Source organism: Cornus florida, unplaced genomic scaffold (genome assembly GCF_030987335.1).
Source record: "Cornus florida cultivar Cherokee Brave unplaced genomic scaffold, ASM3098733v1 CherokeeBrave_3.0.0_Hap2_Chr04, whole genome shotgun sequence".
In the NCBI taxonomy this organism is placed as follows: domain Eukaryota; kingdom Viridiplantae; phylum Streptophyta; class Magnoliopsida; order Cornales; family Cornaceae; genus Cornus; species Cornus florida.
Window position 1 is genome coordinate 104,323,197 of NW_026775574.1, and position 71,167 is coordinate 104,394,363.

Here is a 71,167-nt window from a genome sequence, read left to right on the forward strand (position 1 = left end):
TTTTGGATTTATAGAATTCTCAATTTCTGTACCCCATTCTCATTCCTCCATGCCTCTATTGATAGGTTTCTTGGATTAATAGGATGATGACATGTGTCTTTTTTTATAATTACATAATCATAACTGGGCCGGGTCGGTTATATTGTGATAATTATTCATAAAAAATAACTATTATTTTTATATTAAACTAAAAATTAAAGTTTTATATAGAATGTGATTGATTTTATTAGGTAATTTTTTAGAGTTTTACTTAAACTATTTTTATAATAACTATTTTTATATCAATTAATAAATATTTTTTATATAAATAAATAAATCGTGAAATACTGAAACACTTTGCATGATTTTATTAGGTAATTTTCAATTAATAAATATTTTTGAATTTAATAATTATCGTCTAATTAGATTTACTTTTATTAAAAAAACTCATAATAAATAAATAAATAGATAATTTGTGTTAGAGTTTTATATAAACTGTTTTAAAATCTCTTTTTATATCAATTAATAAATAATTTTTTATATTAACAATACTTGTCTAATTAGATTTTTTTTTATTAAAAAACTCATAATAAATAGATAAATAGGTAATTTGTGTTAGAGTTTTATAGAAACTCTTTAAATATATATTTGTTTAGCGTGATATAGTTTTATTGAAAATAAAATAGGTAATTTGTGATAGAGTTTTATAGAAATTATTTTAATTTTTTTTAAATATATCATTGTCTAATTAGATTTAATTTTACTAAGAAACTCACAATAAACGCTAATTTATGGTAGAGATTTAGAAAATTCATTTTGTTGTATATATCAATTAATAAATATTTTTATATTAATAATTCTTGTCTAATTAGATTTTATTTTATTAAAAAATTCATAATAATAAATAGATAAATAGGTTAATTTATGGATTATTTGGTCGAGCACAATTGATTATAGATTGATTTTTAATTTTATTAGGTAATTTTGAGTTTTATAGAATTTATATCGTGGGATATAATAATTAATGAGAGTTCTTTATTATGAATTAAACTTTTTTTATATTTTGTTAATTTGAATTTTATTAGGTAATTTTGAGTTTTATAGAATTTATATTAATTAATAAATAAATACTGAAACTCTTTGCACAAATGCTAGTATACTTGATCTTAGCCAAAAGACCAAGAAAGGTTAGCCAAAAGCCGACCTAGAAAAATTTAGTACTACACTTGATCTTAGCCAAAAGGTCGAGAAGGTGCGATTATTATTTCTTTAGCTCCATAACTTTGTAATCTGAATGAAACTCTTTTTATATTTTGTTAATTTGAATTAATTTTAATTTTATTAGGTAATTTTGAGTATTATAGAATTTATATCAATTAATAAATAAATACTGAAATACTTAAACACTTTGCATATTTAATAATAGTATAGAATTCTTGTCAAATTAGATTTTCTTTTATTAAAAAATTTATAATAATAAATAGATAAATAGGTTAATTTATGGACTATTTGATCGAGCACAATTAATTATAGATTGAATTTTAATTTTATTAGGTAATTTTGAGTTTTATAGAATTAATTATAGATTGAATTTTAATTTTATTAGGTAATTTTGAGTTTTATAGAATTTATATAGTGGGATATAATAATTAATGAGAGCTCTTTATTGTGAATTAAACTCTTTTTATATCTTGTTAATTTGAATTAATTTGAATTTTATTAGGTAATTTTGAGTTTTATAGAATTTATATCAATTAATAAATAAATACTGAAACTCTTTGCACAAAGGTTACTATACTTGATCTTAGCCAAAAGACCAAGAAATGTTAGCCAAAAGCCGACCCAGAAAAATTTAATACTACACTTGGTCTTAGCCAAAAGGTCGAGAAGGTGTAATTATTATTTCTTTAATTTTATAGTTTTATAAGAGGCCTTCATGTAATCATTTTTATTTAAAACCAATGTGGGACTTTGTAATTTGAATTAAATTCTTTTTATATTTTGTTAATTTGAATTAATTTTAATTTTATTAGATAATTTTGAGTGTTATAGAATTTATATCAATTAATAAATAAATACTGAAATACTTTGCACATTTTACTGAAAGTATAGATATAGATATATAAAAGGAGTGTGCAGTGGAAAATCATATTTATTACTCATTGCAACTGAAATACAATTGGAATTGAAACTTTGTTGTTTCTTTCTTTGTTCCTTATTTCTTCAAATCACTTAAATTTATATTTTTCCCTCTTCAATCCCTTTCGTTTCCACTTTCTCCCATTGGTCTTCATCTAACCAAACACTCTAAAACTTTTTACACGCTAACGCTATGTACTCATTTCCTAATTTATAACACGTGTAAACTTATTTTATTTTATTTTTATGACAAGGTAAATTATTTTTTTATTACATGTTTATTTAAGAAATATGAATTTTAAAATTATTAACGTGTTAACTTACTTGTAGGTGTATATTTATGCATATTGAATATGATTTTTTTTTTTTTTGTCTCTCTCTAATAAAAAAGGGGAAAGAAAAAAGGATGTTATCTTTTCCAAAATTTGATTACAGTGCAAAAGTTCCTCCGGCGTGGCGGCGCAAAAACCTGCCTTCTCTATAAAACCCACTTGACTGACTCTATCTCTCCTTCTACATTATATATATGTATATATATACTTATATATTTGCGTTGGGTGCTATTGATTTTAGAGAGAGAGAGTGAGGGAGAGAGAGATTAATAAAAATGGGTGTGGGTCGTGAAGTATCAATCTCATTGGACGGAGTGAGAGACAAGAACGTGATGCAACTGAAGAAGCTCAACACTGCCATCTTCCCTGTTCGCTACAACGATAAATACTACGCGGATGCTCTCGGCTCCGGCGAATTCACGAAACTAGGTCCGATTCTGCTTCTGGGTTTTGATTATTTCTGTACAAGTTATCAATCTGTGTTCTTGGTTTGGAATCATAACAATCGCTGTCCGTCTGTCTGTTGATTCTGTTGTGAATTCTAGGGTTTTGGGTTTTGTGCATTGGCGATTATTGTTTTGATTGCTTGTTTAAATGATTTAAAGCTGACCCATTAATGGAAATGCATATTTTGTTCTTTTACCTTTGCTATTTAATCGTTTTTATTCCAAAACAGGAAAAAGTTGGTTTTTTTTGGTTGTGTATTTCTATATATATTTATAAATTGACGATTATTCATTAATGAATAATTAAACACTTGTAGTGTTATGGTTTTGAAGTTTTGTTTGGCTAAACAAGTGCTAGTACTACTATGCCAATGTCGTTGCCTTTATTGAATGCACTTATATATGTTTACATCATCTCATATCTTTTGCTTATTACTGCTTGCTGCTTGATGGATCTGAGACGGTTCCATTATTATTTTTTTTAACAATATTATTATTATTTTTTAATTCTGGATAACTAAGACCTTACCATATCCCCAAGACCACAATGGCTCTTGAACCTTTATCTCCCGATTTGGGGTTGGCAGGAGATACCTCTAAAGCCAACATCGGTTGGTTTTTAAGTTATTTGAAACTGACCTGTTGACACCTATGGGATGTGAAGTTTTACATTTTTCGGTGGCATTGGTTAACACTACAATGATAAATGTTATGACAACCCCCCACCTCCACCGAACTAACAGAACTTTGTGAACTTTATCTTCAAAATTTTACTTATTTTTGCACCGTTCATCTTCAATCATGTGTGATGAAATTCTTAGTAGCCAAGGAGGTGATCCTTTTCCTGACCTCCAAGCCTCCAACCTGCAATTCTCACTCTTTTTTTTTTTTTTTTTTTTTGATCCTATCATTTCTTGTTTTGCCCCAGTTGATGTTCATTTCACCGAATTCATTAATGGGCATGTTAATTGATTGTTTTGCATATGGTCGTTGTTCATATGCACTTTTTATTATATTCTTTTAATTTGATATGCATTCATTGATTATGAAACAGTTTTATATCTCTACTTCATTTGCCTTCCTCTAATTTTTCAATCCCTGCCTTATTTAGTCTCCTGAGAGGATAATTGTCTCAAATGACATAATTAATCATTTAAGACATCCTCTTTACAATTCCCTCATTTTTATTCCCGTTTAACGTGATCCCTTTAACAATTACTAGTCAAAAGAGATGTAAGGTTTATTAATCAATAGATTTATTAAAGTAGTAATTTATTCAGTTAGTCTTATTTTTATTGATACTAAACTTCCACGCGCACACATATATATATGCTTTTTACGCCGAAAGAAAATTACATCTATATCTTTTTGTAAGGATAAGTATTCAATCAAATTTTTTTTTTGAAAAAATAGATGTAATTATTAAAATTTAGATACTTTTGATGCCTTAGATAGAGAATACTCATCTAATTTGGCGAAACACAACATGTTTGATAGAATGATGTAAATACATACATGCATGCACATATATATAACGTTTATTTTTCAATTCTAAAAAGGAACAATATAATAAGGTTTTTATATTTCTTATAAGTTGTAATTATTATTAATTCACCACCAAATCCAAGTTTGTCCTGAAAGATATATTAATGATTACTGGCTAATTAATTATTTATTATCAGAGGTTGCACTATATATAAATGTTAATGTTCTTGTCTATCCTAGCTTTTAGACTTCAAACCATCTTATTTTTATTTTTTTATGAGATTTGTATTTTTTTTGCCACTACAAGCAACACAAACAATAGGGATTTGACACATGCTCTTGATGTTAGTTTTTCTGCTAGCTAGAAAGAAAGGCGTTACCCGGTGTAAGTCTTGCATACGTAAGGTGTTTTTTTGTGCACCTTTCATAAACAAGTTGCTACTGCTGTCTCATCTTATGATGTTTTTCGTGCACCTTTCATAAAACGTTAATAACTTTTTAACTGTAATTTGAAAATTTAAAAGGCCAACGCGGTTAGAATCGTATCATTTGTGCCTATCCAACATTGACTATTTTCGAAGCAAGTTCTTATAATATAAATTATCAATGAACGAGTTGTTATTGCTGCCTCATCTTATGATGGTTTTTCATTGATAACTTACTAACCGTAACTCAGAATTTTTAAAAATCAGCACGGTTGGAATCGTATCGTCTGTGCGCATCCAACTGTGACTATTTTTGAAGTAGGTTCTTATGATATATAAATTGATAAATCGTCACTCTACAAGTTGCTAATGCTTCCTTATCTTCTGATTTTTTTTCGTGCACATTTTATATAAACGTCAATCACTTTCTAACTGAACTCAGAATTTTTAAGGGTCGGCGCAGTTAGAATCAAATCGTTCGTGCCTATCCAACCGTGACTATTTTCGAAGCAGGTTCTTCTGATATAAATCGTCACTGAACAAGTTGCTAATGTTGCCTCATTATTTGATGTTTTTTCGCGCACCTTCCATATGATGTTAATAACTTTCTAACCGTAACTCAGAATTCTTAAAGCCAGCTTGATTATTACCCATGTCTATCCAATTGTGACTATCTTTGAATTAGGTTCCTCTAATGTAAATCTTCACTTACAAGTTGCTACTGTGCCTCATCTCCTGATGTTTTTTCATGCACTTTTCATAAAATGTCAATAACTCGTAACTCGGAATTTTTAAAGGCTGGCGTGGTTGGAATCGTATCGTCCGTGCCTATCCAATTGTGACTTTTTTTAAAGCTAGTTTTTCTGATTGTGATCTAGACCTTGAGGGGGGATGAATAGTTCTGGCCTTTACCTTTCGTCAAATTATACTCTTAACTACCTTTCGCTGAATTTTTATGATGTGATCATGCATGGGATAAGAATAATATCATAAAATCAGTTTATTTTTTTTATTTTTTTAATTTTTTGTGGAAAACCCAAATGGGAAAAACCACGAGACACAAGCAGACAGATAAAAATCCACTAAAAATTCCACCAAGTAGGAAGATGTTAAAGATTAAGTTGCCAGACTTTAATACTAAGAATCCCTTAGTCCATCTCGACTCAGACTTACGCAAGACTAATTCCAGATCTTTCAGCCATTGATTCATTGACAGACTTCGTTTCGCACGAATTCTGCTTCTCCTTGCTAGTAGTGTCCAACTGTGTGTGTAGACTTTGTTGTTGAAATTCCTTAGTGCACAGTAATTTATACTTCAAACAATTCACTGATCCACTCACCATGCTAGAATTATGATCATGGATGCAAAAACACAAGCGATATGGATGAAAAGCTCATATGCAGAATTCTGACCTACAACTTGTGCTAGCTATCCTTTCTTATTTTTCTGGATGAAACAAGCCTTTTATAGAGATTAAAGGCAGCGAAAATTAGGGGTTTTATTTTATTTTTTGCAAAAATTAGGGTTTTTGAGTTATTTAATGCAAACAGGAAATTCAGATTTCAAACTGCTCGATTGATCGACACAAGGCCAGTAGGATTTGATGGATACCTCGATTGAAGTCTGTTGTCCTAATTGAATCTAGATTGTGATTTCAGTTTGTTTCCAACAACACTTGTAATTCATATAGAAAGAGTTCTATATGAGTTAAACACATAAATCTTGAAACCCTAATTACTATATGCAAAACCCTAAATGGTGAGTATCACAATTCAAGTTACGAGTTACTTTTTTGTTCTTGAAACTTTTGAAATTCCTGATCTACCCTTAGACAAGGTACCAAAACTAACTAGACTCTCAAATAACAATTAAGAAAAAAAAATATACGTATAGGCTGACCACAAATTTTGATCACAAATTTGCCAACCTAAGTCCTATATCCTAACAGCGTCATGTTAAGTTAGATGGTTCCTAATGAGACACACAAACATTAATATTGTTAAGGACTGTTATGTTTCAATATCATAATGGTAGACTTCTGGATGCTTATGTTCTCAAGATGTTTGTCTTAATTTTTCTACTTCTTGCTCATGAGACTTAGGCCTGTGTAATTTCCGATCCTATTCCGAGTCTAAAGAACCGTCCTCCTCACCCCTACGCTTTCACCTGCAAACTCACTATCTAACTTAGAATCTACATTTCAACAACCTTGTTTTGTGGTTCTTTCATGCCATTTTCTCAGGATTTCTGGGGGTTTACCATGTCCAATGCCAAGTGTTTGATTTGGAGTGCCACACACTTGTCCATGTCCAATGATCGTGAATTGTTCTTAATTTTACTTCCTTTTTTCCCCCTTTGCCAGCATACTACAGTGACATTTGTGTCGGTGCAATTGCATGCCGCCTCGAGAAGAAAGAAGGTGGGACTGTCTGTATATACATTATGACATTGGGTGTTTTGGCGCCATATCGTGGGCTAGGAATTGGTAAGCAATGTACTTATTTTCTTACTGTATTTCTTGTTTGGAAGTTGTTTCGTAAACTAAAAAGAAATGCATTTTGAACTCATTGGTCCCGTGTTATTTAAACACATAAATGATAAAAACATTGCAAGGTTTTAGAAAGGTATCTAACATACCTCCTGTTTGCAAATATTGAAAGTTGAAAAAACTGACACTCTTGCTGCAAGATTCTCTGAATTTAATTGTTTTAGCATCCTGGCCCCAATTTTGTGGTTTTCCGTGCAGTTCACTAGATTTTGCAGCTAATTTATTTTTCAGAATAAAACATTACTTGCACAAAGTATTACCATATTTAAAACTACACAACAGCTGCTGAAAATCAAATTTCTTCTATTTGTATCTTTGTCTATGCTTGACTTGTGGGCTAGATTTGGGCAAGAGAGGAACAAAAATATTGAATTTGAAGAAGAAAAATTGTTTCATGTTTGCTTTATATGGATTTTGGAATTGTGCAGGTTCGAAGCTGTTAAATTATCTTATTGATCTTTGTTCCAAGCAGAACATTTCTGAGGTTTACTTGCACGTTCAGACAAACAATGAAGATGCAATCAATTTCTATAAGAAGTTTGGATTTGAAGTCACGGACACCATCCACAACTATTACACAAATATTACCCCGCCAGACTGCCATGTTCTTACCAAGTTCATCACGAAGAAATGACACATCAGAGCAGTGTCCCTGCTAGGTACTGCTGGATTATTGTTCGCTTTACTATTGGGCTTCACATGTCAATTAAAGCTGTAATCCAGGATCTAAATTTTGAGGTACTAAGGTGATACTAGAGGAAGTGAGCTGATAAATTAACCATTTATTTGTTATGCTTCTGATAAATTGAACGTCTTTATCATTGATCCTTTTGGTCCGAGGACAATTTGAACTATTGTATTTAATGGGGACTAGCAGAAGAGTGTACTCAATATATGCACGGTTCAATTTAAGGCCTTGAACTGGATCAATTTCTTTGTGTTACTTGGCTGCTGTTTTTAAATGGCTTTATCCATCTGTTTTATACATTTTTTCTTTGGGTGTGCTTGGCTCTTCGAAGAGGTGGTCAGAAGCCAGTAGGATACTTTTGGGGTTGTAGGAGGTTGAAGGGCTGAATATTTCTTTGGCTCTTACAAATGAAGCCACGAAACTAATTTACTTGTGTAGGTTGTTGGGTGGGAATACAAAGCTCTTCTGGTTTTTATCAAGCTCTTCGGCAGCCTTGATTATGAGAACTTCAAATACCTAAATTTACCTTGCTCATAAAAGTCTGCTTGTTTGAAAATTTAATGCCACAGGAATGCTTATGTGGAATGACTGGATGGATGAAACATAGTTCTCATTGATATCAGCTGGTTCCCTCTTTTAATCAGTTTGATGATTATGAACACGCCCTTGCATGGCACGAGGGTTTGTAGTTACTATCATTTGGCAGTGGCAGGTTATGAAAGAGAAGGGGAAGGGCACATCTTGATTCTAGGTTTGTGAACATGTTCTTTTCTCCGAACTCATTACCCAGAAAAAGAGAGAGAGAGATAGAGGAGGTAAAATATTGGGTACTCGAGGCATACAATCAGAGTTATTGGATAATTATCATTTCCTATTATCAAAGAAAATGGGGAGTTTTCATGGGCACCATCGGCACCCAATTTTGCACTAAGGTCTTTGGGAAGCAGGAATGAAAACAGGTCTGAAATTAGCTCCCTTTAGAATTTTAAGCAATGAACCGGGGAAATTGGGCTCTTTTTACAATATTCTCACAAGGGGTCAAATATATTTGTAATGGCGGATCAATAAGCTCATCCCCTGATCGATAGACGGATAATTACCCAAAATAACATACCAAAAGAAGATAAAACCTGAACTTGTTTATTATGGGGAAAAAATCGTGAAGAAGCTAAGAAAGCCACTCTGCATAATAAAAATACAGAATTATGAAGTATAGATTTCACTTGACTAATGTCACAAATGCAGTCTAATATCTCGCATCTTCTCAACACACAAGGGCAAGAGGATTTTAGGAACATGTAAAAGAATTTGACACACAAGGGCAAGAGGAGTTTAGGAACATGTAAAAGAAGTAAGGATCAGAAATATATGCAGATCCCAGGTTGAAATTTTGGATGTACATGTTTTATATTTACAAGGATTGACCACCCTCATATTTATCAACATGACTATACATTTTTATTACATATGACTATAGCCCTTTTCTTATTTTAATCAAAATCTGAATGCCTGAAGCAAGCACTGTCATGCTTCAAAAACAAGCCATTAGAAATTCAAAGAAGCCCAACATGTCATAACTGTTCCGACTCTTCAGTAAGCCACACCACCAGCAAAACCATCTCCATCATGAAGTAGAGACTCTGTCAGCCAATAACCATCCCATGAACCACCAACCCTCTGCCAGTTAGAAACCAAAAGTCAATTTATGGCACTGAGTAGTGCATCATCATCGTATAATAATAATAAAATGTGCATGAAAAATTTGCAAGGCTTGCCTTCTATTCTTTACTAACAACTTTTGCCACCTCCCCGAAGGAGAGGTGCACGGTTCAAGTCCCACTTAGGGTTTGAGTGTGTATATCATACCTCTAAAAGAATTGATGTGCCTTTTTTCCCTTTTTGTCCTTTTAATAATATATTGTTAGTCTTAATAGTGTGTCCATGTGCAGTTAAACACAAAAAGACAGAATAGACGACATCTTGACATACCATCAGGGCATCAGAGAATAGACATCCACATCCATACCATGGACATCAATATCAATTGATGACTAGACCAGATATCTATATTATTAACCAATTTTCTCATCTGTTTAAATGGCTAGCATGATCATATATATTAAAGATAAACATGCAACAAATCAGGGTTTTATTTGGTTCAACAAGTCCTGTCCCTTAGGTATGTTTATATGTCTCAGCAACTCACCAACATACATGGTTCACAATTACTCACCACCTTCCTGATGCACCCTGGCCCACAGGAAGATAATCTTCAATTGGTATATCTTAACATTTGTCTTATAGGAGTTACACCCAACAGTGTTGTTGCATTTTAATGTTTTCAGGAGTTTTATTTGTTTTAAGTAACAAGATTCGAGGCTTTATTTGTCAGCATATGAGGTTGGATATTGTAGGATCTTTTTAAGTTCTTTATTCTTCTTCTTTTGTCTTGTCACTCTTGAAAGTGAGTGCATGTTCAGGCTCGTACCTAGAAACTGAATGAATTTTCTTTTTAGGAGTTGATGATCGGATCAGATAATTGATTCTTTGTATCTGGTTCAGTAGCTAGTATGATGACACATTCAAGATAAACATGTAATGGACCTAAGTTTCACCGGGTTTAGGAACTCATAAATATTCAACCATTTAAAATTCAAAAATACTGATAAACCACCTTCTTGTGTGTCACACCCAAGGAAGATGATTCTCAATTATCTAAATTGTCAGTCCTACAAGAGCAAATCTGAATAATATTGTTGCATTTTTATTTTAATTTTTTTATGTTTTAAAGATTTTTTAGCGGTTTTAGTGACAAAATTCAAAGCATTATTTTCTTAACTTACCCCATGCTTGCTGCATCCATATAGAAAGTTTTGCAACATGTGAGGAAGCATGTTCATGATATAAACACTAAAGTTAAACCTTCTCCAATGGTTTCATCTTTAAAGGGAATTTTACCATCTAATATGGTACTAGAGTCTTGGTTTAGGAAGTCTAAGGTTCAATTATTCAAGTTTTTGTCTGAAATTATCCTGTTCCATACGTATATGTATGTTATTGTCTGCCTATCTACCTCTACACGTGTGAGACAAGATCGTTAGCCAGGGTGTGAGAACTTAATCTCCAATCTGAGGCCCATTCTTCAACAGTATCTAACAAATTTCTTATTATATCTGTTCTCTAACACAGCATTTGATTTCGGAAAGATAAGAGAGAAAAGCAACTTCTAAAAGTTCTCTTCTTCCAAGATTTTGTACACATAATGAGGAGAAAAAAATAAATGAAATAGATTGATTGGGAGAGAACATATCTGTTCCACTTCTCAAAAGTTATCATTCCAAAAGTGAAATGATTTGGAGTTATTTGGAGATAAGTACCATACTGAAGGACAAAGTACAAGTATATACTAGAGGCATGGGCGAATTCAGTACAAAGTACAAGTTTATACTAGAGGCACGGGTGAGCCCCTTTTATTCATTCCCTCCCTTTCTCCCTACTACCCTATAACCAGTCTTCTGTGCTAAAGATATCCTAACTGAAATCCTAAAGAGATAACTTAATTGTCATTCACATAAACAAGAGCAAACCTGAAACATGGTAAATTGAAATATTTCTTCTTCCTCAGGGCGAGCTCCTCGTATCCAAACCCGCTGCTTGTATCGATTCTGTTTCATAGTGTAACATATATGAATGAAAAATATTTCTGTTAATAGCAGAATTTAAACCTCAGGCAGTCAAGCATATCTCCAAACTAAATGATAAGTGTTCAACCTCTTTCACCACCAAGCTGCTCAAGATCTTCCTTTCCTTGTGACCAAGTAAAACACGATACGTCGAATGGTGGAAAATCCGCCTGAACCGTTCAAACTGCATGTTTAGTAGAGAAGCCGACCAAGAGAAGTAATCAGCATATACCACATTTTACATAGAAAGAAGGGGTAGAGTATATCTGTTTAGCTGCTTCTATACTTCAATTTTTATTATTTATTTTTTTCAAGTGACAATGTTCTATCAAGTACTTTGAGTGAATGTAGGAATAGAAAAGGTCGGACAACAACAGGGCTATGATAAAATGTCCAAAAGTTTTAATATTTACTGACCTGTCCCAAGTCAAAAAAGGGCCCAAAATATGTAGACCTCTCAAAAGGATCAAATCCAGCAAACTGTCATGGGAAGATACAAAATTATTATAAAAGACCACCCTGTGCTGCACAAGCATAAAATGGGAAAAGAAGAAGAAAGAAAGAGCAATAGTTTCGGATAGGAAATTACCCTGTACATGACTTCGATCCCGTAATCTTGACGGGGTTGGTCATTGAACATCAATGCATCAAGTTGGTATCGAACAGCTTCTTCTGCACTAAACTATAACAATAGACTAACAGATTGATATACTTGATAGACTATAAAAACAATAATGGTATCTGGTAATCAATATTTTAGTTAGAGAGTTACATTTAATCTTGGGCCAAAAGGTCTCTTCCTGCGAGATTCAAGCCTACAATATAAAATCATCACAAATTAGTGCAAAAAAGAGGAGTTTGCCTGTGTGTAGTAAACATAAATGGCATAGGCAACTGGGTTAGTGCTATCATATACGCTGAGTCACACAGAGCTGGAGTGATAGCTTCTTGAGAGCACCAGTATATTAGGTTATTTTGTTTATATTTAACTATTTTATATTAAATGGGATTATATCAATTTAGACATAATTTTTGTGATTTTTTTGTTATTTATTTAAGTCTATATCCAAATATATTCATTTATTATTGGTTCCGTTAATGGTATGTGTAATACCAATAAGCTAGCTTCTTCACAATGAAACATGTAGCTTGGTGGTGGGTATTTGTTATATTCTTTAGAAGGTCATCATTTCAAGCATCCAAACCTTTCAGGTTCTTAGGGCTACTTTTTCAAGCATATATATTGTTATATGGTCGTATAAGATATTCCAGCAGCAAAGCTGGACCCCACAAGACTCTGCCATATAGCTGGAATGTATGGAATGTAGGTATATGTTCATGCAGAATAGAGAACTCAAGAAACAAATCCACGAATTGCATAAATTGAATTCACGGATTTTGGACGAATCCACTCTCAAACTAAAAATCTGCATGCAGAGCTTGAGAACGGACCCTCCTCGCTTGAATTATGTGACTTGGGTATGACTTTTTTGGTATTGTAACCTCCATATAACACTGGAGATTTGGGTTTGGTTCCATCAAACATCCAAATCCGCTGCTTGTATACACTGGAATCGTTTTTTGCACCGACAAATTAGGCCATAAAGATAGGTCCATCTTGTTAGAGAAAAATATCCAAGAGTTTGGCATATTCAATGAACAAGAGTCTTGGTTTAGTCCATATTTTTGTGCCACTTCTTCGAAAGGTTAAACATCAACATTAAAGTTGCAGATTGAAGACAACATTTTAGGGGGTTCAGTTATAAGTCTATAAGATTTTGAGTGATTAATTAATAATTAGTTGGTCTAGAAAGTTCCAAATTTATCTTGAAATTTTAGGTTTAGAATCAATTAGAAAACTAGGACTGATCCGGAGTTAATTTGGAAAAAATTTAAGCTTCACTAAGAAGTTTGGAATTGAACAATACCGAATTTGGAGTGAATCCAAAAACATTAATTTTAGCTAGTAAGCTTAGATTTTGAGCTTGAACTAAAAACCAACTAAGCAACTGGTTTTGATAATGAGTTCATGTTGTCAAAACTAACTTTTAATATTTCATAACAAAAGCATAAAATTAATATGGACAAGGTTGGGAATGGAGTTATAATCACTATATGTGCTGCATATTTTACCTAATTGTGGCTTCCAACACATTGAAAAGCATGTATAAAAGAATTTGCAAGAGATAAACATGATCCTTATGGGTCTATCTATATATATATATATATGCACATATATAAATATATGTATATATCGAGTAGAGAGAGACAGAGAGGCATACCAATCTGCGGAGAGAAAATCTGGAACGTCTGCAGAAGCTCTGAAGCGAGAGGTTAAAGGTTTGTCGCTGTTGAGTGGCTTGGAGAAGAGAGGGAGCGACTGTGGAGATGACAAACAAGACGAAAACGACATCGTATTCACCTCAACTCCCTCTCTCTCTCTCTCTAGAGCTGTGACGATGGAGGAGAGAGAGAAGGTGAGTGGATGACTTGCTTACCTTATTCTTGGATTTACACCGCCCGATGGCCTTGAAAGAACGCATCGTACGGTGGGAATGCAACGACTAACGTACTATTGAGGACCGTTTGGGCATCGTATTTTAAAACTCCTTTTTTCGTTTTTAGAATTTTCCAGAACGGAAATGATATAGTATATTATTAGCACTTTCTAATACTTTCATTTTAAATATATATATTAAATTTTTGCGCAACTTCAATAGATAAAGCCTAGAAAAAATTTGTGTCCCTAATCTCTTTCCTAGATGATGGATTATCAAAAAAACGATATAACGAACTGGAATTAGAGTTTTAAATGAACCAAACAAAAAAAAAAAAATTGAAATTTTTTTTGTAATTGAACTAAAATATTCTCAAATTTGTCAAGTAACAAGTTTATTAGAATGTTTATTAACAAAATTGTTTAGAGTTTATAATATTTATTTGTTAAGACTTGTATGAATTTTTAATTAATTTTTTCTTCTCATTAAACTTGATCTCTAACTTTAACTTTAGATATGAGTCAATTCAAACTACCTGAATTTCAAGTTAGCAAATTGAGTTTTTTTTAAAAAAAAAGCAATTTTGAGTTCAATAACTATATTTAGGAGTTTAAGTCAAAATTAAATAGTTATTTGATTTGATTGAATAGAGTTCAAATAAAATACTATAATGAAGTTGAGTTGTCTTGTAACTTTTTTAGAGTCAAATAATAGAGTTAAATATGTTTTTTTTATAATTTTTTATTTTTTTAAAAAATGAAAGTTAATTAAAATTAATCCACTGCATTGTATGAAAATTCCAAAATTTTCATAATTATTTTTTCAAAATTTTTGAATCCAGAAAGAGATCAATGGGTTAGTTACCTAACGGTATCAGTCTTTACTTTCCAAAATGAAGTTAAGGATTCAAGCCTTCATAGGCATGTGTGTGTGAGTAATTAATTATGAAAAAAAATTCGATACATTAATACGTCACTGGTACGGCGTAAACACGGCTACTAAAATTTTTTCTTCTTAGTTTAGAAGAAAATGAAAATTATGAGTTAAATTTATTCAAATTGAGTTAAAAAAATAAATAATAAAAAATAACAAACAAACAAAATGTTCATATTCTTTAAATCATTCAATTATATATATATATATATATATGAATTTTTCATTACAAACCGGAATGCCTTCCACTTACTCTAGATTCTAGTATTATTACTTTGGCCTTTCAACATTATTTTATCTCACACCAAACAGGGTATAGACAGTGAAACGCGTATATATTAGAGCGTATAAGCGACCTGCAGTGTCACTGAGAAGTCGCTCAATGAGGCGCTCTCCTCCTTCCCTCCAATTCCTCGCCGCTGCAGCATCCACCGACGCCACCATGTATTCTCGCGTTCCTGTAAGCTCACATCAAAACTATATATATATATGTATATTCACTATATGTGTGTACAGAAACACTAGCAATTCCATTGATTGTGCCAATGTTGCAGTACAGAGGTGGTCGAAATCAAAGGCGGAGAGGATTCTCCGACCGACCTTTCGGAGATGGCAGAGACCAGTTCGTTACCGGAGATTCTCACTTCCAGTCGGTAAGAGACGCCAACCAAGGTTTCCGGCCAGTAGAGAGAGAAAACTTCGCAAATCACAGGTCGCATCAGCCTTCATTCAATCCTCCGCCTCGTTTCAATCCTCCTCCGCAATTTAATTATCGGCCTCCTTTGCATCATCCACCGCCTTTCAATCCGAATCAACATTTTCGTCCGCCGTTGGGTCCACCACTGCCTTTCAATCAGAATCAACATTTCCGTCCGCCGTTGGCTCCACCATCACCTTTCGGTCAGAATCAACCGTTCCGTCCTCCGCAACAGTTTCGTCCAAGGCCTTCGAAGCCGTTGGATTACCGGAATTGGGAGTTTGCAAGAGCAGGGCCGCCCCCTCAGTGTGGTATTAATATTTATGCTTACGCTGATTTCGATTTTGAGTATTCAGTTTTACTAGTTCTTCCTTATTGACGCAATGCCTCAAACAATGTTCTCATTTGAGCTCGATACGAGTCAAAAGATGTGTAAAGGATAGTTTTGGTCTGGCATTGTTTGAATATCTTTACCTTTAGAACAGAGCTACGAAGATTGAAAGCAAGATGGGTACTTTCAAAATGTTAACCAAACAGTAAGTTTAGTTAGGCTGTGTTCGGTTGCATGGAATTGGAACCTTGAAATTGGAATTGGAGAAAATTTTAGTTCAATTTTCTGAGTTGCTTTTCTCCAATTCTACCAATTCCAATTCTAGGACTCCAATTCCATGCAGCCAAACATAGCCTTATTGTTGATGATCTAGCAAAGCATAAGTTTTTGTTAAGTGAATTAAATTTGTGTTGGAAGTATACTAATTGAGGACAATGATTTGGTGAAGCAATGGGGAATTTTATTGGGATTTTTTGGGCTATGGAGAGCTGGAGATGTCATCAATTGGTATGTTCATGCATCTTATTAAGTAATTATATACGTGTTACTCAATTGAAGTAAAGGTGAGGTTCAGTTGCAAGCCCTAAAGGAACAGGGTGGGAAAGAAGGTTGCTTGAGGTTGATGGCATGTGATAGCATGTTATTTAATAGAAGATATATTGTCCCAGATAGAAACACTTGGTTAAAAACTGTTCATGCCCCATGTAGTTGGCATGGTTGGCATTCAGCAAGGGAACTTCTGCTTTTGGGTTTACTGGACTATGCCATTGATTATGTTTAATAAGATGAAATGGGTTATGTTGTGGAATGTGTTGGAGGTAAGCTATATATGGAGAATCCTTTCTGGATTGATGTCATTAATGCTTTTAAGCCAACATCCTAGCTTATAATTTAAGCTGTTCATACGTATGGAAATAAAATTAGTTTCATTTTGGATGTATTTTATGCATGTCCCCAAGGCAGGGAAAAAAAAAAAAAATTTGAAAAAATTCAGTTTTTACGGTGTTCGTAATTGTGTTGTACTACTGGATTTCACTTTTACTGCCTTGTTGTTGATATTCTGATTGTTGTACATTGGTTTGGCTTTCTATTCTTTGCCGCAATGTTGTTTCTGTGTTAACCTCATTTTTTGCTGGTATGATTTGTAGAGCGGTTTACAGTCCTCTCTTACAATATACTGGCTGACTATCTGGCTATTAATCATCGGCGCAAACTTTACTTTCACATACCTCACCATATTTTGGACTGGGAGTGGCGAAAGAGAAGTATTATCTTTGAGCTTGGGTTATGGTCAGCTGATATATTGTGCTTTCAGGTTATCATTCTGATATGTTTACCGCATAATTTTCAGTTCAACATATATTCGAAGTTCAAGGTTTTGTTCCATTTCCAAGTAATTAAGCCCACAGACTTAGGTGACTTACAGATACAAACATCTCTCCATTCAAAATGTTTGCTCCTGAATGGATATGTTCCTCACACACAGTCATCTTCTACCTCTCAATTTTTCAGCAAGGCTCTTAGTGTCATCAATGTTAATTTTTTATTGAACTTTTGTGTGGTGGCTTCTAAGCTACCTGCTTCAGGTTTTTTTTATATGGCTTAAGGTAATAATCGAGGTTGATTTACAAGCATTACTACTGGTGTAAATCTGTGTCGCAGATGGATATTCTAGTGTACTTCCTTTTAGCGAAGGACTTGGGTAAAATTTGGAGATAACAGTCTGCGCCTTCACTATTTTGTGTGCCATTATTTTGGTGTCTTCAATATTCTGTTTTTCTTTACATTTTGTCTGTTTCTGCTGCATCTCATTCCTTCTTCTTTCTGGTACAGGAGCATAAAATTTTTACATTCACCCCTTCACTGATTCTTTTTCTTGCTTTGTATTTTTCTTCCGTGTGGATTGTTATGTATTGTTCATCCATACCTCATTGTGTTTTTCTGTGGTTTTGAAATAATTGTTGATGTCATTTTCTATATTGCCAGGAGGTTGATAGATTTCAGGAGTTAGAGGATGAGTTGAAACATCGGGGATACAACGGCATTTGGAAGGTGTGCTTTGGAGGATGCTATAGTTGTTTTGAGCACATGTAATGTATAGGAGTTAAAATATATCAATTGAGATTTCATAAAGTAATTTTTTGGTTAAAATTAACAATTATTTAAGGATTGATAGAGTAAATACCTCCCTCCCTCCCCATCTATACTCGATGAGCAGACATGTATATGTATAGAGTCTGTTTTGAAACATCGTTACCCATGTCAAAGACCAATTTATTTACCAACAGGCCTATGGCCTAGCGGTACAAGACCCCTACTTTCCAAAGGGAGGTCAGGGGTTCGAACCTCAGTGGAGGCAGTGTGTGTGAGTACCAACTAGGAAAAAAAACAAAGATCAATTTATTTTACCCAGTTTTTAGTTATTACTACTTAGTAGGGTTTCCACATTTTGACTTGAATGGTTAGGATCAAGGATCAAAGACTTGGATAGTGGGATTCAGTCAGGAACTCGTGTCAACTGATAGATAATTAGATAGAAGTTGCTGTATTTTTATCCTGCGTACCTACATTCATTCAACCATCTGAAGTTCTGAAGAGGAACTTTTTATCAACAAGTGATATACATTATTAACTAAAACATAAGGATGGATTGTAATTGAGAGCCACATTACCTGGACTCGGTTACGTGCATCGGGTACAGTTATGTATCCACGCATCGGATGTGTTAAATCCCTATACAAAAAGACACTTGGGCCCTGCTAAATATTCATAGTATTTAGTATTTTTATTTTATATTCTAGAGTAAAATGATGTCCTTACATACCATAGTGCCTAATATGAGTATTCAACTTGTTTTGAAGCTAAAATATAATAATAAAAAAAATTATTGGATATGTTTTATAGGTGTATATGCAGCCAAAAGTGTCAGACACATATCCCATACATATGTCCAAGTTTTGTGTGTCCTACACGGGTACTTCGCCTACTTTTGAAGGGTCCATGTAACGTACATTGGGAAGATGTTGTTTTTGGTCTTAAAAATCTCGCACGTGTTCTTTTTCGTTTTTTTGGTAATCCCTTAGAAGAATACTACCTCAGCTACCAAACTTCCACTCGGTCATTCATTGGTAGAGCCTAGAGAGAATGTTATTGGTGCATATTAATTACAAGGAATGAATATTTTTATTTTTATTTTTATTGGAATGGTTATAGTTGGATTAAAATTAAAATTTATTCAGGAAACAAAGCAATATCATGTGACATGAAGAGATTTCTTCAGCTAAGAACAGAAGAAACAGAAAACAAATCCAAAGCCACCAAATATAAACCAAATATATATACATATATATACGTGTGTGTGTGTGTGTACAAAATAATAATAAGAAAACAAGAAAAAAGAAGAAGTTCCCAAATGCACAGTTTTTGATAAAGCACTTTAAGGTCTGCACCTATTCTGCAATTTATACCATTATATGACAATTAGTTGCAGGATTGTTATTATATTGTATAAAACTCAATTTGTAAAATGGGATTGGGTGGGTATGCTCATACTTGACACAACGATACTATTAAGATTGAATTCATCAGAACCAGTGAAAGCATAATACCTTGTGATTCTGTGATAAATAGCTAGCTATATTCCAAGTACTAAACACTAAAGAACAAAATTTCCTTCCTTTAAATGTGGAAAAAAAATGAAGAAAAATAGTACAATAGTTGATTTTCTTGCAGATTTGAGACATTTTCCATGATAGGTGAGATTTTCGTGCATAGCAAAACCCTAATATGCTTTTGTGATTTTGTAGATGCGAACTGGTGATCCAGTTGATGGTTGTGCAATATTTTGGCGTGTGTCAAGGTAAATAATTTTGTCTGCCTACACAGTCTATATTTCAGTATTCAACTTTGTTAAGACCATAATTCCTTAAATCTTCTTATTGTACAATTATTTCCACTACTTTCATCTAAGCTCCTTTTGGTCATCATGTTGTTTATATAGTTATATTCTAGTGCATTCTGTACAATTTAGCATTCCACATCATTTCTCTATCCTCATTTGTACTCTTTTTTCTTCATAGACTCGTGTTGACAATGGGTTTGTTTGAGCTTGCTCTTTTCTCTGAAACATTGTTCCATTGATGATGAATATCCAAGTGACCCAGTTGTTGCCGTATAAAAATTTCATTCTAACATGATTGCTATTCATCTAAGCTTTTAGAAGTATCTCACTTTGCTAGTATAACACGAGTTTTATGGGCAACACCTTCGTGCTCTCCCCTGCGGTGGCAAGGCAGTGCAATGGAATTGCTCTCTTTGAGATATAATCATTCTAATTTCTAAAGTAGCACAATGAATTTGTCCATGTTCCTCTCAAAGGTTGCTATTTATTTGCTCTCTCTCCCTCTCTCTCTCTCAATTTAGTTATGTTTAAGCCTTCTCCATTAAATGTGTGTGTACACTTCACCTCTTATAGTTCTATTAACCAGCATCACATAAGTTGCGAAAAACATCAAGGAACGTAGGGTTGGTTCTCGCTTGACTAATATTTGAGTGGTTTCAGCCTGTTATATGGGGTATTTAAGGCTGCACACATCTTTTTTTGCTTGTGCTAAGCTTATGGAAATCACGGTTCTTTGGTTATGATTTTAGGCTAATGGTTGGGCCAAATAGTTAATCTTCAAGACCAGGCTTTAATCTACAGGCCTGAGGTTGGGCCAGTTCACCCTCTAGCCAATGCATGCCCATTTTTTTCCTAGGCAATGCAAGCCCATTTCTTTTTCCCTTTTGTGGGGAAAGGGGGTTAGGTTCTTCTGACGGGGTAGGAACCCTTGTTATTTAAAAGATATACCTGGCTTGGGACAGCTTAATCATTTCCCTCCTTCGTTAGGCAGCAGAATACTGCTAATTTTAGATGTTAACTTGCCTAAGCTACACAGACACTAGAAACACAAACATATGGTATCCTTGTACATATCCTGAATAAATTCTATAAAGCTTACGAAGAAAACATATTCTGGTAAGAATTATAAAACGTATTCAAGATATGTATAAGGATACTAAGACAAGAGTCCGTACTATATGTGTGGAAACAAATGATTTTTCTATAAGAGTAGGATTACACCAAGGTTCGGTGCTAAGTTGGCATATTTATTTATGATAATTTTTATGAAATAACAAAAGAATTGCAAGAAGACCTTCCATGGTGTATGTTATTTGCAGATGACATTGTGCTATTAGACAATTTTAAGGAAGCCTTGGCAATAAAATTAGAGGCTTGGAGAACGGCACTAGAGTCAGAAGGCTTAAAAACTAGTAGAACTAAGATGGAATACATGGAATGTAAATTTAATAGCATTATAGGAAATGATAATATAGCAATAAAAATTCAAGACCAAAGCATTACTCAAAGTAATTGTTTTTCATACTTCAGATCAACCATACAAAAAGATGGTGAGATTGATGAGGATGGAAGTAGTAGAATTGGAATAGGTTGGACAAAGTGGAGGAATGCTAGTGTAAATTATGCAATAAATGAATACCAAAGAAATTAAAAAGGAAAGTATATAGAATAGTCATTAGACTGGCTATCTTATATAGAGTGGAATATTGGGCGTTAAAAAAAAAATAATAAAAATAAATAAAATAAAAACACGAACAACGCATTCATGTGGCGGAAATGCAGATGTTAAGATGGATGTTAGGAATAACTAGGAAAGATAAAGATTAATAATCAAATGATTAGGGAGAGATTAGGTGTGGTGCCTATTAGCGAGAAAATAGAGAGTGTAGACTTAGCTGGCATGGGTATATTCAACAGCAACCTATAGATGAACTCGTAAGGAAGATTGATTTGCATAGAAGCTAAGAGACAAAGAGGTCGACCAAAACTAACATGGAATAAAGTGATACGAAATGATTTAAAAAATACCAACACGCCAGTGGCCTAGCGGTACCAGGCTCCAACCTCCCAAAGGGAGGTCAGGGGTTTGAGCTAGGGGTGGCAATATTTGACACGACACGCTAACACGACACGAGATAAGCGGGTTAGGGTTTGGGTTAATCGTGTTTGTGTCATAATCGTGTCGACACGGATTGACCCGCTAACTAAACGTGTCGTGTTCATGTTTGACCCTGTAAACACGATTATGACACGATTAACCCGATTAACTAAACGTGTCAGATAAACGTGTTGTGTTCGTATAAAAAATGACCCATTTAGCAAAATATGTCATATTCGTGTCGAAAATGACTTAAATGTGTCTTTTCGTGTCGTGTCAAATCTTGACCCATTTATTAAACAGGTTATGCGTGTCGTGTTACACGTATAATAATCGTGTCGTGTTCGTGTCAACCCTAATCGTGTCCGTGTCGTAATCGTGTCGACACGAACACGACACGCCAACACGAATTGCCACCCCTAGTTTGAGCCTCGGTGAAGGCATGTGTGTGTGAGTACCAATTAAGAAAAAAAAAAAAAAAAAAGATTTAAAAAAATTAAATCAAATATGAGATACGACTTATGATAGAAAATATTGGAAAAAGAGAATTCGAGTTGCCGACCCAATTTGTACGGCATAAAGGCAGGGATGATGACGTCGACGGCCTTGCCTAAGCTACCAATGTAAAGAAGTACTGATAATTCATGTTGCTGACCCAATTTGTACAGCATAAAGGCAAGGATGATGATGTCGACGACCTTGCCTAAACTACCAATGTAAAGAAGTACTGATACATAGAGGCTGTTTGACAACCCTATTTAAGTGTAGAAAATTGAAAATTATGTGGTTTCTCCACCGAGTGAGTTTGGTGTTGCACAATAGTTACTATTAGAAAATTTTCACTGAAAGTGGGGCCAAGTTTTGAGCTGATGATGGGTTCAATTTTCACTTATCGTTCCACAAGGTTAGTGGAAGGTAGTTTCTGAATTGAATTTCAATGGATAGTTTTTTTCTTGAATATGTGTGTGTGTGTGTGTGTGTCTATGTGTGAGAGAGGAACCCTTAAATTAATCCTTCTACTTGGTGTCTTCGATGCTACTAATTTAGTACAATTTTTTAGTGCTATTTTAGTTTTATGAAATAGCTTTATAGTCTTGCACCTTCCTTAGAACATTGAAACATTTGGATTGGCCGGGACTAGTAGTGGCAATCTGCATAATTTTTTATTTATTTTATTTTTTATTAAGGGTATGCTTCTACTTTATCCTTTGCCCTAACCTACATACTAGCAACCACTACGGAGAACACAATAGCCAAGGTTTAAATGCTTTTATTTTTATTTTTTATATGTAAGTAGGTTTCATTCGAAGGCGCTCAAGAGGGGAGCACTCCCAAGAGAATACACAAGAGAGCTGATAGCGGCCACCTATACTATCAAACTATCAACAAAGTCTACAAAATCCCCCATAGATTTACAATTCCGCCCATTAACCCAAAAGAATAAAGAACTCAATATGTTGTATTTGAGAGACCAGATAGGACTCTCCTCTCCATCAAAGGACCTCCTATTTCTCTCGCGCCCCAAGCCCCACCATAAACAAAGGGGAGTCGCCCTCCAAGCATCTTTGCCAGGGTCCTTGACCTTGAGTGAAGGTGTAAATTTTTATTTATTTTTTGACAAGTAAGATTGTAATAAAAAAAAAAGGGTGTTCTCAAGAGAATATATTGAAGCTGAATATATTTTCTTGAGTCGGCCGTGACAAGAGATGGTCTACAGAAATGACCAAACAATTGTGTGGAGACAAGGGAGGGCACTCTTGATGGGATGCTACTATCTTGTTTTTAATTTAAGGACTTCAAATCTCCCAGGTTGGTCTGTGATAAATGGAAGTGGAGGTGAGATAATACATTTAAATAATGAAATTGAGGTGTAGAAATATGCTCATTGAAATACCCATTCAATTTACTGTCTATTTCATTATGAATTTTAAATTACATGGGACATACATTTAAGTAAAAGAAATAGAGAGGAGAAATGAAGTGAAAAAGAGGGCTAAATATAAAGAGAGAAAAATAGAGATTTTATTTTTTATTTTTTTTATAAGTAAAATGTATTAGAAAGCGTTCAAAAAGGGAACGCGTCCCAAGCTATACAAAAACAAAACGGAACCTATGAGCTCAAATAGCCCAAAAGGTCCACAATATCCTCGAGAGAAGAATAATCTCTCCCCCAACCCCAACAAAAAAGAGTACAAATAATAGAAAATTTCAGCGCCCCAATGGAGGACTCCTTCTCATCAAAAGATCTTCTATTCCGCTCTTTCCAAAGGCTCCACCAAACGCAAAAAGGGGTCACCTCCAAAAGTCTCTCGCCTGAGCCCTCACCCATTGGCCCCTCCAAAAGTCTCTCGCCTGAGCCCTCACCCATTGGCCCCTCCAAATATCCAACAATTCCCAAGAAGTCCGAGGCATGGCCCAATGAATACCAAACAAACCAAAAATGAGACTCCAATAGTCATGAGCCATAGGACAATGCAGCAGAAGGTGATCCACTGACTCCCCATTAAACTTACAAAAACAGTACCAATTAACAATGATATGTCTTCACTTCCTCAAGTTGTCCAAAGTCAAAATCTTACTCCAAGCTGCAGTCCACACAAAAAAGGCCACCCTAAGAGGCGCCTTAGACAACCACACCGTCTTCCACGGGAAGGTGGTACCATGAAAACCAGAGAGGCACACAAAAAAGGACCGGACCTGGAACATCCCCTGTGTAGAAGGCACCCAAATCAGGGAATCTACACCAGCGCCTTCCACCTCCTGTCTGTACAGGAGAGCCAACAAACCAGTGACATCATCCAACTCTCAATCCTGAAAAGATCGCCGGAATCGCACATCCCAAGACAACCTCCCGCTATTAAGGTGATAGTAGTTAGCAACCATAGCATGTTTGTCAACATCAATCCTGAACAGCCTTGGGAACACAAGAGCCAATGGCCTATCCTCGCACCAGGAGTCCTCCCAAAACCGGACATTCCTTCCATCCCGAACTCTGAATCTAATATGTTCGGAGAATTCATCCCACCCCTTTCCAATGGCCCTCCACGCCCCCACTTTACTAGCAAACCTGACTGGCCTAGCTGACCACCCCCCTCTCTCATCCCCAAAGCGACACGAAATAACCCTTCTCCATAATCTATGTCTTTCACTGCCGAATTTCCAAAGCCACTTGCGAAGGAGAGCACTGTTGAAGGCGGCCAATCTCCTAATCCCAAGCCCTCCCAACTGAAAAGGCCTGCAAACCTGCTCCCATCTGACAAGATGATACTTAAACTCCTCTCCACGACCCCCCCCCCCCCAAAGGAAGTTTCGTTGAAGCATCTCAAGATGTCCAACAATAGAGGCTGGAATCCGAAAAAGCGAAAGAAAGTACTTTGGGAGGCTTGACAAAGTACTCTTCACTAATGTAACTTTACCACCCTTGGATAGATATTGCTTTTTCCAACCAGCTAATCTTCTCTTAACCCGCTCAATCACCGGGTCCCAACTTTCCACCCTCCTAGCCGAGTCCCCCAGCGGCAAACCCAAATACGAGATAGGGAAGTGTTGCGCCCCACACCCTAAAACAGCAGCCAGAGTGTCCACCTCCTGAACTTCCCTCACAGGGGCAAGCACACTCTTACCTACGTTGACTTTCAAACCAGAGACAGCCTGAAAGCAAACCAAAACACATCTCAGATAGCTCAACTGGGACACCTCTGCCTCGCAAAAAACAATAGTGTCATCCGCAAAAAGTAAGTGAGAGATCTCCATCTGCTGAACTGAGTTAAGGCCGATCTTGAAACCCCTAATAAAACCCAAGTCCACCGCCCTTTTCATCAACTTACTAAGGGCCTCCATAACAATAATAAAGAGGAACGGCGAGAGGGGGTCCCCCTGCCCCAGGCCGCGAGAACTGCCGAAAAACCCCGTAGGAGACCCATTCACCAACACCGAAAATCTGATAGTGGAAACACATGAAACAATCCATTTCCTCCATCTCTCACCAAAGCCTATCCTCTCTAACAGATAGAACAGAAAATTCCAGCAGACATGATCATAGGCTTTCTCGATATCCAGCTTGCAAAGAACACCAGGAGCCCCACTGCAAAGTCTAGAATCCACACATTCATTGGAAATAAGGGCGGAGTCCAGGATCTGTCTACCCCCAATGAAAGCATTCTGAGACTCAGAAATAACTCCATCCAGAACCTCCCTCAATCTAAATGCAAGGACTTTTGCGATGAGCTTGTAAATGCACCCAATCAGACTGATTGGTCTAAATTCCTTGATGTTAGGAGCACCACCCTTCTTAGGAATAAGGGCAATAAGGGATGCGTTCAGCGATTTCTCAAACTGCCCCGTGGAATGAAACTTATGAAAGGTGCCCATAACCTCGTACTGAACCACCTCCCAACTCTCCAACAAAAATCCCATAGTAAAACCATCAGGGCCTGGAGCCTTATCACCATTACAACTCTTTAAAGCCTTTAGCACCTCCTCCTCCGAAAAAGGATTCTCCAACCCATCCCTTTCCAAGGCAGAAATAGAATCAAAGTGAAGACCATCAAGACGTGGTCTCCATCAAAGAGGTTTAAAATAAAGCCTTTGGTAGAAAGAGACAATAATGCTTCGCACCTCCTCCTCCGTAGTCAAGACCGCACCATCCACACACATCCGCCCAATGTGATTACTCCTCCTATGAGCATTAGCAGTTATATGGAAAAACTTGGTATTCTGGTCTCCCTCTTTGAGCTTCAAGGCCCGATATTTCTGACGCCACGAAATTTCCTCCAAAACTTCCATCTCCACACATTCTGCCTGATAAGCTGCTCTCCTACTACGTTGAGATTCAGAAAGAACACCCTCCCCTTCCAATTTATCAATCTCAGCAAAATCAGCCAATGCCTTATTCTTCCTCCACTCCAAGCTCCCAAAAACCTCCTTATTCCACCTTTTGAGATTATTTTTCAGGAGTTGAAGCTTTCCTACAAGAATATAACTCGACGTACCCACCACCAGGTTCTCCTCCCACCAAGAATGCACAGATACCTGGAAATTATCCGCACGAAGCCACATGTTCTCAAATCTGAAAGGAGTGCTACGAGATCTCAAACCTCCACAGTCCAAAACCAAGGGGATGTGGTCCGAAATCACCCTAGCCAACACAGCCTAAACAACATCCGGGAACTTCTCCTCCCAGTCACTGGAAATCAAAATTCTATCAAGGCGAGAGAAAGTAGGTGCTTCCCTTCCACTGGACCAAGTGAAAGAAGCTCCCTCAAGAGGAAGATCAATAAGCTGGTGGCCATCAATAAAATCAGAGAAGTGCATCATAGCCTGAGTCCACGGACCACATGTAGATCTCTCCGCCGGGGACCTAACCACATTAAAATCTCCTGCCATGCACCAAGGAAGAGACCACCTCCCCTTCACCCCACTCAACTCCTCCCACAACCCATCCCTCACACCATCATCAACCAGCCCATACACCCGAGAAAAGCCCCAAGTGAAACCATCCTCCTCCATCACAAAGGCACAAGATAGAGAAAAACTCCCCCTACAAACAAGAAAAAAAAGAAACAGAGAGGGAGAGGGGTAGAGGAAGCGAGAAATAGAGAGGAAAGAGAGATGGAGACAGAATGTAGAGAGAATTAAAGCAAGCAAGAAGGGGAAGAAGAGGATGAAACAGAGAGGGAGAGGGGTCTTCTTAAATGTGCTTTGGTTTTTTTGGTGCAGGACCCCTATTTGCTAGTAGAGAAAAAGGTTGTATATATGGATGCTGAGGGCTGCCACAAGTGGGTTCTTGTTCTTGAATCAAAATCGGCCATGTGTCCTCACCATTTCCTTTTTACAATAAGTCAATTGGTAGCTCCATTTGTAATATCCATCAGATGTCGAAACCCTAAAACTATCAAAGATACCATTTATTTAGCTGCTTATTTATACATGTATCTTTAAAACACTATATATTCTGAGGCTATAAAATTTTATTCTTGAGAAGTTTGATTTTCCAATGTTGTCTAGTTAGAATCAATCTAATTATATTCATATTAGATTCAAGATGGTGTACGAGGAATGCATTGAATTTAAGAAGCTTGGACTACGGGATAATGTTGCCCAGATTTGCGTTTTGGAGGTACATTGGATCTTGAGATACTTTGTTGGAAATGTGAAATACCAATATTAAATAAGAATTTTTTATTATTATTGTTCTCAACTACGTTTTTGTTCATTTACATTATTGTTTTTCTGTCAAACAGTCTGTGAATCAGAATCCCAGCATATATACGTCAGCTCTCCCAACAAGGTAATTCAACTCCCTTTTCCTCTGTAGATTATTTCTTTTGTAATAATAAGTGGTGTTGTCCTATTATAATTTTTTCCCCTCTTTCTGTGGAGATGTCAGAAACATCGATGTTATTGGTTTTTGTAGTGATCTTGAATTATTGATTACCAAATAATTGACACGAAACATAAGTTGTAGGTATATGTAACAAAATGAAATCTCCCAGCTTATATTATTTTATGATCCATTGATATTTGGTAATATATTGCTTTCTATAATTTTGCTCCTGGTAATAATTAATTCCCATCCTCAAGGATTGTAGCTACCCTGAAATCAACAATCCTTTTTAACTCGGAAGTTAATTTTATAAGCCTATTGAGAGCAAGTCCCTATATTTGAACAAAATAGCGAACCCCTGTTCTTCCGAATACTTGTCAATGAAAGCTAGTAGTGAAAGAATAGGATTATTTTACCATGCTCATTGCAATAGTGGAAGGACCAACAATTTTTTGTTGTAGGAATCTATACTATTTTCTCTTTGTGTTTTATTTTTTTATATTTAAATGAAAACCTTGTCAACTAAACAACATATAACTCCACATACTATGAATTTGGTTTTGGATATATGCTAAAAATACGAATGCTTAGAAGGGCATTGCTTTTGTTTCTGTACATGCATATTTAATCCTTGAATTATCCCGTTGAAAATATGTTAAGACAGTGAAGTCTGAACACAGAATTAAGGTTTATGTTCCTGCCAGAGTCACCAACCTTGTAAACTCGAGGAGTCCCTTCAGTGATAAAAATAGTTCTTTTTCATTTTCATAGTCCATCACTTAATTTTTCTTTTCGGGGAAATCGACTTGTTATGATCTAATTTGGTAAACTATTTTCAGTGCTGCTCTAGATTTGCTGCATAAATTATGTTCTATAATGTATAGAATCCATGAAAATATTTTGTTCCAACTTCTGGCTCGAGGAGAACAGGTCTGTGAAAAGGCTCTGCCTCCTTGGAAAAATGGGGGTGCTCCTCACTCAAAACAGGTCTTCCTCATTGAGGTATGGGGCCCTGGCATGGAATTTCAGGAGGACATTGGCCTTATATAAAGTCTTGAAACAAGTATGGACCTCAATTCTTAAGAACAACCTCAAAATGAAACTAGAACCATGAGGTTAGAAGAAAGATTATAACCACCAGAAAAGACCTTTGAAAACTTTTAGATGAACAGGAACGCTAACATCTCAAGAGAATGTTAAATGCAAGTGGCGTTCTATCCCTGCACTCTGTGAGTGATTCATGCCGCATGAGGGAACTCATCCAACCACTCCACATTTTTCTAGGTGGTAACCCTCGTCACTCTATATATTTATGTGTGTATATATATTGTCAAGGTGGCAGTTACATGGCTTTTTCTGCCAACTAGATGACTCCTATTGTCAGATAAGGTCTTTCTAAGGTCGATTTACTTGTGCCCTAGATATGATTGAGAATGTGAACTTACTACCTTGTTCTTCGCAATTCTTTATCTGCCTTGTCTTTAAAAGTTGTACTCATAAGACAATTTGAGACATTGCAAGCATAGTTTTGAGTAGGAAATTGCCAACACGACTCGTATACCTAACACTACTATTTGTTAAATGTATGGTAGCAGGCTCACATCTTTTCTTTCCTAATATAATATGTTATTATAGTATTGTTGCCTTTTTTTATGTACATCTTGCTTTTAATGAAGTGCTTCATAAACCTTTATGGATGTATAAGTTTTCCTGGATGAAGATTGAGTATTCTGTATCTGCAGCTCAACGGGTTCTAATAAAGTTGTCTTATGTAACATTCACGTGCTTTACAACCCTAGAAGGGGAGAGATTAAGCTTGGCCAGGTATATACCATTTGTGAATAGGCTTTGTCGTTCTTTTCTCCTATGATTACACATTTTATGATTATTATTTTTATCTGATTTCTACATTAATCTGCTTGGAATTAACAGAATGAGGTGATATTGTTTACCCATGTCCCACGGGCAGGGTTACCGATGAAGTAGAAATCACCTGACACATGTGAACTGTTCACATTTTTTTGGTGACTAGAGCGGTGTTCCCACCCTTTGGGTGAGATTAATCTCCTCTGTACACTTGGTAGACCCAATGTCAAATGCAATTTAATCCAGGGAAAATCCGTGTGAGGTTAGCCTTAAAGGAGGACAATTGAACTCAAGACTACGACTATGTTTACTGCAACACAATAGCATTTGAAAGGGATGACGTGAGGAAGAGACTGTTTGGAATCCATAACTCGATATTTAAACCTGTCATCAAAAGAAGAAGTTTTTAGTTTCCCGTTCCTCCCCCATCCACCCTCTCTCTTCCAAACCGTATCAGTCCCAATTTATCTTTGGCAGTGATGCTCAGTCACTAGGGACAAACACATTTATTATTTATTTATTTTGTTTGTCTCATAAGATACTGTTAAACCAATAAATATATATATTTTTGGTGGGAAAATAATAACACATGCATTACATGATCTGTCTTGTGAACATAGGTAGCTTATCACATTTCACAATTATCATAATAATTACATATATCCTTGAAGCATTGTGGATAGCTTGAAATTATAGTGGCAGCCTTTGGCGCCTTGTGTATTCTCTTGGGAGTGCTCCCCTTTTGAGCGCCTTTAATATATTCTTGCTTATCAAAAAATATCCCTGAAGCATTACTTGGACCGAATGCACGTATTGTCAAGGCATATCCACCGATCAAGGTTTGGCGTTAGTGTTTCGTGAATGACTCCTTTTAAACTTCTATCATTCTACTTATGTTTCTGTATTTCTGACTTGTATATTTCTTTTATATCTTTAACAATTTTCCACTGCAACTTGCAAGCTTTCATGTTTGTTTTCTTCGAAGTGGAGTTTTAAGCCTTATTAAAGGTTTTCAAACAGATATCGTGTCGAGTTTTTTATTCCATGTTTTATGAAAAAAATATAGGATAGCTCTACTCCAAATATCCATCTACTCTACATAAATTTATTCTATTCCATGTCAATTTGGTATTGTGCTCTTATGAGATTTATATAAGCTGGAACCAAGTTCATCTGGAAAGTTTTTGACCAGCTGCAATGTGGAGTCGGTTTGATTTTTATCGGTTCGATTGTTAGAGGTGCTTGATCTTGACCCCTCCGTTAAAATTGTTAGTGGAACCTTGCTTGATTGGTTCACTATAGTGTAAAGATCCTTGGGGTATATTGATATGCATAAAAGTTAATATGTAAAGTTCAGATATTTTTGGGCCAAAATGAAGCATTATTTGTTCTGCATGACTATTGATAACATGCAATTAATAGGGGTGGAAAAATTGTTTTGGTTGCAGGTGGAAGTTTGTGTGTTTTTTATTCCAATATTGCTTAACATCCATGAAGCTAAATAAAACTTTATATCTGAATGAACTTAACTATGTAAAGCATATCTGCTTGTGAACAGATTCGAGTGCTTATGGAGAGGGCTCATGCTGTTTCTAAGCTTTGGGATGATGCTCCTGTTGTTCTTTGTGGGGATTTTAACTGTACTCCAAAGGTAGATTCATTTAATTGCTTACTGTACTCCTTGAATTTTTATGTTACTTCTTTTGAGAGGTGGAAGTTGAAATATATTGTTTTATCCATTATTTAACAGCTTAAGCTATTGGGATGACTTGCCTAATATAGTGTTGGACTTCTGGTCCCTAGGAGGTCTTGGATTCAAGTTTCTGTGTCTATCTGTTCCCCATTCTGTTATTTTCCTTGTCTGCCTCTCCACATGTGATAGAAGATCACGCGTGAGGGGGAGTGTGAGAGATTGATTTACACTGTTTGACCCATTCCTGAACAGCTTAAGATTTTGAGGCTAGTGGGTTTTTTTTTTTTTTTTTATTTTGGAAAAGATATTTTGTGGCTACTTGTTGCACAACAATTTCCATCGCATACGCCATTGCGTTGATTTTTAAATGTCTACTTTGTATTTGGTTGTCTTTGTATTCAATAACATTCTTATTTTCCTTTGTATCAGAGTCAGTTATACAACTATATAGCAGAGCAGAAGGTAAAATGATTTTTTTTTTTTTCTAAATTTGCTTAAAATTGATAGATTTTTCTGATTAGAATGTTCAAAATTCAAATGAACACTGTTCTTCCATTGCAGTTAAATCTTTCTGAGCTACCAAGAGATAAGGTGTCCGGACAAGCTGCTTTTGAAATTCGTGCACCGGGGCAGTTTGGTCCTTATTTCGGGTATGATTTTTAATGGTTAAAATGTTCATCTGTTTAGGTCAGAGCCTTAGAGAGGCTTCTGATGCATGCTTATAAAAGCTGAAGCTGTAAAGGTTGCAAATATTCTAGGCCCCAATCCGTTCATAATTCAGTTCAAGCTCCAACAATTGCTGATGACAGGAAAGTCAGGCAGACTGATTCCCTCTCAGATGTGCAGAAGCAGAATGGTTCAGGTAACAGACAAACAGATTATCTCAGCCTCAATATGTTAGCAATCTGTTGAATGTGTCTGACTATTCTTGCATTGAAGGTCAATATGGAGATGAGAACAGTGCACTGTCCCATGAACTGACAAAAGAAACCCATCAGGATGCCGTGAACGATTGCAAGAAAGAAACTGAATTGACCACCTGTGTTTCAGATAGTTGCTTAAAGGAAGGCCCAAGTAGTTCTCACAACGAAGGTGGTTTTGCTGTTGATGAAATGAAGGATAGAACTTGTGAATTGACTAATAAAGATTCTTGTCGTGAAGATATTTATTCTAATGTGATTGAGACTGGACATGATGAAAAAGTACATGCAAACTATACAAAATCCGATTCATTCAGTGAACACTCTCATTCAAATTTATATACAGAAAATGGAAGTGTTACGTGCGATAATGTTAACCTCTCCTTTGTGGGTGAAAATCATTCTACGACTTCCATAATTAATCCTGAGCCTGCAAATGCTTCTGATTTAGCAACTGCTTCATCTGAGCTATTCCAAGAGACTTCATTTCCCAATGCTGTAGAAGTCTCTCCTCTTGGAAGCTCAGAAAATTTGTCATCTCTTTCAGTTGCCAATTACAAGGGTAGCCCTTCTGGCTTATGCGAAGGCTATGAATCTACAAGCAATGACTTTGTGGCGAATGAAAAGAAGAAGAATTTAACCCATGATGAGCTAGATGAAGTTAAGCAGGAAGATGAGAGCATAGGTGAAGATTGTACCACATTCTTATCTGCGCTACACAACGCTGATGGCAGTCCCTTTCCGTCTGACTTAAATCAATTTGTAGGATCTGACTTTGTGGAATCAAATGAGTCATCGGGGGGAAATGTTGCTATACCCCAAAGCCAACATTTGCATCCTCTTGGTGATGAGGATTCTCCTAGCATGGATAATGTGTCTGTTGATGCATTTAGAACTGCTTATGATCCATCAGCATGGACTCCAATGGAGATAGAAACTGCAACAGGTAATGCAGACTGTACACTTATGGAACATCCTCTGAAGCTGAGAAGCACGTATGCAGAAGTTGAGGTAGGTCATCAACTCAAATGTTTTCCTCTTTCTGCTACTTAATCTTCCCTTTTGACATACTAAAAATAAAGTGGGTAAACTATTCTGATGCTCTCTGAGGATTGCCTTAAATACTATCAGATTAAAATTTTGCAAAAACAAAACTCTGAAACCTACTGGCTGGGTTTGTTGGATTAATGGTGTTAAATTAGTCACCTCATTGACATTTTCACCCCTAAGTTATTGTAGTAGTTTTTGAATTAAAAAAAAAAAAAAAAAAAAAAAAAAAATCAAAATGACAATTATCCCCTCACATAACCTCCTTATTTTCTCTAATGCTCTGTTTGGTAGGAAAGAAAAAAAAATTGGATGGAAGAGAGAGAAGAAGGGATGGATAAGACATCCCCAGGGAAGAGATTGTGTATTTCCTTCTTTCTGTTCGGTTGGATATAAGAGGAGAATAAACTCTTAATTTACCATGTTCGTTAAGAGATAAGGAAAGAGAAAGTTTTAATTGTTTTTACCATTATATCCAATATTATTTATAATATTATAATTTATAGAGGATAGTACTGTAATTTAAAACTTGTAAAATTTAGGGTAGTATTTAATCTAAAACTTCTATAATATTCCACTTGTCTTCCCTCCTTTCTTCCGCCCACTTTTGGGCGGGGCAGATGAAAATTTGTAAAGGTGGAAGGATGAGTCATCCTTCCTATTCTCCTTTCTTTCCTTGTATCATCTCTATCGAACAAACGAAGTTCATTCCTTCCTATTTTCTCTTCACAGATCTTCCTTCCTTCCTACCGAACACAGCATAAAACTTTATCCAAATTTCTCAACCCTGTCCACTTCATGCCTTCACTTCTGCATCTCAGAGTTTTTCCAAATGAAATTAAGTCTCTCAAGACTTTTTCTTTTCCTTTTTCTGGATTTGCATAAGTGGCTAACATCTTTTGTATACGTTAAACTGCAAATGAAATGGGTAATCATGCTTCGCCAAAGCTGAATAAAATTCTCAACAAGCATATGGAACCATGATTAAGTTGTTCTCTCTGAGCTAAATTAGAACAGTCCACATAAGAGTCCCTCATATGACTCATAGTTATAACTTTCCAGAAATGACATAGATGATCAACTGGATTTGTGTTTCCACTGTACAAGTTCAAACATGTCACCAAACTGCATAGGAGCACTGCACTTCTCATTGATATGGTTCTGTGGTGGCGGCGGCCGCAGCGGTGGTACCGGTGGTGGTACTATGAATTGGGTTATTGAAACAAGAGAGGAAAGAAGACAATAGAGAGAAAATGAGAAAGAACTGAAGGGAAAAGGTCTACGAGGGTATTTTCAAATGAGTTTCCTTTTAATTAAAAGTGTTGACATACGAGGGTATTTTGGTCCAAATAATTATTGTTGAAATGGTCATTTAAAATAGTCTATAAGGTTCATTTAGTCATTTAGCTGCACAGAAGGGTAGTTTTAGCATCTCATTTTATTTCTTTAACCGGCTTTTAACTGGACTAGCGGTCAACTAATGGTAGGGGACGTTGAAGTTATTTCAAACAAACCTCAAGGGAGGTTTACTATTATTATTTTTTTTGTTTCCAGAAGTTTAAGTTGAAGGTAATTAACCCAAACCTCTAGGGAGGTCAGGTTAATTTACTCAAATAAAATTGACATTTCTTAATTTGTAAATATGGAGTTTCATACTTATTTAATTTGCAGGACTGTTCAGGGACTAGAGATCCAATTGGAGAACCCCTGGTGACCAGTTACAATAGGTGTTTCCAAGGCACAGTTGATTACATATGGTAAGTACTCATTAGCACTATGTTCCTGTCATTCTCTGTGGTACTGTGGACACATCATTAATGTATTTGAGATTTAGTTTCAGATTGTGATCTTACATCTTTTTTTCTTTTTTTTCCTTAATAAAGTAGCTCAAAGCAATGTATAGTAGGGTGAAATTTTGTATTAATTCATTTCAACACACAGGCGCTCCGAAGGACTTCAAACTGTCAGGGTTCTTGCTCCTATTCCTAAACATGCAATGCAGTGGACTACAGGATTCCCCACAAAGGTATGTCAGTGTTTTAATTTTGAAGTCGATACATTTAAGTTCTCTGAATCAATGCCTAAATTGCAAGTTATGTAGTAATAAAACCATTGGTAGCCAATCATTATGTCAGAGACCTGAAATTTTATAACCTATGCTTTGTTAATAGTTTTTGGAAGACTGTGGATCATCTCCTTGCACTAGATAAAAACAGGTGGGGAGTCTCATGATGAGATTGATCCTGCCTTCTGCATTTTTATGCCAGTATCTATTCACAATAGAGTCGAATGTGTCCTTGTATCACATCTGAACAACTAGTGGGGTAAGAATGTTTTAAATATGCTTTTTCTGACATCAGCCAAAGTTTAAAAGGAAATAGATGTGGGTTTAGAATGATTTTAAAATAATCATATAACAATTTATTATTATTTTTTCTCGGATAATTTAGTTGCATTTTTTTATACTCGAACTCACAATCCTATATTAAATTAGGTTGCATTTCTATAGATCATAAATGCAGGAATATATATATTTTTTCCTGAATGGGATAATTTTATAAATAGAAAAAAGTATACGTTACAGAAGATGTGAGGGGCATACCCCTACATTACAGCATAAAACCGAAGAAAAAGGAATGATTTCATTCATTCTGGAAGAATTAAGGGACATTACCTAGTGTGGTCCCTCTAATTGAGGGTACTCAGGGGGGTGCACTAGATATTAGACCTAACCTTTGGTATTAATTGTTCAAAGTGGTTGCCAGCACCAAGCAATGCCCCCTATTCCGGAACACTTTGATATTAGAAAATTTAGGAAAGGTTGTTGTCATAACTAAAAATGAAGTTAGGAAAGGTTGTTGTCATAACTAAAAATGGGCACAGTTCAGAACATCATATTGGTATGAATATAAAGGAAATTCAATTGTATTCAACAATTGTAATTGTTGTTAGGCATAGCTCTTGTTTATGTCAGAGCTCTCCACCTCATTGAAAAAAATTGCTTTATTATATGCTAATATGAAAATACTCGTGAAATATCACCTTTCTATTAGAAAATAAAAATAAAAAATAAGATCAACCGTGTGAGAAATGTGCTATTATAAACTCATTAGTTTTCAGTAAGACACGTTTAAGAGGTTGATTTGTTGGCTGTGATTTTCAGAAATGGGGGAGCGATCATATTGCGTTGGTTTCTGAGTTGGCATTTACAAAAGACATGGTTAATCAAAATACAGAAGCTCAGTAGTAGCTGACAAGTCTTGCAACACTAGGCTTGCATCAAAACCGAACTTATACCATCAAGTTTTAGGTAATGGTCCTTGTTGAATCAAATCACCAATTTTCTTCCAACAGCTTTTGGTTAGCCCTAGTCCCTTCTAGATTTATCATTGTATATATGTTGTTTCTAATTCTCAATTAGTTGCTTGTGTTATAACAGGACCTAATTAATTTTATTGTTTCCACAAGTACAAGACATTTTTTTTTCAATATTATTAATTGGTTAATACACTTGACATTCAGACATTTTCTTAAAAATCAATAAAGGAAAATTTCATAGCAATGTCTGTTTGGTATCTATGTGTTACCACGTACCCAGACTAGGATATAAGTTGGATCAGATTTACATCTTATTCCTGTATTGAGTTGCCAAATGGTGGAATCTTAATGGCCATTTCACTAACTTCAATGTTAACTTGTTTAACTAACTTTTTGTGCAATTTATTCTGGACCTTGTCATTGTGCTCATTCTGTGTGTGTGTGTGTACTCTGTGTGCCATGGTTTTGTTATTTAACCATTGTTTGGTGTGTTCTAGAGTTGCCAAATGGTGGAATCGTAAAACAGCGGGGGGTGTGTGTGTTGTGTGTGTGTGTGTGTTTATTACACTTATTTGGGAAGTTTGTATAGTCCATGTGGACCCAATGCCACAGGTCACATGACATATACGGAGTAATAACCTGGAGACAGCTAATAAAAATCAAAGAAAATGGGAGGTGTCATGTGACCCACATGTAAAGCTTCTATCGTTTCTACCACAGAAATAGCATGAGACCGACCACTTTTTGTCTTCTTCTTACCTTTTATTTTCACACTGTGCTAGATTTTTTTTTTTTTTTTTTTTTTAGCACTTACACCAGACCAGATGGTCATCCTCTCATCTCACGTCGAGTACGCCATCCCCTCAGTTATTGAATTGAAAGACTTTTAAGAGCGGTTGAATGAGTGTCCAGTTATATCCCTCACTTATTAAATTGAAAAACTTTGAGAGCGACTGAATGACTTTTAGAGCAGTGCGGGGGTGCTCAAAATTTAGCATTTTCTTTACACCACTGCAAGCACCCGTTGTTAGCGTTTTCTGAGCTTTTTTTGCTACAAAAATTATGATAATACACAGTAAAGCTGTTGATGTCTACCTAGTGTGGGCATTTTACTCGAATGACATGTGACGTCTTCTGAAAATGGCAGATTGTTTATGTGGGGATGCCCTAGAGAAACCGGTATAAGGCCTTTGTTGCTAGCCAGGAAGTCAGTATTGCTAGTGTTTGGCTTGGTATAAGGCTGGCAATTTGTGGGATCTAGAGAAAGAATAGCAAAGGACATAGCAACAGAGAACAATGGTCTTTAATCCAAAAAAAAAAAATGGTCTTTAATCCAAAAAAAAACAGCAGATAACAATGGTGTTGAGGGCATGACTGGGCCCACAACTGCTGCAACAGCTCTTTTTTTTTTTTTTTTTTTCTTTTGGTTTTTTTCTTTACTATTTCCTTTTATATGTAATTTATTTTTATTGTAAAATAAATATTTATGAATAAATAGGTGTATTAAAAATTCTTTCGGTTGACCTAGGCCTCTCTACCCCGCGTCACATGCCAGCTTATCAAATATTAGAAATTTTCTTTCGGTTTTCTAGAATCTATAAATAAATCAGAAAATTTTGATTGCCATCCAATTTAGAATTCTTTTTTTTTTTTGGTGAATTTTCTTCCTTGAATTTCGATAACCTTTTTTTATTTATGTCAGAGTGAAAAAAAAAAAAAAAAAAAAAAAAAAAAAAAAAAAAAAAAAAAAGAAGGTAATTTTCTCATTTATTTTTCCAAAATTAATCAAAGGTTGTAATGGTAAAATGTTGTAGAGATTTTTTGCTTGTTGGAATGGTAAATTTTGTACATACTAACGCAACAAAATTGAATAGAACGGAGAGAAGAAGATAGGAACGAAACATCTACAGGGAAGATATTGTGATTTAGGGGTGGCAAAGTTTGACACGATCAATCAACACGACACGAGTTAAACGGGTTTTATTGACCTTAAACGGGTTCAATCGATTAACCCATTTAATTAATTATGTCGTGTTGGGTTGAGGTAGTTCAACCCGTGTAACCCGTTTAATTATAAGTGTCGTAAATAAATTTATATTTAAGTTTCAAAATAATTATCTAAATGTCTTATAATTTATTCTTATATTTTTCTAATATTTATTGTTTGATGGAGTATTATTAATAATTTAAATAAAATACTTTTTATTTTAGTAAATAGGTCATTAAATGGGTTACACATGAAAAGTTTTACACTCTTAAAACTTTGAGTAAATTCATTCACACTCCTGTGGTTAAATCATATTTCACCTGCATTAACATTTTGGTTTTAGATTTCACTTGTATTTGAATTAGTAGTTTAACATTTCACTTACACCCCAAATGTCAATTTTAATTGAATCAAAATAATTTTGAGGTGTTAAATAACTATATTACCCTTTGACCTCATATTGACTATTTTTACAAACCACTACCCATCACAATCACCACTGCCACCCGCCTCTGTCATGAACCTTCCTCTCTCTCTCTCTCTACCTTTCTTTTTCGCCTTCCATATCCAAGCAGACTTCCTTTTCACATAGGCTCTGCGCTCTGGCTATCTTCCTTGTCATAGGCTTTGCTTTGTAGGAGATTCATTTTTTACTTTTTTCCTCAGATAGACGAGAAAACTATAAATCCTCATAGATTTCCCAACAACAAGTCTTTCAGGATCAAAAAAAACTTCCGGCGGGGGAGAGGGGCTTCGCTCTCAAATCCCAACTCCCAATCGCCTAATCTCGACCAACCAGTTTCAATTTAGGTCAATCTCTGTTCACAACTAAAAGGGAAGTCAGCGATGGGAGGATATTCAGCCCACCCAACCAAGAAAGATCTGCACCCGAGGCTACCGAATTGACAACACTGTTGCCACCCGAATTGCCGCCACCGTCGCCGTCGAAGTTGCAGTGATGGACGTCACGATTTTGGTTCGTTCACCCACGTGGCGCGTCAGATTACCATCACCAACAGCAGGGGTGCTTTCCGGTTTGGTTGGTCGCTGATCTTCACGTTAATGGGCGCCGGAGTCGGAGAGGATGCTGGCGTTGACAGCGGGGATGTTGACGACTCCGCCGCCTGCTCGGTCTGTGTGGATACCGTTGCATCCGTGGTCACGATTTGTGGACGTCGCAGATCGATTCGTCAATGAGGATGGGTTTTGGGGATGGTGGAAGGTGCGGACAGAAAGGAAAGCCGCAGATCGATTAGGATGGGTTTTGGGGATGGGTTATGCCGCAGATCGATTCGCTGATGAGGATGGGTTTTCTGCTCGGTCGATTTTCGGTGATGGGTTAATGGTGGTGGTTGTGAGGATAGAGGTGGGGATGGTGGCAGTGGTTTGATATATGTGGTGGTAGATGTCGGGATGGAGATGGTGGCCGTGGTTTGGGATAGGTGGTGGTGGATGTAGGCGAACTTGAAGGAGCTGTACACGAATTGGTTCATCAGATGGAGCCAAAGATGGTGGTGTTGGGGTAGGGATAGGGGCTCTTTTGTCAGTTAAGATTATATATATTTTGTATTAAAAAATTGAAGGTAAAAGGATCAATTCACATGACTAGGGTGTAAGTAAAAGTTAAAACTAAAATTTTCATCTGCCTGAAATATAACCTAACCTCAGGCAGTGTCGGTGTAATTTACCCTAAAACTTTTACAATAATCATCCCTCTCTTCTCTTTTCTCTTTGCTTTCTCTCTATCAAACCAAACAAATGAATTTTGTTTCTTACTTTCTATCTTATTTCCACCCTTCTTCCTTCCTTCTCACCAAATAAAGGATAAAAGAAAAACTACTTTAAAAAAATTGAACCTAAAATAATGTAAGCCATCAATTTGGACAATATTTGTCTACTCACCAGTGAGTAGGTTATTCCTGTTAATTGTTAATGTGGTCCAATTATAAATGTACAAATGATTCATAATTACAAAATCAAGAAAGTAATAAATAAAGGCAATAACTCTTTTTAGATTAATTTATTCACCCACCGCCTTTCTTTTTTCGACAAAATAAATTCTTGAAATGCTGAAGTCCTTTCAAAGTGCAAATATGGCAAACTAGTCATTATGTCTAAACTGTATCATTTCAAATTCTTTCATTTTTTATTTATTTTTCTTTAAAAAAAATTATACACACCATTATATCTTTCTTTTCCTACCCTTTATCTTTCATTTTGAATTCTCTCCAACAAATTAGCCTTTAAGGCCCACGCGACCACCATCATAAAAAATTGGGAAGGTTCGTAGCAAGTCCGCGATTTCAGATGCTGTCCGGACCCAAACTCCATTATTTAACATCACCATCAACTTATCAACCCGTCTTAAGTTGTTAACCATTAAAAAAAGAATATCCCAAACTCATAATTTAACATCACTATCATCACGCATGCTATGCTGTTAACTATAACTATATAGTGTGTATATATAGGTGGGTGTGTGTGTGTGTGTGTGTGTGTGTGTGTGTGTGTGTGGGGGGGGGGGGGGAGCCTTTGGTCCCGATGGAGGTCCCCCATGTACCCACGGGACGAAAAAAAAAAAAAATTATTAGTAATATACTTGTTAATTTGTTTTTAAAAATTATATACTAATAAAATATTATTATTGCCCCTGAAATCACTAAAAGAAAATTTATTATTGTTCCCTTCACAGAATTTAGTTTCCTTCAATAAATCCAAGTACTTGGACTCGGCTCAAGTATTATTTTTTTTAAGGAATTATTTATTAAAAAATTAACAAGGTTGAATTGATAGATTTAGTATTAAAAAATTAGGAAGGTTATATTTTTACTCCACTTTAGACTATTGCACTTCAATCTTAAAGAAAATAACATTTTTATCCCTAATTTTAAAAATTAATAATTATTTTTCTCAAATATCACAATTACTTTTTTCAGTTACGGTAGGATCTTTTTGTTTCCTCTATATTTTCCAATTAATATTTTTGATAGCTTGTTTTTTTTGTTAACTCGCTTCCTGCCATTTTAATCTCTAACTTTCTCTCTTCTCTCTTGTTAGGGTATGATATTAATCTTTGTAAGTAATAATAAAAGATTTTACAAATGAAAAAATAATGTAATTAATCTTGTTAGAATAAAAAATATTGAATAACTATTAAAACTTTATGAACCATTAAACTCCTTTGATGATAATAGTGATGAAAATGGTAATTTATTTATTTTTTTAAAATTAATTTGGATGGTGATGGGAATGGTACTTAATATATATATATATTATGTTTTATGCTTTGAGTTTAGTTTGATTTTTATTTTTCCCGTGATTTTAAATAACTAATTTGAAATTTATTTGAATCTTTAAGTTTACCTTCCTACCTTAAATAAATATAGTAAAGAAAGTAAATGAGGTAACAAAAAAAAATTTATAGTGAAAATGATAAATGTAATATTATAAAATGAGAAATGATGCATTAATGAGTTTAAGGGTCTTTTTATCATTTTTGTTAAAAATAAAAATAATCTAAAAAACTGTTTTAATAATTTGGGTGGTCCATGCTCATTTAAAGTATGAGTATGACATAAAGTCGAATATAACATTTCCTCAATTTATTATTGCTTTTCAATTTGAATAAGAAATCTTATAAAAAATAAAAGAAAAATAATTATTATACAGAATAATTGTAATGAATTGTTGGACATAATTTTTAAATAAGGAACCCTCTACAATCTCCATTTAAATATATTTAATATAAATAATTAATTAAAAATTTATAAAAGTGTTCGAAGCAAATATCAGTACCTAAAACAAAAATAAGAGAGTAATACTTAGGTCCTCGTTGGTGAAGATTTACACCATTCTCATTAATAAAAATTTATACCATCCTCACTAATAATATAAATTAATAATAAATAAACATATCATCACAAATAATTTATTATTAATCCATATGACCGGCGAGGGAAATGTAAATCCTCACCGGTGAGGAACAAGTACCATTCAAAATAAAATTGAACACGGAAACCGAGGGCAGACAAGTCAGAATTGAGTCGCGCAAGAAAAAAAAAACCGTTGGTTTATCCGACCTTGACTAGTCTCTGGTTTAAAGTAGGGTCAAACATCATGTGCGTGTGTAGGCTGTCACACGTACACACTCGCACCACCCAAGCTTGAAATTTCAAGGGGGTCCCACACGGTTCCTTTCTGTAAATCGCTGGTGGGTCCCGCACAAAAAGTTGTACCTGTATATAGAACATACAATGCAATTACAGCTCAATTCTGTTCACCTTTCGCCACACGGAGTCGCTTAGCAAAATTTGGAGTTTTAAAAATCAAAACCTCTCTGTTTCTCTCTCTAAAACGCGCTCAGAATCTCTCTCTCTAAACGTCGTCACACATTGGTTTCTCCGGCGAAGACTTGGTGATATATGGTTGAGGAATTCATCACTCAAAGGTCAGTTTTAGATTCAATTTTCTCTACTGGGTAATTTGTATTTTTTCTGATACATGTATGGGTTTTATCATTTGTGTGCTTAATTTTTTTGGGTAAACATTCCTTAGATCTAATCTACGATAGCATAGATGAACATTTTATGTATGTATAAATGCTGAGAAGTGTTGATTTTGGTATATGTATATATATATATATATATATTTATTTATTTATATTGGTTATCTTGTTTTGCAGGGATTTACGGGGTTTTCTTTGAATTGCAGTTGGTGATTAATTTGTGAGACTTTCCCTAGAAAGTTGTGATTTTGATATCACAATTGGTTAGGTTAGACATTTTCTGAGAAACCCACCCTTTTCTTGCGAGTGTATAGATCTTAGGAATTCAAACTGCAATGCTATGGTAATATGTTTGCCATATGCATTTGAACCCAATTAGCTGATAGAGGTGTCACTAGATGCCCAGATCTTAAAATCCCATTTCTATTCTGCCATCAATCTTCAATTTTTTCCCGGAAAGCTTGAAAAATCTTCATTTTTCTCAGGAAAGTTCAAAATTGTCTGCTGACTTTGGATTGGTTGCATTGATCTTGATCCATTATAATCCAACCCATCTCATCTAAATCTACCAAAATGAGCGAATCAAAGCCGGTCACACCCTTACTCCAACCATCTTCATCTCGGAAGCTTCCTGATTTCAAAAAGTCTATCAAATTGAAGTATGTAAAACTCGGATATCATTACCTCATTACCCATGGAATGTATTTATTTCTATCCCCCCTGGTCGTTATTATTGCTGCTCAGCTGTCTACTTTCTCACTCCAGGATCTTTATGTTCTTTGGGACCATCTAAGATTCAATCTCATATCGGTGATCGTATGCTCGACCCTTCTTGTCTTTCTATCAACCCTCTATTTCCTTACTCGCCCTCGTCCAGTTTATCTTGTGAATTTCTCGTGCTATAAACCAGAAGATGCTCGGAAATGCACGAGGCAGATCTTCATGGAGCGGTCCAAATTGACGGGTTCATTCACTGAGGGGAACCTCGAGTTTCAGAGGAAGATTCTTGAGAGGTCTGGCCTTGGTGAATCAACTTACCTGCCCGATTCTGTCCTAAGAGTGCCTCCAAATCCATGTATGGCAGAAGCAAGAAAGGAAGCAGAGGCTGTAATGTATGGTGCCCTTGATGAGCTCTTTGCGAAAACCTCTCTAAAACCGAAGGACATTGGGATTCTAATTGTGAATTGTAGCTTGTTCAATCCGACACCATCACTATCTGCAATGATCATTAATCATTACAAGCTCCGAGGGAATATTATTAGCTATAATCTCGGTGGGATGGGTTGTAGTGCCGGTTTAATCTCAATTGACCTTGCTAAAGATCTTCTTCAGGTCCATCCCAATTCATATGCAGTGGTAGTCAGCATGGAGAACATCACTTTAAATTGGTATTTTGGGAATGAGAGGTCGATGCTTGTTTCAAATTGCTTGTTCCGAATGGGGGGAGCTGCAATTTTGCTTTCAAATAAGAGTTCTGACCGACGCCGATCTAAGTACAGATTGGTCCATACAGTTCGAACCAACAAAGGAGCTGACGATAAATGCTTTTCTTGTGTTACCCAAATGGAGGACCCCAATGGAAAGGTTGGGGTTTCATTGTCAAAGGATCTGATGGCAGTTGCAGGGGATGCTCTGAAGACTAATATCACCACCTTGGGCCCTCTTGTGCTTCCAATGTCTGAACAGTTGCTTTTCTTTGCGACGTTGGTTGGGAAAAAGCTTTTCAGAATGAAGATAAAGCCTTATATCCCCGATTTCAAATTGGCTTTTGAGCACTTCTGCATTCATGCGGGGGGAAGAGCTGTACTGGATGAATTAGAGAAGAATTTGCACCTTTCAGATTGGCATATGGAGCCCTCCAGGATGACACTTTATCGATTTGGCAACACTTCAAGCAGTTCTCTTTGGTATGAATTGGCATATTCGGAAGCCAAAGGGAGGATAAAGAAGGGAGACAGAACATGGCAAATAGCATTTGGGTCCGGGTTCAAGTGTAACAGTGCAGTTTGGAAGGCTCTGAGGACTATAAATCCTGCAAAGGAGAAGAACCCATGGATGGATGAGATCGACTGGTTCCCAGTGGATGTTCCAAAGGTCGCAGCCATATAAAATACAAGTAATTATTTTTCATTCATCAGCAGTGGTATTATGGTGAAGGATATTTGGCGTTGAGTGGTTAAATCTTCTTGTTTTTTCATTAGTGGCTGAATCGGTTCTTTTCAGGTGCTGCAGGGATTTAACTAGAATATGCATCTACTAATCTGCATTTTAGGATAGAAAAAGTAGTAGTCTATTCTTCAATCTGTTTGTTTTTCTTATTCTTCTTTTTTGTTTTTTTCTCAGTGTAGTTCGGTGGTGCTTTTGGGTTCATGGATATGTGTGTTATAGTTCGTAGGCATTTAAGGACTATTTATTCTGTGTATTCTGGGACTAGCCAAAGTTTTATTTTATTTAGTAGGAAGCTGGTGTTCAAATTGGTTGCTGTCTAGGGATTTCATTGCAGATTTATATTGAGCTAGGACCAGAAAAGAAGATATTGTGCTTCTTGTGTTAACTTTTTCAGGAATCGTCATTTGGGGTGTTTGGGTGGGATTGATGTATATTGATCATACGATGTATATTGATCATGATGTTTTCCTCTTATTTATTCATCTTCACCAGCATTTGTTGAAGAGCTGATCATTTATTTGTTTTGTTTATGTGTGGAACTGGTGATTGATGTCAAATGGATTACTATTTGTTGCTAGCTTTTGTGCCCCTCTGTTTTGAATATATACATATATATACACATGTATGCATGTATTGCTTCTGCTAACTTGCCCTTCTTGGCTGGAGGTCTTCTTTCTTATGTCGCCTTCAAAGTAGGGTAGTAGAATAGCAAATGTCCTCTAGCCAGCCAGCGCTCGCATTAAGATCCTAACCAGGTCATACATACAGAGAAGTTTTCCCTTTTTATAGAGAACAGGGCTACTAAATCCAGCCAAAGCTATACCTGGCATGACAGGTTTAACATAACCTGCTGACCACCTTCTACTGGGAAGAAAGATCCTGCTTTGGGGGAGGGAATCGGTCATGCTAGCTCGAATCTCATACAACTGTGTTGGTTTAGGGAAGAGATCGACTGTCCTATCATTGTTTCCTTCTTTTAAATGATTTAGTTCTATTTTGTTGGCAAATTGGTGTGGACACCTTTCCGTTGCTAGTTTTTGGTGAAAAAAAAGAAAAAGAAGAAAAAGGTGGCTATTATTTTGGAAAACCCTAGTACTGGATCATTGAGACTTGTGTTTGAGGTTTCAAAAGGAATTAAGGAAATATGTTGCTTCAAAATTATTATAAAATTACCTTTTACTACAACATTGTTCTTCTGATTTTGTGAATCACATACCTGATCTGTTTGTTCTTGAATCTTTCTGCAAGTTTGGTTGCTACATGAAGAAGTTTAGGAGATGTTGATAGTGAAGAAGCTAACTGATGTGTATCAATCAAAGCTAGGATCTTGAATTTCCTGCCATAATTGTTTGGTATTGAGAAATCTTTGGGTGTCACTGGAATGTAAATGGTTCTGAATTTGAGTTGCAATTTTACTATTATGAGTTGTGGATGGATGATGAATGTAAAATAAATAAAAAGTGCATATATATATATATATGAGTTTCTGAATTGAGAATGTGTATAGCTTTTGGTGCATGTCTAGTTGGAGTCTTGGAGAACAGATATGCTTTGGATGTGACATAGGGGAGTACTGGATCTGGTTAAAAGTGCAACACCCATTACATCGAGAATGTACCATCATTACTTTTGAGTGTTGCATTATCTAAGTAATTGTGATCACGATCTTGAACATCACATCGAGAATATAACATACACAATACTCATTACATCAAGTATGCAACATATAACAATGTTGCTTTGAGTGTTTTTATTCCCTTTGTATGTTATTTCATTTTCGATATGATAGTGTTGTATGTGTTTCATTCTCGTACTCAATGTCATGGGTGTTGCATTTTTAATTTTTAATGTGCGTTAGTTAGAAATATGTTGAATTGCATTAGAATAATAATTTTTTAAAAGTTTAAAATAGTAGGCTAATACGGAATACTTGAATTTATGGAGAAAAAATAAATTAATAAAATGTAAATTTAATATAAGAGCCGAATGTTAATAATATAACCATCGCACTTCAAAATGAAAGAATTATCTATGGTAACCATTTTTTACATCTAGGCTTAATAAATAATACAGGAGGATGGCGAGATATATGACGATATTATTAGTAGAATTGAATCAGGTTGAACAAATGGAGATACGGTAGAAGAATAACAATTAAATTTTTTTTAAAAAAAATTATAGAGCAGTTATTAGGCCTACTATTTTATATGAAGCTAAGTTTCGGACTATAAAAATAATAATAACAATTAAATTTATAGAAAAAAAATTATAATACCAATATGAACAAATCCAAGACTTCCTTATAGAGATATTAAAACTACCATAGTTTGTTTATTCTTATATCTATAAAATTGAAATTTAACTTAAAAAAAAATAAATAAATAAAAATAAAAACCTACCATTGCGATTGGAGGGGCAGAAAGCTGGATCAATTCTGCTATATGTTAATTCATATAATTCAGATCACACAACAAATTTAAATAACTATTTCTCAGATTTTGTAGTCCCTAATATAAATAAATACTAAGAAATGATAAAGGGAGAACAAAAATAACGAAAATTAATAAATAAATATATTAGGGTTCAAGATATTCATTACAATTACGTCACCAAACCAACTTTGCAACCCATGCGATCAATAACAGAACAGAGAATGATAGCTGTCCCAATCAGCTTTTCTTCTTCTTTTTTTATTTTTTTTATTTTTTAAATACCAACTAGCCACCAATAGAAAATCTAAAATATACATACTACACAACTAAAATAGTAAACCAATACTATTCACTACATGACATCCAGTATTTCAGCACACGGCATGAAAGCAGATTATCATTAAGAAGTTACTCCTTTGATGACTTGTTGATGAGTGACTTGTGGATGTGTGGGATTACACCACCGCCGGCTATGGTTCCTTTAATGAGGGTGTCAAGTTCTTCATCACCCCGTATTGCAAGCTGCAAATGCCGAGGAGTGATACGCTTCACCTTCAAATCCTTGCTTGCGTTACCCGCCAACTCCAACACTTCAGCAGTCAAGTACTCTAAGATGGCTGCAGAATACACAGCAGCCGTTGCACCAACTCTCCCGCTAGCTGTGGCCCTTGATTTCAGGAGACGATGAATCCGACCCACAGGGAACTGAGGAAATATGTATAGAAGCAAACAATCAGAGAAATTTAACAGTTAATACAGCATCTATCAGCAAATTAAGTATCAAATGTAAAAGAATGTTTAGGTGTTAATACATGAGTTACCCAAAAAAAAAAAAATCCTTGCATCAACTGAAGAAATACATATATGCCTCTAAGGAGCAACAACTATTATCTCAAGCTCAATTATTTGAAATGAGATAAGCCTTGCTGCAGTCTGGAAACATAATTTTGTTAAACTTTGGAGGTTATGAAAACAGGCGGCCAACCAAGGAGAATAAGATGAACAGGAAGAATGAGGGATTTTGAATTTTGCATCCTTCAAAGTGCATATAGATGACCTTATAAAATGGAAAAAGGTATCTTTCAACATCCACTGGTACCTCCTTTACCATGGGGAGGTGTTGAATAGGTAGAATTCTATATACATTGTATTTCTAGTTTTTGCTCTTTATGTAGCTTTTAGAATTCATAATTTTGTCTCAAAACTGTACTCCATTAGCCATACATAGGACGGGACATTTGGAAGAGGTGACATAAACAGCAAAACGTATATTAATATTCGGACCATTCTTCATATATATCATGTTCATTTGCCATTTTCTAGGTTGAGTTAACCACTAAACACCTCCCAGAAATTCTCAAGGTAGGGTTGACTAGCGAAACAGCATTGGCCTGATGGGTAACTGATTCCCAGATGATAGAATTTCATCACTGGTAAGTGGCAACTAAAAAAACTGTTATCGTATGAATGGCAAAAATTTACCTTTTATATAAGCATATTATGCATTCTTAATGAGGGTGTATAACTTCTCATGCTTTTAAAGGTTCGATTAATAAGTTTCAAAGTCTCTTATGTTGGTGCTAAGCAGTAGTTTACCATATTTAGTTCACAACTATAGCAAATTCATTTCTTTGGTAAAATGCCAAAAGAATTGGATGGGATGATCACCCAAATATCTGAATCTGTGTTGCTCGCGTACTCTTACTGGGTAAAAAAACATGCAATAAACATAAAGGAAAAACTAATATATACACGTATTCAAGAAGAATGCCACCCATATGATCTCAACTGATTTCCGATAAACAAAGTATAAAAATCTTATTTAGTAGGCCAGGCATCTGCTCATCAAATGTACCATATTTACTAAAAGTTTTCAGCTTTGACCAACTCTTGTTAGAAAAATTAACCTCGATGCATACACACAGGAAGCATGTGAACAGACTTCACAAATCTACATAACATAGATGTAGCAGATCTAGTAGGCACTTCTTACAGGCGGGAGAGCAATGAGAAATATATTAGATCGCCTAAAATGCACCAGAAAAATTATCCTCATAATAAAATATGAAAACGAATCAGCATACAATAGTCAATATTTTGCACATGCTATGAAAAGAAGCACTTTACAAGTATGGAGTTTAAACTACACTTCTAATTCCTAAATAGCATTATAAATAGGAACAATCAATTTGAGAGATTGATTTGAGTTCCCTTGTCACATACAATTCCGTGAATCAAAAGAGAGGTGGGTGGGAACTATATATAGAGACACCACAATTGCATGTTAAACTAACTGTGCTTTGTGAAACCTAACTACAGTAACTTCCAGCCAATTTCTGATTTGCTAAGCAAAAACTCTACTAAAAAAAAGCTCATTAGGAGCTAAAGTCAGTAACTTTAACCATCATACCAGAGTAGTTCAAACAAAATAAAAGACTTACGCAAGGGTGGCATGTGTAGGCAACTCATATGCAACAACAGTCTATTTTCCATCCAGCTCTGTTTTCACACACAGTCCATATTATACTTGCTTAACAAATCCTCATAATTTTTGAGCACTTCAATCTTCATGAGAGAGAAGCTGAGAAGTGAAGAAGGAGAGTATAATTCTTTCACATCATGAGGTGATCTGGTGTAACCCAAACAATATGGTTGTGGAACCTGGGAATTATGGGTGGATATTAACTTAGGTGAAGCTTTCTCAGAGCTTTCAGGCCCTACCAATATTGTCATATATATATATATATATTTTGGGAGATTGTTTAGACTTTCAGTTTCCAATCAAAAAGTTTTTTTTTTCTTTTTTTTTTTTGCATAATTTTATTGTGTCCATCTTGACACACACATGCACATACTAAAGAATCACCAAAAATAATTCTGATCATCCCTTCTATTGAAGGGAGACTAAACTGCCCAGTTTTGTTAGTTTTCTTGTTTTGCCATTAAGAAATTGAGTTCTTGATAATTATAAGGAGTATGTGACAAGAAAGGCCACTTCCCTCCCCTATCTCTTACTTCTTTACTTAGAGATTTTAGCTTTCTTGCATAAGAAGCATGGACACGGGACACGGGACACGGACATGGATACGCCGACACGTCAAATTCTAAAAAAGTAGGACACGGCGTGGACACGCCACGGCTAATATAAATATAAATTTTCATTTATATATTTACTGAACAATACAATTATAGTAATTTGATTACCTTATAATTTATATACTAAAGTTACATAAGTTAGAAGGTTATATGATACTACTATTCTATGTTGTCATTAAGTTTATGTTTTTGTTCATATTACACATTTTTTTTTTTTTTAATGATAAAGCAAACACACACACCCTTTTTGCCCACGCCCGGGCCCAAACCCCTCCCCTCCTCTTTGAGGATCGCGAGGTTATACCACTAGGCCAAAGGCCCTTTAGTGTTCATATTACATAATATGACACGTGTTTAATGTCAAATTTTTAAACAAAAAGAGGTTGGATACTTCAATATATATTCACAATGTTGTCTCTAGGACTGCCATATGTTTGCTTTATATAAGACAGAGTGTGGGATACATTGTCAAGTGTCCGGAATGTGTTGACCAAGTGTCCGAGATGTGTCGGTCAAGTCTAGCAAGTGTCCGAAATAATAAAAATTATTTTAAATCATGGACACAGTTATGAAGTGTCGGAGACGTTCCCATGAGTGTCCATTAAGTGTCGGTGTCGGACACCGACACGACACCTCATAGAAGTTTTCATGCCTCTTAGGTTTTTATAGTTAGTTTTGACAGAGGATAATCTTAATCTCCCATAGAAGAGACTGATCTACAATGCTTTACAGTATTGACTTACAAGAACTTTATTGATTCATTGCAATTTGGGGACATTTGTGTATTTCAGAGCTTTGCTTATTTGGGGGTCCCCTCTATTGGCATTCTTGGTATGTAATATAATAGCATTTACTTACTAAGAAAATGCCCATTTCCTTATCAAGCTTATTAAATCCATCTCTTTGATTGTTATACAGAATTACTCTTTTGAAGCCACAAAATAACCTTCCAGCCTGCTTTTAGAACTAATTATTCTATTAAGCTCCCAGTCCAATGCATCCTTCTTATCTTCCTAGGTTTGTCTTTCAGCAAGATAAATTTTACACTTTTGACACCACCTAATTTTTGGAATAAATTCATAACTAAATTCTTTTACCGCTACACACCAGCATATCCACATAAACTCTTTCATTTGGGTATGGCAAAATAGTTTATACCCCGTCTGGAAAACTCTTCTTATTCAAGGAGCCACTTCTCCTTGGCATACTTCAAGACTTAAATATGAAGGAGGAGCTTCAAATGGTAAGCTTCACTATGCAGCATGAGATCAAAGAAGAAGCAACTACTCCCAAGACAATATAATATCTTACCCCTTAAAATAGCCCAGAATTTCAATTTGGAATAGAAACTAATTAAAAAAAAAAAAAAAAAAAAGACACAATGTTGTAATGGTTTCAAAGATAAGAATTTCGGACACAAATCTCCATCCCAATCAAATTTTCTCTCTCGTCTGTCTGATGGCCGGGTTTCAAGTGTGATATGTTGGCCTTTCATAATTTTACAATTTACTTCATTGTCAATCTACCAAGTGGTAACTCCTAAAATATGATTTTATCTACAATTTGTCTATTGAGTTTGGTTTTTGTGCAGTACGCACGACAAGATATACAGAAGTACCGCACTCTTTCAACGTTTTCCTGATTTTGACACATTGAAGATTTGCTGTTGTAATTTGGAATAAATTGCAACTTCACATAATGTAGAAGTTCAACAATTACAGTCAAATTGAGTTTCCTCTCCTTAATTGAAGTAATTCCATTCTTTTCAGCCTCCCCTACCCTCTTTCCATCTTAGAAAGAGTTGTGCCATTTTTCTCATTATTATCTGATAACAAAGTAGAAGCCAAGATATGGAAAAGAGATTCTGCTTCTCGACATTGTGCACACGAATTCGGTCCAAACTGTGATCCAACCAGATCCATGCTGGTTATTTTGGTTTTAAATTTTAAAGAGGGATTGGTTCGGTTACAGTTCCATTTTTTTAGAAATAGTACAGATCGGTTCGGTTATGGATCGAGTGTGGAAAAATCCAATCCAATCCAAACGGATATATATGTACATTAAGCTTTATATGATTGGCTTTCTATACTTTATAATTCTCAATGAACAAGTTGTCACTATTTATTTTGTCTAAGATTCATATTTTCTCCCACATATTCATGCAATATTCATCTATATCAATTTTTTCGTAGTCCTTTTTGGCGACTAGTTCCTTATCAAGAGAAAAGCCTAATCCGTGAAACCATACAATCCGGTTTGGTGTGGTACGGATTGGTTCAGTTTCGATGCTCACTTTGGTTCGGGTTAATGAAACCCTTGGGATCGGATTGGTGATTTTGTAGGCAAACTGTGTGCTCCCCTAGTTTAACGTTTCTATAATACTAAAATCTCACTATGCAACTAAGTTCATTAGTAGTAGTAGCATTAGAAAGAGCTCTCCGTAAAGGTTATTGACTTACTGGGTCCCAGATAACTAAAAATCTAAATTCCCAAAATTCAGTTTCTTTCAATTTCCCACCTTTTCACATCAACCAAACAGATAATTTTGTTTAAACAGATTCTCACAAATTCAAATTAAACCCTTTGATACAGAAAACAGAAAGCAAGAATGCAAAAAACTCAATTAAACAATAAAAACCATTCTATTAGTGATTTAGTAAACATGAAGCAACATTAGAAGCAAAGATCGTATGTATATATATATATAGAGAGAGAGAGAGAGAAGAGGACCTGAAGACCAGCACGAGAGGAGCGAGAGACGGGTTTTTTCTTGTCTTTGTCCTTGTTTCCAGCCGGGGTTTTCCCCATAATCAAACCTTTCGCGCCTTTTCCTGACATTTTTGCCGCGAGTCTTGTCACCGACGAATCAACTTCGGAGAGGAGAGAGGGAGAAGAGAGAGAGAGAGTCGCGAACGATGCGGGACCTGGGTCGCAGAGACCTCTTATAGGAAACTGGTTACAAATTTAACCCCGCAATTTTATTGTTATTACGAAAAGTTGCAGTATACTTTACTTCATTTACACTCCATTGGTTTTTTATAATTATTTTTTAAAATTTTACGTACTACACTTGTACAGTTTTTTTTTTTTTTTAAAAAAAAAAAGATTGTCTTTCGCTTCACTTTTGATTTTTTTTAAAAGACCGTCTTTCGCTTCACTTTTGATGAGTAGTTTTGTAATTTTCAAATGGAGTGTTAGTAAAGGAAATCTATAAAGAGATTATTATCGCGACCTAATAAGTACGCTTGTAAATGAATGGAATTCGGATTGAATCGATTAAATTCATATTCGATTTGTTAAGCAAACAGATTATCAGATTCGAATCACTAACTGGTTCTCAGATTAAATATCTCAATTCATATCATATTTAGATCAGACTCTGATCGAATTAGATTCGAATTCGAATTCGGATCTAAATCATATTTACTGACATATATAATTATAAAGTTAGATGAAGCCGATAATTGCTATATATAATTATAACATTGATATATAGTATATTGTAAATTATTTACTCTTTGTTAATGAATAAAAAGTATGATATTATTAGTAGGTATATTAAGAAATTTATTAGCATGTGGATGAGAACACTACACTATTGTATATATAACATTATGATTCTTTTTTTTTTTTTTGAAAAATTTTTGGGTTACCTCTAATACAATTTTAATAAGAGTATTGATATATATATGTGTGTGTGTGTGTGTAAAATTATTGATAAATAATTATATATCATTATTAACGGATATAATTTTAATGGGATCGAATCAGATTAATCGAATCAGCATATATAATTCATATTCAATTTGTTAAGCTAACGGATTATCGGATTCGGATCGTAATCAGATTATCGAATTTTTTGTTCAATCCATATCCGACTAATCGGATTGGATTCAGATCGGATCTGGATCAGGATCCGCTCCATTAACAGGTCTACTAATAAGTGCGGATATAATAAACAGGCCATTGACTTAGCCCGTATCAGGCTCCTGCTCCTCAAAATGAGGTATAAAAAAATAAGTACGTGATGCGACAAAACCCAAAAATATATATATATATATATATTTAAGGTACGACGGGATATGAAAAAAAATATAATAATTTTATATACAAAAAATAAATTTTATAATTTGTTTCACAACACATAAAACAAACATCCTTATTAATCACTTAATTAATGTTGCACTTTTTATAATAATTATACTATGTTATTATTATTAGAAAAGTTACATTTTAATTTTCAAAACTTTTTAAAAATATATTATGAAGTATATGAGAAGTATTGGATATGCTAAAAAGTATCGGATACGCATTAGAAATTAAAAAATATATTTAAAAATTATGAATGCGTTTAAGAAATATTGAACATGTATCTACGAGTATCTAAGGAATATCGATATGGGACACGTACACGTATCCGATAAGGGTACGTGACCTTGTAAAAGTATATATGCTTCATACGTCACAACTCATAAAAGGTAATACTATAAAATAAATGATGTTCATATTTTTTTTTTCCATTTCACTTGCACTCTTTAAAAATAATAATAATAATAGTGTAGTAATTCTGAAAAACGTATTCACACTTTACAATTATGTTTATAAGTAATTATAATGTTTTATACACTCAATTTGAAGGATAATTTTTCACAGGAATGGACAAGAATGGAATGGAATGGAACGTGTTGATGTAAATTCTGCACGATCCGAAACCAAATGCCTTTCTTATAAGAGAAAAAGTGTCCGAGACTAGCATCGGTGTGGTGTCAATCAGGTACACTTCGATGATTAAGTTAGTACTTAAACGATTATATATTCAATAAAGGAATTTGTATATATTGGTAGTTTGTGTTCAAGTTTGAGACTCTCTCATTACCTTTCCGTTATCATCTAGAAGAGATATTTAGGATAAGGAGATTTAATTACCCTAATCTCACTGGAGTTTATATTATTCGTTAGACTCTCTTCTCTCTTAATGTTGTGCTTTTAATTTATTTTATTTGTTGGACTCCTTTTGCTGGGAGTTGCGGAAATTCTGATACCAATTTGTTGGCCAACAACAATCCAAACAAATATACACACAATAATGGCAAAACCTAATAACAATAAAATATGAATAAAGATAAAAAGAAAAACACACCATGAGATAAGATTTATACGTGGTTCACCATCACAAATAGGGCTACGTCCACTGGCAATGATGATGCGTATCATTATACATAAGAAGATTACAAATTGAAGAATGTTTTGGTTATTCCAGAAAATAATCACTCTTATCACAATAAAACATCATCCACCAAATGAAGAAAAACTTACCAAACGCTCCCAAGGAAAATCCCCAATAATTATATGGTTTATATAAAGAAGAAAACTCACCCAAAGATAAACTTCTAATATCTCTCTCGAAGATTGTACACACAAAAGGATTTCCTCACATAGAAACCATTATAACTTATTCTGACTCTACCCTCTATTTATCCTAATATCTCTACGGGGTCTCTGAAAGATCTCACCAGAATCTTATCTTTTGTTGCGTGTTATGTCTAATTTATAGGCCAGAGTTGCCACCTTTGAATATCTTATTTGTAGCTGGTACAAAGTAATTTATTCCTAATCAATTACTTTCCTTAAAGTTTGTTTATTGCCTTATCAAACCCTTAGCTTGCCCATTAAGCCATCCATGCGACCATACAATTAACCACCACAATTGTATCATTCAACCAATGAAATTTTGTCAAAATCCCAACACCCTTGACGTTGGGCATCCTTATCAGCATTTTCATTTGCCTTGGGAGAAATATTTAGGAGGAGATGTACTTACCCTAATTTTGTTGTAGTTTCTTTTGTCAATTGGATTCCTGTTTGGCCCTCCTTATTGTCCTTTTTCTAGGAGAATATTTGGTAGTTGTGTCGAAGTCTCAGACTCCTTCTAGTATCTTCTCCGTTACCATATAAGAGAGATATTAGAAGGAGACGTAGTTACCCTAATCTTATTGCAACTTATTTTATCCCTTGGATTTAGGCTTCCTCATCAACTTAATATTGTGTGTTAGAATACAAGTGGGAATAAGAATGGAATGGTCGTTATCAATGTTTATTTTCAAATATGAAATGATGCATAAATGGTGCTTAGACTTCCTTGTCATTTAGGCTATCTTATCGGTTTAATATTCTGAAACATAATTTTAACTTGGAATGGATTGAGAACATAGATGAAATAATCATTATCATTCTATTATTTTATTGCAAATATGAAATTATGTTGGAATGGAATCATCGTCACCATTGATAAGTGATTGGACTAATTTAAAACTTATAATTAAATAAATTTCAAATTGAATTATTCAAAGTTTCCCTCAATGACAAATAAATTAAACTAACTAAATAATATTATTCTGTAACTATTTTTAAAAAGAAAATGGCGGTGGTGGCGGCGACAATGGTGCAGTTGGTGTGGTGGAAGGCGGCGATTATAACAACCCACTCCACCACATGGTAAGATATTGTTCGCTTTGGGTTCGAGCCCGCATAATTTTTACTATTGGGTTTTATCCAAAAATGCACCTTTCCCTTACCTAGGCAATATAGAATTGTGCACTTGCTCATAAAGTTGCCACAATCATCCCCCTTTGGCACACTTTCGGTTGGGGTCAGGTTCTGATACCATTTGTAACGACCCACTCCATTACATGGTATGATATTGTCCTCTTTGGTCCCGAGTCCGCACGATTTTTACTCTTGAGTTTTACCCCAAAATGCCTCATATCAATTGGAATGACATATCTACATATAAGCACTTCACATTTCCCTTATCCAGACGATATGAGATTGTGCACCCGTACTTCGCCTAATGTGGTAGACTGACAGTGCCTCTTGCACCCGTTCACGACACACCTGCTCATAAGGTTGTTATAATAAGCCTAAAGCGGACAATATTATACCATGTGATGATACAATTGTAAATCAAATTGAAGGCAAAATCTTGATTGCGTAATTCTTATAAAATAAGTGTATTATATACAACGAAAAAATAATGCTATCAAGAGAGAAATAATCTACCTTCCAAAAAAAAACAAAAGAGAGAAATAATCTCTCTTTTTTATTTTTACATTCACAATAAGTTGTGTGATACTTATACACGACTTGGACAAGCAGACCAATTAAATTCAGATTCCCATTTGATGTCATTTTATTTTTGTTTTTATTTTTACAATTCACAATAAGTTGTGTGATACACGACTTGGACAAGCAGACCAATTAAATTCAGATTCCCACTTGATATCATTTTATTTTTGTTTTTATTTATTTATTTTATATATTTACGTAGTATTTACTCCATATTTATTTTATTTTTTTTTTTTTCCAATTATATTTCTCACCTTGCAAGTATTCCTTGTGTGTTTGATATTTTTGAACATCACGAGGCTAGAAAAGGTAATGAGCAAAGTAGCTTCACACACACTCGTATATATATAGATACATAGATATTGATACAGATACACAGTTACACACACAAAAACCCACCTAATATATAAAAACCAAATCTCGAAAGGAATACAGATACCAAACCTTCGCACATCTCCTAGGGTTTCGTTTTCGTCACTAAGCAACAATGGCGACAGCAGCGATTGAACAAAACCATCCAGACCAAGCAGTTTCAAGCGAGACATGCACGACCAGAGCGGCTTCGTCGAAGCAAGGCGAGGGTCTGAGACAGTACTACCACCAACACATCCACGATCTTGGGCTCCAGGTTCGACAGAAGACTCACAATCTCAATCGCCTAGAGGCTCAGCGCAACGATCTCAATTCCAAAGGTATATGATTCAATTAATGCCCAAAAGCCCTAACCAAAAAAGCCTAGATTTTTAGCTTACTTCACATGGTAATTTGAATTATAGGTGTTATGTGTATCTATAATCTGTATATCTAGCTTAATTATTGTTTTGGGCTTCTAGGAATAATTATTGTGTTTTTTATTTTATTTTATTTTATTTTTTGATTTGATGTTCTTAGCATTTGTTTTTGACTAGGTTGGTTTACTACTAGTATTATTTTTTCGGTTCCCACTCTGTTTTGATTTGTTGATGGGTACTGGAATTAAAAAAGGAAAAAAAATGAATAAAATTGATCACAACGTGAAAAAAAGTGTCCAACATTGATTTATTGGGTTCCAAATGATTTAAAATATATACTATAAATGGAATAGAGTGATGGATAAATTGATATTCTGAGTTTTTGGGAACAAGAGATACAAATGTGACGCACCACACAATTGCTTGTAAATGTAAATATAATTGCGGAACATTAGGAAACACCAACCGAACAAATTAAAAAAGATACGAAGTTGGATCTTGAATTCACTACTGGGATTCTGGTGGTTTCAAGCAGTTTATTAAGTCAGTTTTCACTAACTAAGGTCACTGTATTGCTAACTAAGGTCACTGTATTGCTAACTAAGGTCATTCTATTGCTAACTTATCATGATCCTTTTTTTTTTTTTGTAAAAATAAAAAAATAAAATTGTTTTGTTGAGCTATTGTTTTCCTGATGATTTGGAGGAATTTTGAAGTATTTTGGTTCAAGGGTTAGATACAGGCTTTGAAGAATGGTTTCCATTTTTCTATTGGGGAGTAAAGAAGAAATATAAAGAATTTGCATTTTCGATTACTTAGAACCATTGGATTGTCAATTATTTCTATTAGTAATAACAGAAGATTAAAAATTTTTCTCTCTACATTTAATCACAGTTCTTTATTAGAAAAACTGGAGCTACGGAAAGAAGACAGCTTTTTTGAAAAGATTTATAGTCCCCTAGCAACAGTAGGTTTATTTGAATTAATTGAATATATCCTGATTGTATTGATGACACTGTGCTTTCAAGGCATTTATAGAAAATCTTTTAGCTGAAAGTTATTTATTTTACGGCAAATGACTTCTAATTGGTTATGACCTTGTGTTCTCAGTTCAATTTATTTTCCAACAATAGCTTTATTTGAAGTTGATTGAATATATCCCAATTGTAGTGATGACACTGTGCTTTCAAGGTATTTCTTGAAAATCTCATAAGCTATGTTTGGTTGCATGGAATTGGAGTCTTGGAATTATAATTGATAGAATTGGAGAAAATTTTAGTTCAAAGTTACAGAAAATTGAACCAAAATTTTCTCCAATTCAATCAATTATAATTCCAAGGCTCCAATTCTACGTGACCGAAGATAGCCTTAATATATTGGATTTTCATATTTTGATTGATTAATGATGGTGTGTTCAGTGAGGATGCTTAAAGAAGAACTACAACTGCTTCAAGAGCCTGGTTCATATGTTGGTGAAGTAGTCAAAGTTATGGGAAAATCAAAGGTCTTAGTGAAGGTGAGCCTTTATTTCTGTAAAAAATTTCCTATAATTTAGTTTCTGTTAAAAGTTTACATCAACTGTGGTTAAGAACTTAGCTTTTTTTACCATTTATTTTGGTAACCAGGGATTGTTGTATTACTTTTTTATTGGTAGATAAGCACACATCCGCCCACTTTGTGAAATACCTGTGATTGTGCAATACCTGAACTCACCCCCTAGACACCCCCTGAAGCTTCTCTAGCCTTCTTTTTCAGTGGTGGTTGGATTGGAAAAAAAAATACGATAAGTAGAGAGAGTACTACTAATTAATGTTAGCAATTCTTTTTTAGATGGATAACGCATCTTCTGCTCCATCAATTTCTTTCAAATGAAGAAAAATTTATTCCCCTATAAAAGGAAACCCTTTTCACCCTGAACTCCTTACGGATGTAGCTTTGGAATTAGCACCCCTACTACTCATGGTGCTTGTCAAGCTAATTAACCCCCCATTCTCTCTCTCTCACCCTGAATTTGTCTGTTTTTTTGAGCTACACTGGGAGCCAACTGGCTTAGAGTGGGTGAGAAGAGTATGGATGGAGATACATTCATGATAAACAGCATTCGGGTAAATACTAAATTGTATTTTGAAAAAAAAAAAAATTATGGTGATGATGGTCCTTGATTTGATAGTTTACATAGCAAAATAAAATAAACTGTAAACGGTGAAGAGGACCAATCAGTTGGCACGTTAGGAAATATCTAGCTAGGGGATTGATTAGTTGAGTTACATCTATGAATAAAGTTTATGCACATTATCATATGCATTAATCTGCTCACCTAAATTACCTTGTATTCTGTTACGCTAGTGGCATGAGGTTCGATTGCTAATGAAATTACTTTTCGATTGGTTATCGCTTAGGGATTGGTAGACCATTAGCTGTTTCTGAGTTTTCTGGACTTCTATGTTTTAGATTGAGCAAATCTCATTGCCATTTTAGTCAATAAAAGAACCAAGGGATCTTTGGCAATCACTTTTATTTTGCATTCTATTGTAGAGTAAGAAAAACAAAAATGAGTGTAGCAAACGTGTTTTTGTGAAGTTGCAGGTTTTAGAAGTTGGTAATACTTCCAAAAGTGGGAAAAAATGGAAGCAATAAAATCTTGCCTCTTAAGTTTTTCAGAAGTATAATATTGTAGCGTATGTATATGGATTCTCATATACATAGCATATGTATATACATTTATTCATATACATATATATGCATGTATACAAGTATATATACATGTATACAAACATGTACATACATAATTACATGTATACATGTATGTACATTGTGGGTTATTTGGATATAGCAATAGCAAATTACAAGAAATACAAAGATATCACATATAATAAAATGGGACCCAGAAAGATAATTTGGATAGAGGTGGAGAACTAGATGACACAAGGATTTGTGGGTTGATAGTGTATTCAATATGCAAATAAAAAACTCAGCTCATTCAATAAGCTTATTAATTGTAGTCAAGTTGTCCTTAATGCTTCTTGGACAACTCTATATACATTATCTGCGTGAGTTGGTTATTGACCGTGTCAATACCTTGAGGGGCATTGCTCAATGGTTTGAAGGGCTATACCTTGCTAAGCGTCACCTATCTTTGTTTGATAGTGGATGATTATTTAATTCCTCAATCGTTGCATTTAATGGTATAATGGTAGTGGTTGAACATTTAATGCTATTGGTAGTGGTTGAGTCAGAGTTTGCTTCTCCAAAGTGCGCACGGTTTTTTTTTTTTTTTTTGGGTGGGGGGGGTGGTCACACACCACTTGACGTGGCATATAATTTATCATTGACAAGAACCCATGTAAAGTCAAATGGTCAATATTCAAACATAATCCACATGGCGCTAGCCATGTTGTCAAGACAATGGGGTGCAACGTTGTGGAGTTCTCGCAAATAAACCTCGAGTGAACTTAACTAAACATCATGGACCTCGAGTCAGTTCAACTGTACCTCCAGGAGTCCTTTCCTGCAGATAAACCTCACGTCAATTCGACTAAATCTAGAGGAGTTCTTCCCCATAAATAAACCTCTAGTCAACTTAAACAAATCTCGAGGAGTTCTTCCCCACAGATAAACCTTGAGTCAACTCAACCGAACCTTGAGGAGTTCTTCCCTAAAGATAAACCTTGACTGACTTAATAGCTATGAAGGGCATCGAGTTGAGAAGACTATTTATCCTTGCTACATATGGACACTTGGAGGTAGTTGGCTTAGAGTCCAAGAATCAAAGCTCGTGCAAGAACTTAAATGCTTACCCTTACCCAAGGTTCGGTCACCATGTGCTAATGCATAAACCTCAAGAAGCAAACTATGACCCAACCATTATCAACGGCATTAAATGCTTAACCACTATTATTAGATGCTTAACCATTATCATTAAATGTAATGGTTGAGGAATTAATGAGTTAACCACTATCCTGCATAGATAGGTATGATTTGAGCTTGATAGGGTACGATCCTTTGAATCACTAGACAATCCCCCTTGAGTAACCAATTGCTGGACAATATAAATAAAGTTGTCTTATAAGTGTTAGGAACAACTTAACCATTACTAAGCTTATTGAACAAAGTTGGGTTTTTTTTTTTGTTATGTCATCTTGAAAAGCAGATTATAGTGGCTAACAATTGTTGCCTTCATAATGAGAGGATGACTTAGGATGTCCAGTTTGTTTGTTATCTTCAAAATAGGGAAATCGAGGATATTGTAGCGTTCTTGGATTTGTTGTTTCAACATAATGTATATGGGTAAGGGTTTGATAAGTGGGGTTGGGTGGGTTGCTGGTATGGGGGATTTGAGGTGCGATCCTTTTACCCATAGTTCTCTTTTCTCCTTACCAATCTTCAAACTCTAGACCTAAGGGTTGATCACTCAAGCCAACTGCTAAGGTGCGATCCTTTTACCCATAGTTGTTAAAGGCTCAATGCGCATTAAGGCGCCAAGGTCTCCTGGGGGCTGGGGTTGAGGTGCAACCACATAAGCATAGTTGTTAAAGGCTCAAGGTGCTAAAGGCCTTTTGGAGACTAAGCGCAAGGTGCAGTATAAGGCACGAGCCTGATCAAAGTTGTGTGTGATAATAATGCATATTTAAACATTTATTGTTATATGTATTTGAATTAAGCACTAATTGAATTAAGCACTAGTAGAGTGGCATTCTTTATTTGGACCGCTGTTTGGGGTAAGATCCTTACGATTGATAATCCAAGGAAAAGGGGCAATTGTCTTGTTAATTGGTGTTGTTTGTGCAAACAAGATGGTGAGTCAGTTGCTCACATTCTAATACATTGTCCTATAGCGACGGATTGTTGGAATCTTATCTTTTGTCTGTTTCATATGCATTGGGTTATGCCTCGTTATCCTAAGGATTTGATTTGTATATGGAGAGGATGCCGTGTGAGTAGCGCTGTTTGCGATTATTGGAGAGTTGTACCACATTGTGTTTGGTGGTGCATTTGGAAGGAGAGGAATAGTAGAATGTTTGAAGGGAAAGAATCGTGTACGGTGAGTCTGAAACTTCACATCATACGCTCTCTTTTCAGTTATGTGAAGAGGAAGTCCTGTTCTTCTTCCGAAGATTTAATTATTTTTTTGGCTTCTTTGGGATCTTAATCCCTAGTTCCATTTTTGTATAAGGGATGCGTTCCCCTCTTGAACGCCTTTTTTATTTCAATTATTACTTATCAAAAAAAAAGTAATATATGAATTGAAGTCAATGTAACTTTAATTTATGAATTTTGTCAAAAATTTCATAAGGTTAAACAATACAATATATGATATCGAACCTTTTAATTTAGTAGTCATTAAATAAAAAAGAAAATGATGTGAATAAATTATTAAAAAATACAAGGCGTGCCTTTTTTGAGCCTGGAGCCTACTCTTAGCATGAGCCTTGAGGCTTTATGTGAACTTGATTGAAAGGGCCAGGTGAAACGGGTGGACGGGTGGGCGCTTGCCCGCTGACCCAAAAGCTTAAACTACTGCATATCCGCTCATTTATACCTATTTCACTAACCATTTGGATCTGATGTAGGACACATAACATTCTTCCTCACCCGAACTCACAACGTCCTCATGCAGTCGGGCCACCCTGCCTACCCGAGTGACAACCCAGACTCCTCCGGGTCGGACACTTGGCACGACACCATATCAAGAACTAGGTTTGGTTCCAATACCAACTGAAATGGGTGGCCGCTTGCCTGCTGACCTAAAAGCTTAAACAATTGGGTTGTGCTGCATACCCACTCATTTATACCCATTTTACTTCCCATTCGGATGTGATGCGGGACACCTCTAACACCTGGCGTGTAGTATTTTGAGGTGCTCTAGCTGAGCCTTGATGAGCTTGGGGCTTTTTTGGAGTCTAGGCGCGCCTGCGAGGCACAAATCTGATTGAAGCAAGGTGCAAGTTGCACAGAATTTGTGAAAAAAGTAATATAGCATTGCAAATAATGCAACATAAAAAAAACACAGCCATCATGTCATATAATATGACATCATATAACCTATTAAGCTACCCTATCCAAATGAATACATGCAAAAGAGTGTCACAACAAGCAAAGATATTTGTATAATAAAAAGCAGTGTCCAGCTAATTAACAACAAGGATTATTAATAAAGCATATATGCCACACTGCATTATGTTATAGAATTCTACAAGAAAGATGGCCAAAAAATTTTGCAGACTTTAGGAAACATATATGATGAAAAATGTAGCCAACTCAAGAGAAGGTCGGCATTAAATAAACCAGAGATGCAAAAAGGAAACAAGACTGAAGAGAAAATAGAATAGAAGAGTTAAATAAGAGGAAGATTTGGGAATCAGTTGAACAGGAAAAAGAAGAAAAAAACATGAATGGGTAAATAAGAAGGCTAATAAATAGTTTTGATAACAGTGGAGTGTCTCAGTGTCTGCTATCAGGATAAGAAAACACTTTCTATGTAGCTTTGATCATCACATATAATGCTCGACATTGATGGAGAGTTGGGCAGTTTGAAAATCATTACTGATGCTTTAATGGCTGTAAACTCTTTTGTAATGTATAAAACATCATTTTTCTTTAATTGATAAATCTTACGTTTCCAAGTAAACCACGATTCCCTGATTTTAGACGGAAAATGGGAATAAACCTTTCAAGGATTTTCCATCAATACTGATCCTTGCTTCTTAAAATCTCGTCTGAAACCTTTTGTAATAATGCAACCTTCTTTGTATTGTTCTGTGAATGGCTAAATTGTGATGTAATGACTAATTGGAATCAATATGTTGTTATGTAGGTGGCTAAAATTGTGATTTTAAGACCACTTGGAATCAATATGTTGTTCCGTAAGTGGCTAAAATTGCGATTTTAAGACTACTTGCTGTCAACATCATGCCATTTTTGTAGTCCAGTGCTCATAAAAACATGTTCATATTAAGCATTCATTTCTTTTCTTCTGATGGAGCACTTTGGCAAGCATCATTTCTCTGTAGTCGCTTTAATGACCGTTGAAACTCTTGCGCTTGTTCATCTGCACCATTTTGTATCATTATGCTTCTAATTTTTTTGGGAAAAAAGCATCTTTCTCCTCTTTGCTGTGCTACTGTTGTTAATTTGATTTTCTTTTTCCCACTTCTTTCTTTTTTATTTATATCTATAGCTTGTGGAACTGATTCATCAAACCTGAGAATACATACCATTTGGTTAATAGTTTTGTGCTTCTACTCTTTTCAGGTTCATCCAGAAGGAAAGTATGTTGTTGATATTGACAAGAACATAGATATAACAAAGATCACACCATCTACCCGAGTTGCTCTTCGCAATGACAGCTATGTGCTTCACTTGGTATTACCCAGTAAAGTAGATCCTCTTGTTAATCTTATGAAAGTTGAAAAAGTTCCAGATTCTACGTATGACATGATTGGTGGTCTTGATCAGCAAATTAAAGAGATAAAGGAGGTGAGTCATCTGAGAGGTTTTCCCTGGTATTTCGGCTAACAAAAAAATGCTATTGTCTATCCTAAAGATTTGCTCTAATAGTTAGTGGTTGTGGCTCATATTTTCTGCATGGGCCCTTGTCACTATTCTAACAAGTATCTCTTGAAGATATGGATGTACAAAGGGTCCCGCTGGCACCATATCCAGAGTGGTTAGATGTGTTCCCTTAGCCTATCCTCGAAGCCTTAGAATCCATGGTAGGTTTATTTTATGCAAAACCATTTATCAAATACACGTGTCCTCGTTAATGCATTAAAACATGTCTAAAAACGAATTCAAACAAGTTTTTTTCTAAAAAGCAAATGAGCATGCATATTATGGCGAGATGTGCACCCTAGTTGTCATGCTATCATTATGCTGAAATTCTGCTCATATCACCATTGTAAATTTGTATATAACCTTAGTATTGGTAATTACTCCATTATTTTTACATATTACACTGTTGACCCAAGGTTTCCAACCAAAGATACATTAGGACATGTTGATGATAACAAATCATTAAAGGAGTTGTATTTAATGTCTACTTGAGTTTATGCTAAACATGTAATACTTGTAAGAAACTCGAGAGCTTTTGGATCAATGGAAAGGCCAAGAAGGATCCAATACTTAAAGATGAATGCCAAAGCTCAAAAGACATTGAAGTCAAAGATAGACTTTCAAAGTCCAAAAGACATTGAATTCCAAGACGAAGACTTCCAATGGACAATGACATTGAAGTAAAAGATGAGGACTTCTAAAGGTCAAAGATGAGGACTTCTAAAGGTCAAAGATGAGGACATCAACCCAAAGCTTAAAGAATTGACGGTAAAAAACTTAGTTAGATAGTATTGGGTGAGTGCTAAAGTTAAATTTAAAGTTATTCTTTTAGTATACCATTTAAAAAGTTTAACTCTTGACTTAGTGATATAGGACCATGCATATCATTCATAGCATTCAAAAGTCTTTAGACCAAAAGCATTAAGCCATGAACGCCATTGAGATAAATTATAAGGCCTTTGCTAGGTTTTAGTGAGCTCAAACTTTCATAAGTTTAGAAGAACTTAACTCTTAATGTAGCAAAATTTAGGAGTTGTTACTTCATTCATATCATTTGACTTTGTTTCTAAAAATGTTGATGTAGGCTTTGAACTTAATTATTTTAATCTCAAAAAACCTTAGTTGGAACCCGGTGATTGAGCGGGTTGAGAGAAGATTAGCGGGTTGGAAAAAACAATATCTGTCAAAGGGCGGTAAAGTTATGTTAGTGAAGAGCACTTTGTCAAGCCTTCCAACGTACTTTCTTTCGCTTTTTCGTATTCCAGCGTCTATTGTTGGAAGACTAGAAATGCTCCAACGTAATTTCCTTTTGGGGGGGGGGGGGGGGGGGGGGGGGGGGGTTGTGGAGAAGAGTTCAAGTATCATCTTGTCAAATGGGAACAGGTTTGCAGGCCTATTCGGTTCGGAGGGCTTGGAATTAGGAGATTGGCCCTTTTCAATTGTGCTCTTCTTGGTAAGTGGCTTTGGAGATTTGGTAAGGAAAGACATAGATTATGGAGAAGGGTTATCTCATGTCGCTTTGGGGAGGAGAAAGGAGGGTGGTCAGTTAGACCAGTCAGGTCTGTTAGCAGAGTGGGGGTGTGGAGGGCCATTGGTAAGGGGTGGGATGCCTTTTCCAAACATATTAGATTCAGAGTTCGGGATGGAAGAAATGTCCGGTTTTGGGAGGATCTATGGTGTGATGATAGGCATTTGGCCCTATTGTTTCCCAGGCTTTTCAGGATTGCTGTTGACAAACATGCTATGGTTGCTGACTACTATTGCCTTGATAGTGGAAGGTTGTCTTGGGATGTGCGTTTCCGGCGAGCTTTTCAGGATTGGGAGCTGGATGATATCACTGGGTTTTTGGCTCTCCTTTACGGACAGGAGGTGGAGGGGTCTGGGGCAGATTCCTTGATTTGGGTGCCTTCTTCTCAGGGGATGTTTCAGGTCCGGTCCTTTTTTGTGTGCCTTTCTGGTTTTCATGGTACCTCATTCCCATGGAAGACGGTGTGGAGGTCTAAGACGCCTCTTAGGGTGGCCTTTTTTATGTGGACTGCAGCTTGGAGTAAGATTTTGACTTTGGACAATTTGAGGAAGCGAAGGCATATCATTGTTAATAGGTGTTGTCTTTGCAAGATTAATGGGGAGTCGGTGGATCATCTTTTGTTGCACTGTCCTGTGGCTCATGATTGTTGGAGTTTGATGTTTGGCCTGTTTGGTATTCATTGGGTCATGCCTCGGTCATCTCGGGAGTTGTTAGATATGTGGAGGGGCCAATGGGTGGGGGTTCAGGCCAGAGTTTTTTGGAGGGTGACCCCTTTTTGTATTTGGTGGAGCCTTTGGAGAGAGCGTAATGGAAGATCTTTCGAGGGAAAGGAATCCTCCATTGGGGTGTTAAAATTTTCTATCATTTGTAATTTGTTTTGTTGGGGTCAGGGGAGAGACTACTCCTCTCTTGAGGATATTGTTGATTTTATGATCTCTTTGAGTTCATAGGCTCCGTTTTGTCTTTGTATAGTTTGGGACGCGTTCCCCTTTTGAACGCTTTTAATACAATTTACTTATCAAAAAAAAAAAAAAACCTTAGTCAAATATTGAGATGGTTTCACTTATCAAAAAAAAAAAGAGATGGTTTCCAATTGGAATATCTTTCAAAATCTCTATATTCACACTTAGACTCTGTTTGTTTCGACGTAAAATTTTTTCCTCGAAATTTTTTTTCCTTTTTCAGGTAAAATAATTTTTTTATTTTTATTTTTTTGGTGTTTGGCAAATATCTAGGTCGAGGTTGAGGTCGAATCCATTAGGTGGGGCGTGTAAAATAATTTGCCGAAAATTGATAGATAAGTTATTTTTGTTAGGTTTTAATAGTTTTTTCCTTCGTAAATATTTTAAGACAACTGAACACCAGAAAATTAAAAAATATTTTATGAAAAATATTTTACATCCAAACAAATGGAGCATTAAAGAAGTCAAGGACCATTAGATCAAATTCATTCATTCTATGTTAATGGTTCCTCCTATATTCAATGGTTTAGAACTTGAATTAAATTGTAAAATTCCTTAAAGTCTTAAGTGAATATGGATAGAATTGAGCCTATGATTGAAAAATGAGAAGAATAAAAATATCTTTATATCAGACCAATTGAGCACCAGTCGACTCATTCATTTCATGACATTTCTTATTTGAAGGTTAAATTGGTTGAGTCGACTCATAACATTGGGTCAGTTGACTCGTATTAAATAGGAAGTAGAAGTCAATCGACTGATCCCAAAGGATTTTGTCCAGTGAGTTGAAGACCAACAGAAAGAAAGAAATAGAAGTATTAAGTGGAAGTTGACATGATCAGTTTAAGATGTAATTAAGTGGACCATGACATAAACTTAACGCAATTGCATAAGAAAGTTTGAAAGAAAGAAAACTACTACTATTGCATGTGTACTTGGAGTGATCCATCCAGTTTAGAAGGGAGTTTTAGAGAGAGAGAACCACTATTACTACATGATTCGCTTGCCTTTTCAATCAATCTTCGTACCTGAACGGAGAAATATGTACTACGTATGAGGGGTGATTCTTTCTTAGTTATTACTACTAGAATTTTATTTGGAGTGATCGAGTTGTAGAAGACGAGAATTTTAGAGAGAGACATGTAGGAGGCATCTACTCCTTCATCTCAAGGTATACATACATATTGTGAGAGGGGTAGGGTGTCCTTATCTCTAAGGTAGTCAATTCATGCATAAAGGTGCCTACAGACCCCTATTTATAGAATTCTAATCATGATGGGCAAGAAAAGGCCAATTTCAAAATTCCAGAGTGATTGCCACATCTTAAGGTGCGTCAGTGGTAGGTGGAGTTATTTTTGGAGGGTGCAGCAAAAGAGGGGTGACAAATTTAGGTGACTAGAGAGTTGTCGTATCTTGTTGTGTGGCAATCCCTAGGGAATTTTTTAGAAACAAGTTCTAGATTGTGGCGGATCCCGAGGGTTCACACGCAATTGCTTGGGTCTCAAGTCAACTCTAGAATGTTCTTTTCAGTGTATTTTGACAAATTTGCTCCTCTTTTGGAGGTTTATGATCGAATGGTCAGAGTTAGGTTCTGGACTTGATCTCTGGGCATAGGTTTGTAAACAATCTGAGCCAAACTACGCTTTAAGGTGGTGTGCATTGGCTCATCAACTCCACAATTGTTCTCTAGCTCGATTGAGCCTTGACTAGCTAAGATCAAGTTTGACTG

The 71,167-nt window shown here is 35.4% G+C and overlaps 7 protein-coding genes across 9 annotated transcripts in view; 5 read left to right on the forward strand and 2 right to left on the reverse strand.

Annotated features, from left to right (window-relative positions):
- The first annotated feature begins 2,521 nt into the window (after positions 1-2,521).
- Positions 2,522-8,298, forward strand: LOC132304428 (uncharacterized). Its single transcript, XM_059802096.1, has 3 exons — positions 2,522-2,879; positions 7,170-7,292; positions 7,784-8,298. The coding sequence occupies exons 1-3, from the start codon at positions 2,726-2,728 to the stop codon at positions 7,987-7,989; spliced, it is 483 nt and encodes a 160-aa protein (XP_059658079.1). The 5' UTR covers positions 2,522-2,725; the 3' UTR covers positions 7,990-8,298.
- Positions 8,299-9,386: 1,088 nt separating this feature from the next.
- On the reverse strand, positions 9,387-14,208 carry LOC132304429 (uncharacterized). The gene is made up of 7 exons (XM_059802098.1): positions 14,009-14,208; positions 12,499-12,541; positions 12,316-12,408; positions 12,144-12,206; positions 11,815-11,910; positions 11,631-11,708; positions 9,387-9,720 (listed from the first exon to the last, which is right to left on the reverse strand). The coding sequence occupies exons 1-7, from the start codon at positions 14,137-14,139 to the stop codon at positions 9,634-9,636; spliced, it is 591 nt and encodes a 196-aa protein (XP_059658081.1). The 5' UTR covers positions 14,140-14,208; the 3' UTR covers positions 9,387-9,633.
- A 1,277-nt stretch (positions 14,209-15,485) lies between these two features.
- LOC132304430 (carbon catabolite repressor protein 4 homolog 6) lies at positions 15,486-38,876 on the forward strand. Of its 3 annotated transcripts, none has more exons than XR_009481597.1 (17): positions 15,486-15,617; positions 15,712-16,165; positions 17,334-17,500; positions 18,172-18,237; positions 19,992-20,044; positions 28,221-28,302; positions 28,427-28,473; positions 30,252-30,333; positions 31,934-32,026; positions 32,498-32,530; positions 32,630-32,718; positions 32,827-32,930; positions 33,008-33,999; positions 35,707-35,792; positions 35,977-36,061; positions 37,199-37,345; positions 38,501-38,876. XR_009481597.1 is itself a non-coding variant. In XM_059802100.1 (17 exons), exons 1-17 carry the CDS (start codon positions 15,540-15,542, stop codon positions 37,280-37,282), a joined length of 2,514 nt encoding a protein of 837 aa, XP_059658083.1. In that variant the 5' UTR covers positions 15,486-15,539; the 3' UTR covers positions 37,283-37,597. The 3 variants fall into 3 exon arrangements, 2 of the variants coding, with proteins under 2 accessions (XP_059658083.1, XP_059658082.1); XM_059802100.1 differs by lacking the exon at positions 38,501-38,876 and having other exon boundaries at positions 33,008-33,673; positions 33,755-33,999; positions 37,199-37,597; XM_059802099.1 differs by lacking the exon at positions 38,501-38,876 and having other exon boundaries at positions 15,487-15,617; positions 37,199-37,597.
- Positions 38,877-39,797: 921 nt separating this feature from the next.
- LOC132304431 (uncharacterized) lies at positions 39,798-40,975 on the forward strand. Its single transcript, XM_059802101.1, has 2 exons — positions 39,798-40,671; positions 40,707-40,975. Exons 1-2 carry the CDS (start codon positions 40,425-40,427, stop codon positions 40,796-40,798), a joined length of 339 nt encoding a protein of 112 aa, XP_059658084.1. The 5' UTR covers positions 39,798-40,424; the 3' UTR covers positions 40,799-40,975.
- A 2,636-nt stretch (positions 40,976-43,611) lies between these two features.
- LOC132304432 (3-ketoacyl-CoA synthase 11-like) lies at positions 43,612-46,590 on the forward strand. Its single transcript, XM_059802102.1, has 2 exons — positions 43,612-43,787; positions 44,022-46,590. The coding sequence occupies exon 2, from the start codon at positions 44,418-44,420 to the stop codon at positions 45,951-45,953; it is 1,536 nt and encodes a 511-aa protein (XP_059658085.1). The 5' UTR covers positions 43,612-43,787; positions 44,022-44,417; the 3' UTR covers positions 45,954-46,590.
- A 1,974-nt stretch (positions 46,591-48,564) lies between these two features.
- Positions 48,565-54,466, reverse strand: LOC132304433 (probable histone H2A variant 3). Its single transcript, XM_059802103.1, has 2 exons — positions 54,272-54,466; positions 48,565-49,150 (listed from the first exon to the last, which is right to left on the reverse strand). The coding sequence occupies exons 1-2, from the start codon at positions 54,377-54,379 to the stop codon at positions 48,854-48,856; spliced, it is 405 nt and encodes a 134-aa protein (XP_059658086.1). The 5' UTR covers positions 54,380-54,466; the 3' UTR covers positions 48,565-48,853.
- A 4,558-nt stretch (positions 54,467-59,024) lies between these two features.
- LOC132304434 (26S proteasome regulatory subunit 8 homolog A) overlaps positions 59,025-71,167 on the forward strand; it is a 19,034-nt gene continuing 6,891 nt past the window's right edge. Inside the window, exons 1-3 of the mRNA XM_059802104.1 lie at positions 59,025-59,358; positions 60,816-60,913; positions 66,649-66,873. Coding sequence (XP_059658087.1) covers positions 59,154-59,358; positions 60,816-60,913; positions 66,649-66,873 — 528 coding nt within the window. The 5' untranslated portion in view covers positions 59,025-59,153. The remainder of the gene's footprint in view (positions 59,359-60,815; positions 60,914-66,648; positions 66,874-71,167) is intronic.

What these genes read in the sequence shown, in the direction of transcription:
- LOC132304428 (XM_059802096.1), top strand. Translation starts at nt 2,726, where the DNA reads ATGGGTGTGGGTCGTGAAGTATCAATCTCATTGGACGGAGTGAGAGAC. An exon ending in CGGCGAATTCACGAAACTAG is followed by an intron (nt 2,880 to 7,169) that starts GTCCGATTCTGC and finishes CCCCTTTGCCAG; the next exon opens with CATACTACAGTGACATTTGT. An exon ending in ATATCGTGGGCTAGGAATTG is followed by an intron (nt 7,293 to 7,783) that starts GTAAGCAATGTA and finishes GGAATTGTGCAG; the next exon opens with GTTCGAAGCTGTTAAATTAT.
- LOC132304429 (XM_059802098.1), bottom strand. Translation starts at nt 14,139, where the DNA reads ATGTCGTTTTCGTCTTGTTTGTCATCTCCACAGTCGCTCCCTCTCTTC. An exon ending in GATTTTCTCTCCGCAGATTG is followed by an intron (nt 12,542 to 14,008) that starts GTATGCCTCTCT and finishes TTTATATTGTAG; the next exon opens with GCTTGAATCTCGCAGGAAGA. An exon ending in GGATCGAAGTCATGTACAGG is followed by an intron (nt 12,207 to 12,315) that starts GTAATTTCCTAT and finishes TTCCCATGACAG; the next exon opens with TTTGCTGGATTTGATCCTTT.
- LOC132304430 (XM_059802099.1), top strand. Translation starts at nt 15,540, where the DNA reads ATGAGGCGCTCTCCTCCTTCCCTCCAATTCCTCGCCGCTGCAGCATCC. An exon ending in ATTTTAACTGTACTCCAAAG is followed by an intron (nt 32,027 to 32,497) that starts GTAGATTCATTT and finishes CCTTTGTATCAG; the next exon opens with AGTCAGTTATACAACTATAT. An exon ending in GCACGTATGCAGAAGTTGAG is followed by an intron (nt 34,000 to 35,706) that starts GTAGGTCATCAA and finishes TTTAATTTGCAG; the next exon opens with GACTGTTCAGGGACTAGAGA.
- LOC132304431 (XM_059802101.1), top strand. Translation starts at nt 40,425, where the DNA reads ATGCTGGCGTTGACAGCGGGGATGTTGACGACTCCGCCGCCTGCTCGG. An exon ending in TTCTGCTCGGTCGATTTTCG is followed by an intron (nt 40,672 to 40,706) that starts GTGATGGGTTAA and finishes GTGAGGATAGAG; the next exon opens with GTGGGGATGGTGGCAGTGGT.
- LOC132304432 (XM_059802102.1), top strand. Translation starts at nt 44,418, where the DNA reads ATGAGCGAATCAAAGCCGGTCACACCCTTACTCCAACCATCTTCATCT.
- LOC132304433 (XM_059802103.1), bottom strand. Translation starts at nt 54,379, where the DNA reads ATGTCAGGAAAAGGCGCGAAAGGTTTGATTATGGGGAAAACCCCGGCT. An exon ending in CCTCTCGTGCTGGTCTTCAG is followed by an intron (nt 49,151 to 54,271) that starts GTCCTCTTCTCT and finishes ATATTTCCTCAG; the next exon opens with TTCCCTGTGGGTCGGATTCA.